Genomic DNA, 72,089 nt, shown 5'->3' on the forward strand with positions numbered 1-72,089 from the left:
CAGCATCACATCCTGCTCCGATCTCCATGGATCTACACCTCAAACACCACCTCATCCACCAGGAAGAAGAAGGTGGAGTTGAAGTAGAGCACAGAAGCTTCCATGAGCTACACCTTGACATGAGCTGAGCCGCCATGTTTGTCTTTGTGTGCTGTGTTTCCCAACGGATCAGACGCCGGCGTTGGGCTTTTCATCTGCATCTCCTTCCTGCAGCTCAGCTTCTGACAGGACACTCGCTGCATTTCAATCAACGGCCGCAGACCAGCGCCAAGCGTGATGCACTTCCAGCTGCGTCAACGCTGGATGTGACGGGCGGGGCCGCAGCCAGCAACTAATCCTAAGTGGGGGTGGGTCAGAATGATCAAATTTGACCATCCGTTCACATGATGTTAATATCCAGGTAGACATCTGTCTGTCTGCTCACATTCACACATATTGGAAACATCTCTTGTCTATTCACGTACACACACACACAATGCCAAATGTCTCCATCCTTTCATCTACACACACCATTGTCTGTCCATTCACATACCCACATCATGCAAACAGTGCATCCATTCACATGCACACAAATGTAAACATGTCAGTCCATTCACATACACACAAAATGTAAACATGTCAGTCCATTCACATACACACAAAATGTAAACATGTCAGTCCATAAACATAAACACATAATGTAAAAATGTCAGTCCATACACATACACACAAAATGTAAACATGTCAGTCCATTCATATACAAACATTATGTAAACATGTCAGTCCATTCATATACACACATAATGTAAACATGTCAGTCCATTCACATACACACAAAATGTAAACATGTCAGTCCATACACATAAACACATAATGTAAACATGTCAGTCCATTCACATAAACAGATAATGTAAAAATGTTAGTCCATTCACATACAAACATAATGTAAAAATGTAAGTCCATTCACATACACAAAATTTAAACATGTCAGTCCATTCACATAAACACATAATGTAAACATGTCAGTCCATTCATATACACACATAATGTAAACATGTCAGTCCATTCACATACACACAAAATGTAAACATGTCAGTCCATAAACATAAACACATAATGTAAAAATGTCAGTCCATACACATACACACAAAATGTAAACATGTCAGTCCATTCATATACAAACATTATGTAAACATGTCAGTCCATTCATATACACACATAATGTAAACATGTCAGTCCATTCACATACACACAAAATGTAAACATGTCAGTCCATACACATAAACACATAATGTAAACATGTCAGTCCATTCACATACACACAAAATGTAAACATGTCAGTCCATACACATAAACACATAATGTAAACATGTCAGTCCATTCACATACACACAAAATGTAAACATGTCAGTCCATAAACATAAACACATAATGTAAACATGTCAGTCCATTCACATAAACAGATAATGTAAAAATGTTAGTCCATTCACATACAAACATAATGTAAAAATGTAAGTCCATTCACATACACAAAATTTAAACATGTCAGTCCATTCACATAAACACATCATGTAAAAATGTTAGTCCATTCACATAAACACATAATGTAAAAATGTTAGTCCATTCACATATTTGAAGATGGGTGTGAGAAGGGAAAAGAAGGCGTTGCAGACTTGTGAGAGCTGAAAGTGGAGTGCAGTGGTGATGCTCGTGGTCTGGAAGCTGAGGCTCCTGCTGTTTTCCGGAACGTTCCAAGGCGTGGAGAAGGTTTCTTCCGGGTCCAGTGCACCCTGACGAGTGTCTGCAAGGACTCTGAGGTTGAACCCTTCAGCAGCGTTGGCGTGCTCCGTAAGTGTAAGCTCGTTCAAGGGAGCGTGAAGAAGGACGTAGGTCGTGCATGCGGTCCGTGGGGAAAGCTCTGTGTTTGTCGTTTAGCGCCTACGTCAGTGCCAGGCTTGCATGCTTGATGCTCAACCTCAAATGAAGGCCTTGCAGGGCTAAAAAAAGAGCAGCGATGATGTCTTATGCAAGAAGCAGCGTCCATGGGAGCAGGAGCACGCTAGAGAGGAAGGCCAGGAGACACTATTTCTTCTTCTTGCTGTAAAAATATCTGCTGACCGTCTTTGGAAGACTGTGGCTTCAGTGTGGGGGGTGGGGTGTCGGGGGTTGGAGGTTCTGTTCTGGGTGTGTTTTATTTTTAAAGCTGGAAGATTATTATTATTAACTCAAGCAAGTAAGCCAACAATGAGTGTTTTTTAGAAAAAATACACGATTGTTCCAATCCAACTTCACTTATAAAGCACCTTTAAACAACCACAGAGGACCAAAGTGCATACGAAACAGCTGTAAAATATATCAAATCCTCCTCTGACAAAGGCCGCTCATCTCGTCCGATGACTTCAATTATTTTCCGTGTTATTCTGACTGTCACGCACATACGAGTGAGTGCTGTCCAGTGTTTTGTTTTGGCATGCCTGTGCAGTGTGAAGGAAAGTGGTAGGAGGACGCTACCTACACATTTACCCGAATACGCTTTTTCTCCAAAATCAGCCGATACTGATCGGTGGCCGATCGATTGGAGCATCCCTAATTATCGCCACCACCTCCAGCCTCCGTGAAGCAGAAAGGTAAGTCCATATTTTCCGGCAGCTGCGGGTAAAGAATGTGCAAAGAGTAGGAGGGAGGCAATAAACTAGAAAAAAGAGGCACAGACAGTGTGGGACAAGAAGACATGGATTGGGCATTAGGACTACACTGCAGGTCAATTGAATTAGATGTCAGTGTGACCAGCACAATTCAGATTTTTCCAACTCCAGCCTCATTTGTATGTGGATATAAATCCGATCTGCAAGCAATGCTACTGCAGTGTGAACGGTCAGGTGGCATATATCCGACCTACACGCCATGGAAAGGCGTGTAACGCCGTGCTTACCGAGCTACTCCGAGCTACTCACGGATGTGGGCAGTCATGGAAAGGCGTGGTTTATCCTGCAAAACTTGGATGAAGATACACACCGATGTGAGCAAAAGAGCTTCTTCTCATTGAAAAATTTGCCAAAATTTTTGCCCCCTGCCTTCTTAATGTGCTGTGTGGATCACTCGTCAAGAAACAAAATCCTTGAAATTGTCACAAACGCGGCGAGGAGCGCACACACTGCCGTTTACACACGGAAATGCGAGTGGTGTCGCGCTTTTGCGCATGCACGCTGCTTCCCGGACGCTTTGCGTTCACATTGACAAGTCAAAGCGGCCAAATGTCTTTGGTAATGTCAACGAGCGCATAAAAAAATCGGGGAAAACCTGCAGCGTGAACGTAGTCCTAGTAACAGAAAATCACAAGGAAGATGCAAGATGGTACAGAAATGACTTGAGAATTCCCTCCGACTTGCTCCAAAATGTGGTGGAAAAAGGAAGCCATTTATGTGAACGAGACACGCTTTGACATGCACCGCCCACATTGTCTGCACATGCGTCGCGTTTGCGCTGCGTTCACGACTAGTTCATGGAACTTACGCGTGTCACAAACTTTGAAAATTTCAACATTTCCTTTGCCCCACCGCACGCAGCCCCGCACAGTTTGGTCAAAAAATGCCGATAATATCAATTATCAACCAGTAAACTTTGTTATGTGTCAGGCCTAGCAGACACACAAAGTAGTGGAAGTAGTTTAGCCTGTCACATACGTACGTACGTCCTGTGAACATCTGTCTGTCCATTCACACACGCAAGTTAATGATGTCTGAATGTACTTTGATGTTGCAGCCAGGCCGTTTTTGTTCTTGAGATCAAATGAATAACAGATTTTGGAAATAATTACAACTTTCATTCATGTGTTAAAAAAAAAAACGTTGGGCATGAATACATATTTTAGTGAACACATCTGAGCTGAATTCAAGCTTTCGCTGCAACAGTCATACGCACACACTGGCGCACGCGCGCACACACATTTCCTGCCCTCAGAGCCCAAGGCTGCTCATTTTTCAACAAGCGACACGTTGCTGCTTGTGTGCTTTAACAATCTCGCGCTCGCTCTCGCACACGCACGCACGCAGAATATGCTGCAAGAGTTGAAAATGGATCATGTCGGGGACTAGTGATGAAAAAAGACGAATGTGTGATAAAAATGACCAAACCGAACAATGATCAAAAGATGAGTCTAGTTAGCTCGCTCGTTACACTTTTAACACGAGCCGCTTTTGTGAATTTTTGATGAATAGTGCGACCAGTCCAGGGTGTACACCGGTCAGCTGGGATAGGCTCCAGCATAGCCCCGCCCCCTAATGAGGATAAGCGGCATAGAAGAAGAATGGATGGATGGTTCATAGTGACGCTCCACTCTGCTCCAGAATGCAATGGGGATGCGTCGCGCACATGCACACGCGCAGAGCAAAAATCGCACGCTTTGATTGCTTAGCATGAAATTGCGCTTAGTGCGGCTTGACATGAAGTTGCATTGCCTCCTTTTTGATGATGTGCTTCTGAGGATGAAGAAGATGTTCGTGGGCGGCGTCTCTCCGACATGACACTTCACGTGCTCGTGACACCAAAATAAGAGTTGCTAAAACACCTTTGTCGTACTGCTGCCATAGATAAATACACATAAATATGACAGCAGTGAGAGGAAGTGGTGATTTTGACACGCAACCAGCCAGTTTCTGAACCGACGCCGGCTTGGCTGTGACGTCACAGGTGCTGAGTTTGGAGGTTTGGAGCTGAGTCTCATAAAAATGAACAGACCTTCCACGGCGACAGCAGAGGTCCAAAGCTGGACGACTACGAGGAGAAGTCCTTGCTTGACGGAATCCCGGCACGGACGGCCGCCCATTCACCGAGCAAGGAACTGAAAAAAGCCTGAGCGAGTAAAACGAACAATGACTTTGAAAAAACAAAAAAGAAAAAGGCCATGGATTCCATTTAAAGGCCTGAGGAGGCTTCTCATAGCAAACCTCATTTCCTCTTTCTGGAAATGTTTCCTACCCTTCCAATGCAGGGGCTAGCATTAGCATCAGCCACAGCTAATGTTAACGTTTGTCATTTCTAGCCAGGCCATAGAATACCGTAATGCATCCAAGAGGAGACTGGGGGCCGTGAGAAAAGGGAGACTGCAGTACATCATCATCTACATGTTTTCCGTTCTTATCAGTATACAGTATAGATTTGATATAGTCGATATTTTAGCGTTAAAATTGGCACCTTTTAGTTGAGTCAGATGAAAATGTCGTGATGTACTGCAGGGGTGTGTACCGGGGCCACTTCTGTTCTCACTGGACACGTCGGAATATCGACTTCCATTCTTATGCACGACATAGCCAGTTATCAGCTACAGTATACTGTATCGTATACAGTATACTGTATCGTATGCAGTATACTGTATCGTATGCAGTATACTGTATTGTATGCAGTATACTGTATCGTATGCAGTATACTGTATCGTATGCAGTATACTGTATTGTATGCAGTATACTGTATCGTATGCAGTATACTGTATCGTATGCAGTATACTGTATTGTATGCAGTATACTGTATCGTATGCAGTATATGCTCCTTCAAGCCTGATAGTGTACGCCAGGTCAGCGAGTCCCTGACTTGCTTCAATGATAGTAAATGTCGTGCAGTTAAACATGAAAAAGGCAGAGGTCATCATTGGCCCGAACACAACATGTGATCCCGAGTATCTCGCACAAATGTAAGATCTTGGAGTACTTTTCAAAGCGTAATCTTGATGTGCATGATAGCAGGTGTTCTTACAGGAAGCTGTTTTCTTCATCTCATGCAACTCACCAAGATTAGAAGCAAGTCCAGAAGACATTTAGAGATTGTCAAAAACGCTTTTATATTCCGCATACCTGCCTAGTGTATATACCGTACAGTATATATACTTGTATGATATGTAACGGCATACTTGCCTATATACAGTACATATGATATACAGGTACTACTAAGAAAATTAGAATATCCTGAAAAGGTTGTTATATTTCTGCAGTTCAACTTAAAAGGTGAATTTGACATATTATATAAAGAAATAATATGCAAATCAATATATTTCAAGTTTTTATTTCTATGGATTTTGCTGATCAGGTCTTGCAGCTTAAAAAAACTCAAATTCAAAAACTCACAAAATTAGAATATTACATAAAGTCAATGTAAAAAAGGGTTTTAAATACAAAAATGTGAGGCCTCCAAAGCTAAACTCTTGCACCTGTATTTAGTACTTGGTTGAGGCCCCTTTTGCCCGAATAACTGCCTTCATCCGGCGTGGCATGGATGCTATCAGTTTGTGGCATATTTTAGGGATTATGGAAGACCAGCATGCTTCAATTGTGGCTTTAGCTGTTCTTTATTGTTTGGTCTCTTCCCGTACAGTTTTCTCTTGACAATGACCCACAGATTTTCTATGGGGTTCAAGTCAGGTGAGTTTGCAGGCCAATCAAACATGTTGATCCATGGTCGTGGAACCAGGACTTTGTACTTTTACCACTGTGAGCAGGTGCCAAGTCCTGCTGGAAGATGAAGTCTGCATCTCCATAAAGCTGTTCTACTGAAGCAAGCATGAAGTGCTCTAAAATGTCCTGGTAGACGGCTGCGGTTATGTTTGACTTCATGAAGCACAGAGTACCAACACCAGCAGCTGACATGGATGCCCAAGTCATCACAGACTGGGGAAACCTAACACTGGACTTCATGCATCTTCTATCGTGCTCTTCTCCAGTCTTCCTCCAGACTCTGGGACCTTTGTTGCCAAATGAGGTGCACAACTTGCTCTAATCAGAAAAGAGGACTTTTACCCACTGGGCAACAGACCAGTCCTTCTTTTCTCTTGCCCACAGAAGGTGCCTCTGGCGCTGATTACTATTGAGGAGAGGTTAGACAACAGGAATTCGACATTTGAAGCCCATGTCCAGCATCCGCCTGCGTGTTGTTTCTCTTTAAGCAACAACTCCAGCATCGGTTCACTCCTTATGAAGTTCCCCCACTTTTGAATGGCCCTTTCCTGACCACCCTCTCCAGCCTGCGGTCATCTCTCCTGCTTGTACACCGTTTTCTACCACACTTCTTCCTTCCACTTGACTGTCCACTTTCAATTTTCATTGACTTTCAAGTCAATGAGAGTTTTCTGCACAACTGTCAGATCAGCAGTCTTCCCCATGTCTGAACTCTTCGGAGCCAACCTAAGACAGACTTTTGAAAGGCTCAAGACCCTTTTGCAGGTGTTTTGGATTACTTGCCTGATTAGAATTTGACTCTTTGAACCTACAAAACTGAAGCTTTTCACAGTATTCTAATTTTCTGAGTTTGTGGTTTTAATAAGCTGAAAATCTTAATCAGCAAATTTACAAGGAACTGCTTGAGATGTCAATTTGCATGTAACGGCTCAATAAAATTAGTTGGTTTCATCTTTTATGTTAAATTGCCAAAATTAAACAACTTTTACTTGATATTCTAATTTTTGGGGTAGTACCTGTATACTGTACTTGTCTTAGCCACAACTTCCTACCTTCTCAGCCTGAGTTCCTCAGCCGAGGCTTTGCTAGTATTATACACATACTTGACAAATATTTCATATTAGCATTCAATAAATCCATCCATCTTCTATGCCACTTGTCCTCACCAGGGTCACGGGTTATCCAAGAAATATATATTACAAATATTTAATAACATTGATAAATTCTATTTGAGAAATGTGTGTATTCAAACATTTTCTGGCTGTAAAGTTCATAAAATAAGAGAATAGAATACGTTCTAAAGAGGAGTTTAAATGCATCACAAACACTTCATTTATTTAAAGTATATTCTTTTAAAGTTCATGGAGTATTGTACAGAATATTCAAAAAATATAATTTAGCAAGAAATCTACAAAAACTAATGAAAAACTAACTAATGAAAAAAATCGGTAGTGATTTTACAAAAATAAAGTCAAAATATTAAAAGGAAAAAAGTCACGTTCTAATGACAAAAAAGAAGCAATTTTACAAGCATACAGTCGTGATATTATGGGAATAAAGTCATATTAGGTAAAAAATACTTGGAACTGTTTTGTCATTTCAATGCTCTTGTTGTTTGTAACCTTGCTTTTTGTCCCATAAAGCACTTTGGAACTTTGTTTCGATAAGTGCTACATAAATAAAGTTGTACTATTATTCCGCAGCCGTGCCGCACAAGACAAACTTGATCCGAGTGGAGACTGAGGGCGGAGGGAAAACGGAGCACTGCCACAAAGCGGAGACTGCGGAGTACAATGAACAAAACCGGCCAGTCCGGCCAGTGAGGAGCTGTCGCTAGGCAGAGTGCGGGAGGAGCCCGATGGGAACACGTGACGTCTTTTTGTCCAATCATGAAAAGGCCATTACCCAAATAATTTGCTTTATTCGACATAGAAGATTCCTTCACATGTAACAAAACAGACAACACATGTGCTTGAAATGAAAAAAAAAACAACAAAAAAAAAACAAAACCCCACATTTTTATTGCACTTTAAGTTATAAGAAAATAAAATTCTAAGTAAAAGAAACAAATACACAATAATCCCTTTAAGGTTTTTTCTGGTCTAGTCCTCTTTTTTTCTTTACATGAACAAAGAAAACCAAAAAAAAAAACCAAGCTCCAAATCCAAAACAAACACCTGCAATAAATCTGATTTGTCAAACCAGATGATAAATTAAAGAGCGGGAGAAGAGGAGGAGAAAGAGCCAAGTTGTGTTTTTGTACTATACAGTGTTAAACCTCTTCACAGTTCTGCTTGGGACTTTTGGAGAGTTTGGCTACAATGTTGGGGTTTTTCCTCTCTTTTCAATCTCTCTTCTCCAGCGACTCAAACACGGCGTCCATCAGTAGAAGCGTGTGATGGGACATCTTTCAACGGGACACACGCACACACACACACACACACACGCACGCACACACACCAGGACTGCTTGTTCACTGTCGTGTGTCCCAAGGAATGTGTCCTTTCGCACTCATGCACGCCACCAAGCGTCCGCCCCCTCCCTCCCGTCTTCTGTCCTCTCTCCGCCTCGTTGAGGCACGTTTGGCTCAAGTTTCAGTGGCAAAAAAGCAAAAAGAAAAAAAAACTTTTTTTTTTTTTTTTGGAATTTGGCCTGGGACTAAAACGTCACAGCAAGTCTTTTCGTCTAGCAGCATTGGTACAGTTTGGCCGTGGGTGGGTGGGTGGAGCCTCTTGGGCCTGCCAGCGAGTGTGGGAGTCGGCAGGCTGAACTGAAAGCAAAGACCGGACTGACTGACCGCTTGGAGAGATGGAATTCCCAACCACAGAGGAACAGGAGGAACCTCTTGGTGTGTCAAGGAGCAGAACGGGAACAAGAATGGGAGCGTTTCCTTCTTCCTGGCTGAAATTCCTCTCCAGGCCTTCCTGTATGCTTCCTTTTAGCAGGCGGGGGGGAAGGCGGGGCTTAAGCTTTTTAAATTTTTTTTTTCCAAAAATAATCTCTCTGTACATCGGACGTGCTCGCGTGGCAACAAGCTCCTCCCACGTGGGCTGGTAAGCCCCGCCCAGCAGCTTATCTCGCACGGCTTCTCCCGAGCCCCGCCTCCGAAGCAGCAGGTCCTCCTCTCACTTCATGTCCACGTCAAAGTCCAGCACCAGCAGCTTGGTCTCCTCGGTGCCGTTGCGGCTTCCCACGGCGCACACCAGCTTGGTGTTGGAGGCGCGGATGCGCCACACCACGCCACCGCTGCCGCCGCTCTCCAGCGTCACCAGGTTGCGGATGAACTCGCCCGTCTTCAGGTCCCACAGTTTGACCGTGCCGTCGTCCGAGCTGGTGATGACAAAGTTCTTGTTGAACTGCAGGCACGTCACGGCGCTCTGGTGCTTGTGGGGACCTGACGTACACGCACACACACACACACACACACACACACACACACACACGCACAGACAGACACACACACACACAGACACGCACCAAGAAAACACGTTTTCATCATTTCATAACAATCATCATCATCATCATCATCATGGCCAACAGTAGGGGGGGGCAAAAGTGGAATATGAATAAAGCTTGCATAAAGTGTGTGTGTGGGTGTTTACGTGAAAGGTGCCATTGTCCAATCACCTCGTCATACAACCTACAAAGGCCCCCCATCATTATTTATGTATCATTTAGGTATCAATTAGTTATCATTTACGTATAAGTTAGATATCAGTTAATATTTACTTAACATTTAGATATCATTTAGGTATACTCTAGATATCATAAGTATCACTTGGGTATTATTTAGTTATCATTTAGATATCATTTAGGTATACTCTAGCTATCATAAGTATCACTTGGGTATTATTTAGTTATCATTTAGATATAATCTAGATATCATAAGTATCACTTGGGTATTATTTAGTTATCATTTAGATATAATCTAGATATCATAAGTATCACTTGGGTATTAATTAGTTATCATTTAGATATCATTTAATTATCATTTAGATATCATTGAGGTATTATTTGGTATCATGTAGGTATGATTAAGGAATCATTTAGGTATCATTGAGGTATCATTTAGATATCACTTAGGTATTATTTAGGCATCATGTAGGTATGATGAAGGAATCATTTAGGTATTATTTAGGTATCATTTTGATATCATTGAGGTATCATTTAGATACAGTACCATTGAGGTATTATTTAGGTATCATGTACTTGTAGGTATGATGAAGGAATCATTTAGGTATCATTTGGATATCATTGAGGTATTATTTAGGTATCATTTAGGTATTATGTAGGTATGATGAAGGAATCATTTAGGTATTATTTAGGTATCATTTAGATATCATTGAGGTATTATTTAGGTATCATTTACGTATCATGTAGGTATGATGAAGGAATCATTTAGGCGTTATTTACGTATCATTTAGGTATCATTTAGATATCATTGAGGTATCGTTTAAGTATCATGTACGTATGATGAAGGAATCATTTAGGTATCATTTAGATATCATTGAGGTATCATTTAGGTATCATGTACGTATGATGAAGGAATCATTTAGGTATCATTTAGGTATCATCCATCCATCCATCCATCTATCCATCCATCCAGCCATCTTCTTCCGCTTATCTGAGGTCAGGTCGCAGGGGCAGCAGACCAAGCAGGGAGGCCCAGACTTCCCTTTCCCCGCCCACTTAGTCCAGCTCGTCCCAGCGGATCCTGAGGCGTTCCCAGGCCAGATGGGAGACATAGCTTGCCAACATGTCCTGGGTCTTCCCAGAAGCCTTCTACCTGTCGGACTTGCCCTGAACACCTCCCCAGGGAGGCGTCTGGGAGGCATCCTGACCAGATGCCCGACCCACCTCATCTGGCTCCTCTCAATGCGGAGGAGCAGCGGTTCTACTCTGAGTTTCTCCCAGATGACAGTGCTTCTCACCTTATCTCTCTCGGAGAGCCCAGCCACCCTATGGAGAAAACTCATTTGGGCCGCTTGTACCCGCCATCTTGTCCTTTTTTCACTACCCAAAGCTCATGACCACAGGTGAGGGTAGGAACGTAGATGGACCTGTAAATTGAGAGCTTTGCCTTTGGGCTCACCACAATGGACCGATGCAGAGTCCGCATCACTGCAGACGCCGCACCAATTCGCTTGTCAATCTCGCGTTCCATCCTTCCCTCACTCGTGAACAAGACCCTGAGGTACCTAAACTCCTCCACTTGGGGCAGGATCTTATCCCCGACCCGGAGATGGCAATCCACCCTTTTCCGGGCCAGAACCATCGACTCGAACTTGGAGGTGCTGATTCTCATCCCACCGCTTCACACCTGGCTGCGAACCGATGCAGTGAAAGTTGAAGTTCACGGCTCGACGAAGCCAGCAGAACCACATCATCTGCAAAAAGCAGAGACCCAATCCTGCAGACACCAAACCGGAACCCCTCAACGCCCTGGCTGGGCCTAGAAATTCTGTCCATAAAAATAATGAACAGAATCAGTGACAAAGGGCAGCCCAGTCCAACCCTCACTGGAAATGGGTCCGAATTATTGCCGGCAATGCGAACCAAACTCTGACATCTGTTATACAGGGAACAAACCGCCTGAATTAGCTGGTCGGATACTCCCGGAGTACTTCCCACAGAATTCCTCGAGGAACACGGTCCAATGCCTTCTCCAAGTCCACAAAACACATGTAGACTGGTTGAGATTCAACTATCGTGGATCCTCCTCTCCAGAAACCCTGAATAGTCCTTACCAGAGAGGCTGAGGAGTGTGATTCCACAATAGTTGGAACACACCACCCCGGTCTGCCAATCCAGAGGTACTGCACCCGATATCCACGCGATGCTGCAGAGTTGTGTCAACCAAGACACGCCTACAGCATCATGGCCTTAAGGAACTCCGGGCGGATCTTGTCCACCCCCGGGTCCCTGCCACCGAGGAGCATTTTGACAGCCTCAGAGATAGGAGAGATAGGTGGAGTCCACAGGCTCTACTTCCTCATAGGAAGACGTGTCGGTGGGATTGACGAGGTCTTCAAAGTACTCTTTCCACCGATCCACAACATCCCGAGTCGAGGTCAGCAGCACACCATCCTCACCATACACGGTGTTGACTGTGCACTGGTTCCCCCTCCTGAAACGCCGAATGGTGGTCCAGAATCTCTTCGAAGCCGTCCGGAAGTCGTTCTCCATGGCTTCTCCAAACTCCTCCTATGTCCGAGTTTTTGCCTCAGCGACTGCCAGAGCCGCAGACCACTTGGCCTGCCGATACCTGTCAGCTGCTTCTGGAGTCCCATGAGCCAAAAAGGCCCGATAGGACTCCTTCTTCATCTTGACGGCATCCCTCACCACTGGTGTCCACCAACGGGTTCTGGGATTACCGCCACGACAGGCAGCAACCACCTTACGGCCACAGCTCCGATCAGCTGCCTCCACAATGGAGGCACGGAAAATGGCCCATTCAGACTCAATGTCCGCCACCTCCCTCGGAACATGGTCGAAGCTCTCCCGGACGTGGGAGCTGAAACTCTGCCAGACGTTCCCAGCAGACCCTCACAATACGTTTGGGCCTGCCGGCATCCTCCCCCACCATCAGAGCCAACTTACCACCAGGTGCTGATCGGTTGACATCTGCGCCCCTATCTTCACCCGAGTGTCCAAAACACATGGCTGCAAGTCCAATGATGTGACCACAAAGTCAATCATGAAAGTGCGGCCTACGGTGTCCTGATGCTAAGTGCACATGGACACCCTTATGCTTGAACCTAGTGTTTGTTATGGGACAATCTGTGGCGAGCACAGAAGTCCAATAACAAAGCACCGTTCGGGTTCAGATCAGGGGGTCCGTTCCTCCCAATCACGCCTCTCCAAGTCTCACCATCACTGCCAACATGAGCGCTGAAGTCCCCCAGCAGAACAAGGGAATCCCCTGAGGGAGCACTCTACAGTACTTCCTCAAGAGACTCCAAAAACGGTGGGTATTCTGAACTGCTGTTTGGCGCATAAACACAAAACAACAGTCAGGACCCGTTCCCCCCACTCGAAGGCGGAGTATTTAGGTATCATATTATCTACAGTGGTATGAAAAAGTATTTGAACATTTTGGAATTTCTCACATTTGTGCATAAAATCACCATCAAATGTGATCTGATCTTTGTCAAAATCACACAGATGAAAAAACAGTGTCTGCTTTAACTAAAACCACCCAAACATTTATAGGTTTTCATATTTTAATGAGGATAGCATGCAAACAATGACAGAAGGGGGAGGAATAAGTAACTGAACCATCACATTTAATATTTTGTGGCCCCCCCTTTGGCAGCAATAACTTCAACCAGACACTTCCTGTAGCTGCAGATCAGTCTGGCACATCGATCAGGACTAATCTTGGCCCATTCTTCTCTACAAAACTGCTGTAGTTCAGTCAGATTCCTGGGATGTCTGGCATGAATCGCTGTCTTGAGGTCATGCCACAGCATCTCAATGGGGTTCATGTCTGGACTTTGACTTGGCCACTCCAGAACGTGTATTTTGTTCTTCTGAAACCATTCTGAAGTTGATTTACTTCTGTGTTTTGGATCATTGTCTTGTTGCAGCATCCATCCTGTTTTTAGCTTCAACTGTCTGACAGACGGCCTCAGGTTTTCCTGCAAAACATCCTGATAAACTTTTGAATTCATTTTTCCATTAATGATTGCAAGTTGTCCAGGCCTTGAGGCAGCAAATCAGCCCCAAACCATGATGCAACCCTCCACCATGCTTCACGGTGGGGGTGAGGTGTTGATGTTGGTGAGCTGTTCCATTTTTCCTCCACACATGACGTTGTGTGTTCCTCCCAAACAATTCAACTTTGGTTTCATCAGTCCACAAAATATTTTGCCAAAACTTCTGTGGAGTGTCCAAGTGCCTTTTTGCGAACATTAAACGAGCAACAATGTTTTTTTTTTTTAGACAGCAGTGGCTTCATCCGTGGAGTCCTACCATGAACACCATTCTAGGCGATTGTTTTACATATAGTTGATGTGTGCACAGAGATATTGGACTGTGCCAGTGACTTCTCTAAGTCTTTAGCAGACACTCTACGGTTTTTTACCTTTCTGAGTGTTCTGCGCTGAACTCTTGGCGTCATCTTTGGTGGACGGCCACTCCTTGGGAGAGAAGCAACAGTGCCAAAATCTCTCCATTTGTAAACAACTTCTCTGACTGTCGGTTGATGAACATCCAGACTTTTAGGTAAGGCGGTAAGGACACTTTCTATAGTGCACCTACAGAAGCAACTCAGGATTTTAGTGGACATGCCAAATTTCCTCAGTCTTAAGTACAGTAGTAGGAAGTACAGTCTTCTTTGGGACTTCTTCATAATTTGTTGGGTGTTGTGAGACCAGGTGAGCTCCTCGCTGATGTGTGTGCCAAAGAACTTGAAGGTTTTCACCCTCTCCACCTCAGTCTCATCAATAAACAGGGGTCTATGCGGCTCCTTTTCCCGTGTTCTTGGGTCAATGATCATCTCTTTAGTCTTATCTGTATTGAGAAGGAGATTGTTATCACGACACCAAGCTATGAGGTCCGCCACCTCTCTTCTGTATGACGTTTCAACACCACCAGTGATCAGTCCGATGACTGTAGTGTCATCCGCAAATTTAATGATGCTGGTGTTGTTCTGGGAGTTGAAGAGCATGTAGAGAAGCGGACTCAGCACACACCCCTGTGGGGTCCCAGTGCTCACAATTCTTGAGCTGGATGTGCGATTGTGGACTCTGACTGACTGGGGCCAGCCAGTTACAAAGTTAAATACCCAGTTACAGAGGGAGGGTGACAGGCCAAGTGTGAGGAGCTTATCTGTGAGTTTGTGGGGGCTGACTGTATTAAAAGCAGAGCTATAGTCTATAAATAGCATTCTGACATATGTGTCCTGGCCCTGTAGGTGAGAAAGGGCTGTGTGGATGGCAGTGTTGACTGCATCATCCGTGGACCGGTTCTGGCGGTATGCAAACTGTAGAGGGTCCACAGTGGCCGGGATGCTCTTTTTGATGTGGGTCATGACTATCCTTTCAAAGCACTTCATAAAAATAGGAGTGAGTGCTATAGGGCGATAGTCATTTAAGCAGGTCATGTTGCTCTGCTTGGGTACGGGCACTATGGTGGTGGACTTAAAGCAGGTCGGTACAAATGCTTGTGCAAGCGACAGGTTAAATATGTCAGCAAGCACATCAGCTAGCTCTGATGAGCAAACCCAAAGTGCACGTCCTGAGATGTTGTCTGGGCCTGCTGCTTTTCGTGGGTTTGTTTTGTTCAGAACCCTGCGCACATCAGCTGATGTCACCATGAGAGGTGAGTCTTGTGTGCTCCTCAAGCCCAGCCACCCTCTCTGCTCATCAGGAGTTTGGGTTTCAAAGCGGGCGTAGAACTCATTCAGCTCATCTGGAAGTGTGGTTTGGCTGAATGTGGCTACGCTACTCCGCTGTCGATACTCCGTGATGTGCTGAAGCCCCACCCACATGCGCCGAGGGTCTGAGGTGGAATAGTAGCCCTCCAGCTTCTGTCTGTACTGTCTTTTGGCCTCTCGTATGGATCTCCTCAGGTCATATCTGGCCTTTTTGTAGTCCTCAACAGTGCCCATGACAAATGCAGTAGAACGAGCACGTAGCTTAGCCCTTACATCACAGTTCATCCACTGTTTTTGGTTAGGGTATTTTCTGTAATACTTGGTGGTGGTAACAGTCTCTATACATGTGCTAATGTAGCCAGTAACAGCAGACGCGTATCATTGAGGTATGACTGAGGTATTATTTAGTTGAGGTATCATTGAGGTATGATTGAGGTATTTAATTATCACTGTGGTATTATTTAGTTATTGAGGTATCATTGAGGTATGATTGAGGTATGATTTAGTTGTCCTTGAGGTATGATTGAGGCATCGGAATAGCGAGCAAAAGGAATGATGTTTGCATTGAAGGGCGGTAGTGCAACATGTTAATATAAATGATTTCTATTTCCAGTGCCTGCATGTAAGTGTTGTGTTATGACTTATTCTGCATTTTTGCTGTTATTTTCTTTTGTACTAACATTTTTAGAATCTGCCGTGGGGCCGCTGAAAACTTATTAACTACAACTTCAACTTATTTTCACACCTGTGTGACAATTAGGAACGTTTCAAGAGTGAGTCCTCCACAAAAGAATACTGATTTTAAACCCAGTTACAATCCGCAAGGCATGCTGGGAAGTTACCCAGCATGTCTTGTGGGTTCCAAATGTGTGTATATATGCGTGTGTAATAGCCGTAAAGCCATTTTCGTTTCTCCTAACCTGCCAAGTACAAGCAGAAGGTAAACGTTGGTGTTTTTATATAATTGGCTGTGGACTAGCATCCTGGAAAGGACTGTGTTTAGGACGCTGCAATGTATGCTAGCTTTCCAAAGACACAAAGGAGGTTCCAGCATGAATCACAGGAGTGACCCAGCCAACCAGCGACTGACCTTGCAGTGTCTGCAGACACTGTCCCGTCTTGATGTCCCATATTTTGACTGTGGAGTCCGCGTTGCCCGAGACCAGGATGTTGTCTTTGAGCTCCATGCCGCTGGTGAGTGACTGGTGTCCCGTTAGCGTGTGGATGCAGTTGCCCGTCTCCACGTCCCACACCCTTATGGACGTGTCCAGCGAGCCGCTCACCACGTGGATCCCATCAAACTAACAAAGAAAAGATGTCAGCGTGCGTGCGTTTGTCTTCCTGTTGCTTGTGACGGAGGCGGCCCACCTGTAGCGAGTACACCCTGTTGGTGTGGCCCTGCAGCGTGTGGAGGCACGTCTCCGTCTCGGGGTCCCACACCTTCACCATGAAGTCGTACGCGCCGCTGACCACCCGCCGGCCGTCGTACTGGACGCAGCGCACCGCCGCCACGTGGCCCATGAGGACGTGCAAACACTGGCCTGTCTCGATGTCCCACACACGCAAGGTGGCGTCCCGGGAGCCGCTCACCACCCTGATGACACAGACAGGTTACATGTCTTTTTTATTGCAAATGTTCATCAAAATGGGAGGAGAAGATGTTTGTGAGATGACCTGTGCGCCCTCTCAAATGTCACACAGGAACTAAAAAATTTTTTATTTTTTTTTTTAGTAAGTTTACATTTTGTAGGAGGTGCACGTCACGCAAAGCAGGAAGCTTTGGAGGGGGAGGAGCCAGCCGCTGTAGCACACACTGGTCCCTTCACACACTTTAACTAGCGCACCTTAACTACACTGTACCTGAACACAGCAGTTTAACTACACCGCACTTTAACTACACCACACTTTAACTACATCACACTTTAAGTACACTGAACATGAGCAACACTGCACTTGAACTACACCGTACTTGAACAACACTGCACTTTAACTACACCGTACTTTACCTGCACTTTAAACTACAATGCACTTTAACCACATTGCAATTGAACTACAAGCACTTTAACTTGAAGCGCACCGAGGCAGCAGCATGCAGTATCTTCCTTTTGCGGCTTTAACAAGCTGAAAGCTCCTGGCTAGTCAGGCCTGTACTTGAATGTAGAAAAAAAGAAAGCTCTTAAGCTCCACCTGAGGCCCTGGAGCTGTGTCGGCTCCCAGAAAGGAGACCTTCCACACCTGAGGAGTGACTGGCAAGTTCAGATGAATCCATTAGGAGGTGATGTGAGGATAAAAGTGACCTTTTAGTCGCACGGGCAGAGCAGGAAAAAACAGGAAGATGAACAAAAAGGTCCTGACGGTGGCTGTATTGCCAGAAATGTTGTTCTTCATTGTCTGCTTCTGGCAGCCATCCCACCCGTTGAATAATCAAATGCTACACAAAACCCGCTTGGGCCCTTGGGCGGGAAGAGCACTTTAGAGCTCCCAGAGTGGGATCATGGATGAGCGAGTGAGCACAGGTTCTGTTTCATCACCCAGGATGCTCCTTTTTCCCCAAACAAAACAACATGAACGGAATTACCTCCTCCAAGGAAGTTTTGCTCCTATCACCGTTTAATTACTCCAAAACTACTTGAGCCAAAGTTAGAAGGAAACGTCCATGCATCATCAGACAAACACTTTTGGCACTGCAAAAATGGTCCAGGTGGAATTACGGACATATTCCACTATGATGTGAGCTATACTACTTCAGAATACTTCATTATACTGCAGCTGGGGAGTTTGTTTACCTCATCCACAAAGACAAATCAGCCTTTATTGGAAGCAGGACATCATTTTGAAAGGTGCCTATTACTCCTTCTAAACAACAACAAGTCCATGCATCCGCTTCAGTCATCATTTGGGGTGCTTGAGACAGCGGAAAGGGAAAAAACAGCTGAGTCAACATTAATGGGAGCTCAGTAGCCGTTCCAAAATGTTCAAGCGCATGCAGACGTAGCTAACGCTGGTGGATGCTGACCACACCTGACACTTCCTTTATTTATTTATGTTATTGTTATTTTTAATCACTATCACTAATGATACTTCCTTTATTTATTTATTTTATTATTATTATTTTTAATAACTATCATTCATGATACTTCAGCTTGTAAAAATGCATTTTATTTAATTAATCACTATCATTCTTACTTCATTTGCTTTTACTTATTTTTATATATATATATATATATATATATATATATATATTTTATTTCTACTGTTTTTATCCCTATCACTCATGATTCTTCATTTTATTTACATTAATGTATTTATTTTATTATTTTGAATCCCTATCACTCATGATTCTTCATTTTGTAAAATGTATTTAGTTTATTTAATTAATCACCATCAGTCATACTTGATTTTCTTTTACTTATTTTAATCATATTTAATTTTTTAAATTGTTATTGCTTGTATCTCTATCACTCATGACACTTCATTTTTTAAAATGCATTTATTTTATTATTATTTTTAATCCCTATCACTCATGACACTTCATTTTGTAAAATGCATTAATTTTATTTTTAATCCCTATCACTCATGATTCTTCTTCTTCTTCTTTTTTTTTTTTTACATTTATTTATTTATTTTATTATTTGAAATCCCTATCACTCACGATACTTCATTTTGTAAAATGTATTCAATTTATTATTATTTTTAATCCCCATCACTCAGGATACTTCATTTTGTACATATATTTAAATTTTATTTGATTAATCACTATCACTCATGCTTCATTTGCTTTTTAATTTTATTTAAATCATACATTTAATTTGTTTACATTTTTATTGCTTTTATCACTATCACTCATGTCTGTATTTATGTAATGTATAAAATGTATTTATTTTATTTTCTAAATCCCTATCACTCATACTTCATTTTGTAAAAATGGATTTATTTCATTTAATTAATCACTATCATTCATACTTGGCTTTTATTTTATTTTATTTTTTAAAATCATATTTATTTGTTTACGTGTATTGCTTCTATCCCTCACTCATCACACTTCATTTTGTGAAAATGTATTTATTTATTTAATTTTTTAAAATCTCTATCACTCAAGATACTTCATTCTTCAAAATTAGAAAATGCATTTTTTTTTTTTTTTAAGTGGCACCAAAATTCCTTCGCCTTATTGCCATACTTGTGGACATATGCAAGAGAGTGTTGAGCCTTGGTGGAGGTAAAGCAGTAAAGCAACATGCTGGAAATATGTGCTGTGGCTTTCCTACCGTTTCTCGTGTAGGTGCATGCAGCGCACGGTTGAGGTATGCCCGTAGAGGGTGTGGATACATTCTCCTGTCTCTGCATTCCAGACCTTCAGCGTGCGATCCGTGGAGCCGCTGATGATGATGTTGTCACGCATCTGGGATGACCACACGCCGCCTGTGTGACCCACCAACGTCCGCAGACACTGCACACGAGGAGGGGGGACAAGTCAGCATCTTAGAAGGAAAGACGTGAGTCTAGACGTAATTCTTTAGTTGATGCTGATGCTTTCACTCATCATCGCTAGAAATACGTCCAGTAGAGACGCTCTCATTCATCCTCATTTGCGATGCCAGATTCGCAACTGATTACTTCTGGAAATCTTTCTGATCAATTGGATTTCCCGCAGTTTGTCTTCATTGTGCGTGGATGAAATGTACTGAATGAAAGAGTGTGGGCAGATGATGCTGTGATGATGAGGAGCTCAGAGTGCTGCTACAACACCACAGTGAAGCAGATCAGTCAGCCGGTGAGGGAAGAGGATTTAGGGAGATGACACAGCAACCTTGTCCTGTCATCAAAGAAACACACAACCAACATGGCCTGCCTGTACTACTCTACTCACCACACTGACATGGCTGTACATTAGCAAGAGACATCTTTAAACATCACCTACTCGGCAAAAGTCACTTTTTTCAACATCTTCTAACACGGGGGTGTCATCAGACATGCACCAGACAAGGCGATATCAGGACAAACTTTGATTTTAACATGACTTTTCAGAAAAGTACAATGAAAAAATATCTGCTCATTTCATTTCTACTACAAGGCTACGCTCTGTGTGGATGCTAGCGGCCCCGCCTCCACCCGCCCAGACTATATGATGGACAAAAGGGCTCACTGCGCTCGTGCCATTGTTCTATGGAACATATTGCACGTGCCAATGTGCTGAAGGCAATGCCTGTTTGGAGGAAAACAGACACGCATGCACATGGCAATATACTGATGATACACTTCATTTTCATTTGTTGTGTGATTCCTTCATTTATAATAACCCCTCGTTTATCACTGTTAATTGGTTCCAGACTCCACTGTGGTAAGTGATGGCATACAAAACCTGTTTACCATCTTCTGAGTATGCTTTGTCTTTTACATTATTAGAGCCCTCTAGACATGAAATAACACCCCTATAGTCACCTTTACACTCCTATTACCCAATATAATAGACATTAGGGAAAATAAGACATGAGAGAAAACCTGTTTACAATCTTCTAAACACGATTAGAGCCCTCTAGACATCAAATAACACCCCTATAGTCACCTTTACATTCGTAAATAGTAGACATAATCAGAAAATAAGCCATTCGAGACAGTTTACCTTGTAAGGGAGCAGAATCGATGGCAGACAGGAACCTTGTGGGTTCAGAGTGGACTTTTAGCTAGTTGTGGGCTATAGCCGCAACAGCAACCCGTGTTATAATTATTGTTATTATTATTGTGCCTGTTGCGAGGTCATTTAAACCAGCAATAAAAGTCTGTTGTTCAAGTCTGGTGCTTCGGTGGTAGCCCGAACAATTACTGACACCTAGTGGGCCAAGTAGAATACTACATTCACAAGCTGGTGGCTTATACTGTATTTGTTGTTTAAGTGGGTGGATATGACGTATACGCCTGTGGTGCATCTGTGCATGAATAAAGACCATCTACATGCTGGCCAAGTCTTTCAATTAAGGACACATATTACGTATGCTTATTGACTATTCATCACCGGCACGTTACGTTGCAGAAGCTCTGTGGTCAAAAAAAATAAAAAAACAGCAACTTGGGGAGCGCCACAAATCTTAGGGCCAAGAAGTAGCACGTCCAGTTGTGAGCGAGGCTTAAGTGTTAACAAGTTTACCTTTGTCACTCGTTTCTTTCCAGGTTTACAGTTTTACACTTGTAATGATCCAATAAAAAAGTCAAGTTAAGAAAAGGTTTTATGAAGGCCAGGGTTGGATTATTTGTGCTGTGGGAAAGAGGTGGCTTGTGTTTGACGTTAAGAAGCGTGTTATTTCGAGAGCATGACGGTGGGGGTGCTTCATGACGGTCACGGGATGCGTGGCGCACAGGATGAAAGAAGTGCAGCGTGATGACAGCGTGGGAAGACAGGATGGCAAACAAAGAGCCTAGGTGTCTTCCTGCAGCAACACTAAATAAAATAAGATGAGAGTGCAGAGGGAGGGGGTGGAACCCCATCAGCAACCTTTAATGAATGCAGAAGGGCTTTTTTTCCCCATTTTGAATAAAATGCTTATAATTTGAAAGCTTCTTACTTAGACGCTGCACTTCAGCAGTGTAATAAAACAAGCAATAAGAGTAAAATGGATGACTAGAATATCCTGGAACAAGGATGCAGCGTTCTGCTTAACATCTCTTTCTTCTTCTTGGATTGACTTTATTGGACACAGCAAAAGGACACTCGTCCATTTTCATCTTTGCCATTCTCTGCTCAGTGTCCAAGCCACTCAAATATTCACTTTCCTTTTTATTTTTGGACATTTAAGGCAGCATTCAGGCGCCATGAAGCAGATATGAAAGCACCTCTTCTTGGCGTGAGCCACACTTGCATCCATTCCCAAGCTGGAATGAAAAGCACAGCGTGTTTTCAAGGGAGAAGACACCTTCTTCTTCTGACGCTTTCGTTTCACCACAAAGCAACCTTTCCTGCTTTTCTAATTCACTTATTTATATTTAGACATGCACATTCTTATGACGCCATATCTTCTCATGGGACAATGCCACACCTAGTCAACGTGGATGTACTTTACAGAACACGGAGGAGTACAGCAGGGATGGGAAACGCCATTCCTTTTACTGACTCCACTTCTCCTTCAACTCAATCAGCAACTTACTCATCACAAAGCGCATGCGCACAAGCTCACATGTGCACAACCACAACACCTTCACCTGAGAGTTGGTGAAACTCCAGTCTTCATCAAGTCTTTGTGGCATACCCGTGAGTCAGTCAAACTCGAGTCTTCGTCGAGTATCTGTGAGTCGGTCAAACTCAAGTCTTCGTCGAGTATCCGTAAGTCGGTCAAACCCGAGTCTTCCTCGAGTACCTGTGAGTCGGTGAAACTCGAGACTTCGTCGAGTACCCGTGAGTTGCTGAAACACAAGTCTTTTTGGAGCACCCATGAATGAGAGAAACTCGAGTCTTCTTTGAGCACACAAGAGCTGAAACTCGAGTCTTCACAACGGTGAGTGAGTGAAACTCAAGTCTTTGGGCCCAAGTCAGTGACACCCAAGTCTTTGTCGAGTACCCATGAGTGGCTGAAACTTGAGTCTTCGAGTATTTGTTGAGCACTGGTGAGTCTTTCAAATTTCAGACTTTGGAAAGTTGAGTACCTGTGAGTGAGTGGAACCCAAGTCTTCACACCTGTGAGTGAATGAAATTCAAGTGTTTGTCGAGCACCGATGAGTGAAATTCCAGACTCTGGAGATTCTATACTGTGGTTCTCCTGATAGTAGTGATGTGGTAGTCATGTCATGGTATTTCATTAGGACAAATCAACTAATTTCTTCCGGTCCTCCTTACCTCCACATGTGCACAAACTACACTTACATCTAACTTAAAAAAAAAAAAAAAAAAGAGTAACCATTAGGAAGTTATTGGTTATCTTCGAGAAGCAGAAAGTTATTGTACTTAGTCCCAATTTGCTTTCATTTTCAGCTCCTGTATTAGTGATGGCCAGGCGTCCCAATACATGTGTTGATCCGACAGCCACTTTTGGCTGTGAAAGTGTGTAAAATAGTGCAAGCTCAGAGAACGCGTGTAAGGAATGCTGAGTTTGGAAGGCAGATGCTAGTAATGCTATGCTGTCTTTTATTGGCATGCAATTGTAGCTGCAACGCTTGACTGGCTTTCATTGGCCTTTCCGCCCCCCCTCGAGTGAGGCCAGCCTCTATCTCTTTCTCTCTCTCCTCTCCACTCCACAGACACAAACATGCACTTGTCTCCCCCTTTTTTTAGCAACAATAAACTTTACAGCAGAGGAGCTTTGCTGAAAACAAGACAAGCGGCGTGTGACGTCATGCTGGCCATAGCCTGCCGGCGAGGTGACTCATCACCGAGACGGCTGGGATTTCTGCCACCAGCGTAGACATGTCACCACATGCCACCCCCCGTCCCAAAAGAGTAGAGCCATTGGTGCTCAGGATGACCTTGGGAAAGTCCGATCACACTGCCTGATAGGTGTGCAAATTGCTCAGTTTATGCTCTCATTTGTTGAGTTTTTTTCAGTTCTTCAAAGAGTTTTAGTCTGGGAAATCAAAAAGATCGCAGCTATTCAGCGGCTCCGGGTCCAACGTGTGTGCTGAGTAAACGTGCAAGATATAAAAAAGGAAGAGAGGAAAGCTCCGCTGTGGCGGCGCAGGCATCGAACGACGACGACCAGCTTCCCTCAAACTCCACACCACAAGCACCACCTTGTCTTTATTCAACACTAACAAGCGTAGAATACTAACACTGCTCGTGGACGTGCTGGAGAACATGTCTGCAAAAATGCTCCAAAGTATTTCAATGTTTGCTTGGTTATAATATCAAGATAATTAAGTCCAACTATCACGACACTGAAGTCATCACATTACGAGAAAAAGCGTACAAAGAGAAAGTTGAAATAAAAATAGACTTGAAATAAAAAAAAAAAACAGCAAAAATATGTAAGGAGAAAAAGTTGATAAGAATAATACACTTTGTCATCTTCAACACAAGCTGACATGCAGGATGTTTTTTAAAACAAAAAAAAATGTTTCAGCATATCGACGTGGGTTGGTTTAAAAAAAATATAAAAGTCCTTTCATTTTTCACAACACTCCTGCCCTTGGTCGACTGAGATAGGCTCCAGCCATCACAGGACGACTGCTACCGGAAATGTGTGGAAGCGTTGGGGCACAACGCCGTGGGATGGATAGTGGGTGTAGTCAGCTGGGGTAGGCTCCAACCTTTTGCCCTTGCACTGTTTATTTAGCTTGAAAAAGCAAGACTTGACCTTACCTTTCCTGTGATGGCAGACCACACTTTGAGCGTGTTGTCATCCGATCCGCTGACGATGCGGTTGCCACAAAATTGGAGGCAGGTGATCACATGGTCGTCGTGACCTTTCAGCACCTGGTAGGGAGGTTGGGCGGATGGTGAGAACGATGTTTAAGATGAAAAGTCTCTCGTGCTTTCCAGCATCAAAGTAAAAAATAAATAAAGTGGAAAATGTCAGTAAGTGCTGCAGGTGAATCCAGGTCCTTTTTTTAGGAGCTGCAGTTTGTGTGTGTGTGTGTGTGTGTGTGTGTGTGTGCGTGCGTGCGTGCGTGCGTGCGTGATCTTTCTGCTGGCTCAGCAGACAAGAAAGCACAAGCAGATGCAAAAGGACAGTAACCTCATTTCCATGTGTGGCCTGCAGCCATCTTCAACATGGCCCATTAAGGATAAGCTTTTACTGCCACACAAACAACAAACACAGTGGTACCTTGGTTAACATCCGTTTTTTGCTCAAATTTTGCCTTGGCTTGCATTGGCCCGCTTGTTTAGCGTCCAAAATACAATCTGGTTTGTTTACGCTGCCATTTTGGATCACCAATAATGTGTTTGTCTTATTTTGTTCATTGATGGTTTGGGGTTTTTAGGCAGTTGTCCATTTATTTGGCATTATTTTCCATCATTTTTTGCATGTAAAACTATAATTATTGTCTATAAATGTGTTTTGTTTTACCATTTTTGGGTGTCTGTAACAGGTTAATTGGATTTACATTGTTTTCTATGGGACCATTTGCTGTGGTTGGAGTCCATTTTGGTTTGAGTCAGACCTTCTGGAAGGGATTCATGATGTTGACCAAGGCGCCACTGTACATGTTGTTTGTAATTGGGTTCTACATGGTTCGATTTTTGAGAGTGAATGGTAAATTTGCAAAAGTGAAATCGATAGTTCATGGCGCCACCCTTGACCAACTAGCTCTTGCAGCTCAGCCTCATTTCCGGAGGTGATGTAATGAGGGTACTATCGCTCAGCTAAAGCAGAGTAAATAAATGCTTCTCGGAGGCTGATGGTCGACTTGGTCCAGTAGATTTTTCATCAAAATAGCAGCGATGACAAAACATTGTGTTGCTGCTGGATGTTCACAGTATGAGTGAGATTGTAGATTTTTCTTTTCCAAAAGACAAAGGTTTAAGACAATGGACAATGCAAGTACACAGAATGCGAGAAATGTTTCTGCTTCCAACAACAAAACATAAGAATTCAAACTTACTGTAGCATGTTCAAACATAGCACACATCACCACGCACCTTAAAAGGCATCCTCGCCAGCAAATGCTGTTTTTTTTCTTCATTTTCTAGTTTGATAGATTTTTTTTTTACCTTTATGTATAATTGTGGTTGCTGCATCATAACATATTTATTTTGTCTTTTTTTGTTCATTGATGGTTTTGTGGGGGGTTTTTTGCATGTAAAACTACATTATTGTCTATAAAATGTGATTTGTGTTACCATTTTTGGGTGTCTGGAACGGATGAATTGGATTTCCATTATTTTCTGTGGGAACATTTGGTTAGAGTCTGTTTTGGTTTGAGTGGGACCTTCTGGAAGGGATTCATGATGTTAACCAAGACACCAGTGTAAAACATTCAAGTACGCTGCAGCTCATTCTACAATTCTCATTCTATGCACACTTCTTATTATCAGCATCAACTCCACACTTGTGTGCTCCTTTCTTTCTCCCAGCCAAGAAGCCATTTCATGGCGTATCTGCAAGATTAGCTGGGGGGTTGAATTGGAGGGAAGAGTCTACCTTGGGTGATTTGAGGTCTCCTCTGCGCCAGTTAGTGTCTATCCTGTGCTGCCTGATGTAGGCACTCTTCCAGGGGCTGTGAGTGAAGCCAGGCTTGACCATTTTCCTCTTCTTGAGGGGCAGAGGCTCATCGATGCCTGTTTGGGGGGAGGGGGTGTGGGGTGGGGTGGAGGAATGAGCACACTGAGTTGGTCATCAAGGTCATTCCAAAAACACACACACACACAAAAAAACCCACCTTCTTCCCTGCATTTTTCCCTCCACAACAGGTTGTCTTCTGCAAGGATGCGCCAATAGCGACACGTCTGGGCTGCTTGGAGGAGGTCCTTGGGCTCCAGGAAGGACAGGACGTACAAAGCCAGCTGTTGGAATTACACAAGGATTCCTATGCTTTCAAACTTGTCCCTCAAAAATGACTCCCATCTATCAAAAAACAGCAAAGACATTCACTACATGCTAAACACCGTGCACAGTACGACCGATCATCCACAATCCTTATGTGAGACATGAACACGTCTTTTTTTCTGAGCCTTCTAAAGATATAAAAACAGAAAAAAAGGAGCAGCTAATTAATGCATGTAGTAGGACACACCTATTCCGCCTATAAAGCCTTCTGAAAAAAACATTTCCAATATGTGCTGCATATGAACCACATTGTTATTATTGTTATGAACATTGTTATGCCCAAGAACTACTTGACTGCCATAGTGCCACCTCGCCACACCACACCGGCTAGCTTCACCACACACTCGCTCACGATGCCTCAGGCCGCTGGCCTAAGGTAACGCAACGTATTGGAGCTGCTGTTTTTGTTTTTGATGCCAGGTGTAGCGTTCCTTTCTGTGTTGCTATGTGGAATCAATGCACCCAGGAAGGAAGTTATCATGATTGTACCTGTTACTACATGCTCACAGTATGGATAAAAAACCTGGTTGGAGCTTTTTGGAGGACTTTTAGGCAAAATAGGCCTCTTTTTACCTGTCTTTATATCTTTAGAACGCACAGAAAAGAGAAAGACGTGTGTTCATGTCTCACATAAGGATTGTGGATGATGGACAACATTCCAAAAACAGTGCACTTTTCCTTTAAGACACTTTATTTGGTAGTAAAAAGTTATTTGGTGTTTTATTGGGATGCCAGCATAAGAAGCCAAGATGAATGTGAAAGTATGCGACTAGGCTTGTTTGTGCAACCTTATTTAGGGCAGCATGTCTGTCTGTGCCTGCATGATCAGTCAGGGAGGGGGCATTATGGCGTCATTGGAGGCAATGATGTGTGTTGCTGGGAAATATTGTCCTTTCATTACACTAACAACAATCTGAGCCCACAAACACACACTGCCACATGCTGCGTTTTTTTTTTTGCATGACAAATTCAACAATGTGCTCTCATGAGGGTCAATGGATCACAATGCTAATATGCTAGGGCTAGATCCACTTTCAACTAGAACTTAAGAGCACCTGAAAGGAGTACACACTGCTGTGTAAACAACAACATCCTGCCTGGACCAGGTGTTTGGAACCCTCCTGTTGGGCTACTTTTCTCAAAAGCACTAATTACGTATGTCCACAAGTCTGCAAGTTTGACGTAGGAAAGAAAATTGACATTTTGGCCAAACCTGACATCAGCGAAATGTAGGAAAGACAGACGCTGGCCGTACGGACGAAGTGTGTAAGTTTGCCTTGCAACCTGAAAAAAAACGTAAGTGACCGTAGAGGTTGCTGCTTCAGAAGCAGTACAGATGCAAACAGGGCTGCAGCGTGCCTATCATGTACAATGGAGTCAGCTGCTTAACAAGCATCTCTCCTCTCCTCAGCGCTGTGAATGACGTGCGGGAGGGCTGCGGCCGGATTAGACGTGTCAGGTTTTTTCCATTCAGGAGCTGCACGTCTCGCTTAAAAGACGAGGGGGAAGAACCATGCGCCTCTACGTAGGACGGCGAGAGAAAAAGTCTTGAATGGAAGCGGCCTCCTCACCTCTTTGGGCAGCAGGGAGATGAAGTCTCGCTGGAACTGCGGCTCAATGACCTGCATCATATGCTTGACCTGCGTGGGCTCGCAGCTGTCAATCAGCTCGTCCAGCGCCAGTAACTTCTCGGGCCCTGTCCAGCTCTGCAACAAACACAGCACAGATATCAGATCCATACCTAAGATCGTTTTCACACCCTTCTGCATTCAAAGTTTGTTCCATGACAGGCTGCCATGGAAACAGCTTTTAAGCAATCATACTGGAGGATTCTCCTTTGAACAACAACAACAAAAAAAAAGCACTGAAGAAAATTGGAATCATAACCCACATTTGGACTTTGGAACTTGCTGGCTTGAATCTATGCAGCCAATGTAACGCAACACTTCTGTTTTTGCTACCATTTTTTATGAGATGAACTCAAAGATGTCAAACTTTTTCCACATCCACAATATCAGCATTTCTCTCAAATATTGTTGCCAAATCTGTCTAAATGTGTGATAGCGAGCACTTCTCCTTTGCTGAGATCATCCATCCCACCTCACAGGTGTACCATACCAAGATGCTGATTAGACACCATGATTAGTGCACAGGTGTGCCTTAGACTGCCCACAATAAAAGGCCACTCTGAAATGTGCAGCACCTGTACAGCACAATGCCACAGATGTGGCAAGTTTTAAGGTGGAAAAAAAAGATGTTTTCATGCTCTGAATACGAAGTACCTCCAACTTACTGAGCTACAACAGAGTGTTAGGGCCACATTCTGACTAATTCTTCCACCGCAGCCGGGCTTCTGCTCCACCCCTCCTCTTGCATGCACGGAGGGGGGCGGGTCAGGAGTTCAAACACACTGCAGAGATGAGGGAGATACAGCGCAAATCCAGTCTATATCGATATGAATGATATGGTTGTTTTTTGATATCGTACTTAAAAATAAATATCTACGTAATAAAAATAGATGTATCGCCCAGCCCTAGTTCCATCCCTCCAGTATAAAGGACGTATTCTCATATTGCAATAAGAAGTCATTCAAAGAGCTTTATTTTTTACGCAGTGCTGCAGATGCTCCTACAGCAACATTAGTTGGAATTGTTTACTTTTTGTATACTGAGCCCCTCAACAAGTGCTCACACTTAAGACGGGGAGGGGGCAACAGGTGGCATATTATCAGCCACCAGGAGTCCTCTGGGTGCTTATGTAAGCTTGTTTTTTTATTTAACAACATGCTGCCTTCTTGTGCTAAGCCCAAACTGCTCCAGACGTGCCCTCTGAAGCGGCAGCGGCCGGGAGTGGATGGCTGGGGGCACCAGCTGGTTTCTAGCAACAAGCACGCAAAGCAGAAGTGTGGCAAACTTGATGACAGTGCAGCACAATTAGAACTTTGGGAGCCTGTTCCTCCCTGACTTGAACGCATGCTTGGCTGTCTACGGCCCATGGCGTGTTTTCCCTCTGCAAAGCACAGAAAACTAACAAGGATTACAGACAGCGCGCCGGGGCGGAACATCTGGCTCATGCCGGCAACCTGCACGTTGGTGGCCAATGGCTTGAGGGAGAGATGCTGGTGCTGGAGCCACTCATGTCTTACATGACTTTGCTGCATCCCACATCACTTGGACCTCTTGCAGCCTTGCTCTTCTTATCATGGACGTGTAAGGCTCTGCCACATCCTAACAGGTTTACCAAACACTTCACATTGTCAGACATAAATCCTACACAAAGGTATGCATTCCAACATAAACACTAACAGAAGGACTACGGTAAAGAGATTGTCTAGACCATTGCAACGTTCCCTCTAAACTGCGCATGTGCACAATCATGCCCTCATCTTGTGTTCCCACTGCAACAAAATATAGCTCTGGGACATACAAACGCAGCATCATCTCCTGACGCAAGAGCAGTCTGAGTGGCAGATTACTATCACTGCCCTGCTCCGCTGAAAGACTGAGCAGATCATTCCTCCCCAAACCCATGCGGCTTTTCAACACAACAGCGGGGGAGCGATCAATCTAAAAATGTGGAGAAGTACAAATATCATGTGACCTAATAAGCCACTCCCACAGCGTGGTGCAGAAGAAGCGGCGGGTTTGATCTGCTAATGGCTGCAACGGGGAGGCTGATGAAACGCTTGAGACATCAGAAGGGAAACACCAAGCGAGCCGTCTCCATTTCATACTTCTGGGATGGAATTCTTACATCACAACATCAAAAACAACTTCAGCACTGATTCTTCTTCTGAGGAACAAAGATGCTAAACGGACGATTAGTTCATATCGAAAGCTTGGGAAAATATTTTTGATGAGGTGTTCCCAGTCCAAACATGAGACTGAAACACACGGAAGCCAACTAGGCCTGTCACAATAACTCATTTTGCTGGACGATAACTGTCCTACTAATTATTGCCGATTAACAACATTATTGTCAACATTTTCAGACCATGAATGTAATAATAATGTATGTAATGACAATAATGCCAGTACACCGATTACGATGTACTGATTATGGTGACAAACAACAAAAGTGAGTCCCGACGGAAGTTGGATCAATAAGCGGTAGGGTCCAGTCAACCTTACAACATCCTTTGTGTATTTAGAAGGTAAACAGGTTTTCTGTGTCTCATTTGTCTTATTTTCTCTTATTATGTCTACTATATTGGGTAATAGGAGTGTACAGACGACTATAGGCTTGTTATTTCATGTCTAGAGGGCTCTAATCATGTTAAAAGCCGTATTTAGAAGGTCAAACAGGTTTTCCGTGTCTTATTTGTCTCATTTTCACTAATGTCTACTACATTGGGTAATAACTATAGGCGTGTTATTTCATGTCTAGAGGGTTCTAATCATGTTAAAACCCATATTTAGAAGGTCAGGTTTTCTGTGTCTTACTTTCTCTTATGTCTACTATATTGGGTAATAGGAGTGTAAAGGTGACTATGGGGTGTTATTTCATGTCTAGGGGACTCTAATAATGGTAAAAAAGTGTCGGGTCTGGAGCCAATTAATGTCCATAAACGATGGATAATTACTGTATATTAAAATAGTAATAATATGATGAAAATAAAATCCATCCCTATGATGGTTGTTTGTCCTTCTGCTTCCTGACAGTACAGTGAATCTCGCATATTCACCAGGCAGCATCCACATCCACGCGAATTTGCTGATTTTTTGCCAAACAATGAATGTTTCTATCATCTGTTTTTCAGTGGAAAACATTGGTCATATCCCAATTGCTGAGAACATAACCGCCATGAATAGAAGTGTAAAGTGGATGTTTTCAAGTGTCAATAGAGTTGTGATGTCGGCCATCTTGAAGGAAGCAAGATGAGCAGCGTCTTGGTATTAATAACGCCTCACATCAGATAGCATCTGTTCCACCTTTTAATACCACCAACATGCTTGTATCCCCCACCAGGTTGGGCGAATTCCAATTCCACGCTACAGTGCCCACCGTGATGCGCTGGGCAACAACGAAAAACAACAATTATCTGGCACACCAAGGTGGCACACCAAGGAAACATTGATTAGGGACAACATCTGCTCCCACCCCCCTTCTCTTTTCTGGAATAAAAGTCCTAACGTGCTGACCTGAAATGTTCGGAGCCATTCCTGGAGCCCCGTGGGCGGCTGGATGGAGGTGATCCGCCGCCTCTGCTGGCCCTGACCGTTGGCGGTCCTAATGTGGCCGAAGGTGGTGGGCGTGGCAGGGCAAGGGACCAGTCCTGTAGGGCTGCGGGGGGGAAACATTCAGTTAGGTCCATAAATATTTGGAAAGAGACAAAGTTTTTCTCATTTCACATGAATCCATTCAGCTTTAATTCAGTGGGTTGAACATGAAAATGTGAGGAACACAACCCCTTCATTAACAAAAGTAACAAACAAATAAACTGAAAGTAACATTTCTAATACTTTGCTGGCAATGACCGCCTGAAGTCTTCAACTCATGGACACCTCCAGACGCAGTTTCCTCCTCTTTCATGCTCTGCCAGGCCTGCTGAGCAGTGGTTTGCACTGTTTGCTGTTTGGTCGTGGGCCTTTGTTTCTGAACTTTAGTCTTTAAGAGGTGAAATGTATGCTCAATATCCCTCCTCATTGTTTTAATAAAGTCCTGGTCTGCTTCACTGGCAGGATGTTTGGGTCATTGTCCGTCGGCAGTACAACACGCCGCCCTTCAGTCTGTCTGGATTTGAGACACTTCAAAATTCATCCGCCTGGTTGTGTCCCGTGTCACATCGCCAATAAACACCAGTGACCCAGTGCCGCTGGCAGTGCGTGCCACTGCCCAAGCATCACACTGCCTCCGCCATGTTTTACCCCAGACATGGTATGCTTTGGCTCATCAGCTGGATTACGCTTTAATCATACTTTTTTTTTTTTGCCATCATCCCGGTAGAGGTTGATCTTGGTTTCATCTGTCCAAAGAATGTTCATCCACAACTGTGCTGGCGTTTTTCTGTCTTTTGTGGGGGGCTTTATAGCAAGGTTCAATGTGGCTTGTATCACACTGCCTCTGCCATGTTTTACCCAAGACATGGCATGCTCTGGATCATGAGCTGTATCACTTTTTTCTTGCCATCATTCCAGTAGAGGTAGATCTTGGTTTTACGAATGTTCATTCACAACTGTGCTGGTGTTTTTTTACAAGGTTCAATGTGGCCTTTCTATTCTTGAGGCTTATGAGCTTGTAGCCTGCAGTGAACCCAAGACATGATTCACTGAGGATTGAGCAAGGAACTCAAACAATGTACAGAGATGAGTAAATTCAAAAACAATACAAGCAGTTGATGTTTGCTAAATACAAGGCAGAAGAGTCTTGATCATCACAATGATTGTTCTGTCAAGCTTGTTTTTGTTTTTTTTACTGTTAATTACAGTCAAACTTGTCTATAGCGGCCACTAGAGGGATTCTGTAAAAGTGGCCGCTATAGACAGGTGGCCTCTATAGACAGGTTGGCGTCCAGTTTGAATGTTGACCAGTAGAGGAAAAAAAGAAAGAAAAAAAAAGGGGGGGGGAAGAATAATAATAATAATGTTGACCAGTAGAGGGCACTGCGGACTGCGGATAAAAGTTGTACAGCACTACTAGGCTTGTTATTATCATGGTTCATGGTTTTAAACCTGAACATGCATGAGTTTTTTGCAATTTTTGCAATTTTGCATGTCCAAAAAGGAGTAGGAAGAAGCAAAGCTTATTTAATCCTACCCCTCATCAGTTTCACATCAGTTGCAATACATTTATTCACCTCTTGTTCTTCCAAGTGTACTTTGTAGGTCTACATGGCAATGTAGTGCAATCATAGCCAAGGTTTTTACTTACTAAAAGGAAGCTAGAGGCTTAATAATAACTGATAGAATATATCCACCACCCACAGAACAAAGCTGTGCTAGTAATGTCTTACGCTTGTTTTTAATATTTTACTTTTTATACGGCAGAGTTGTCATTACAGCTTTAGTTCATCAGGAAGTGAGGGCAAGTGACGGTGGGCGTCCCGAGCAGGAGAGCTAGGCTCAGTGCTAGCTGTGAGTTTGGAGAGAGTTGGGAAGTGTGTTTATGTTTGGCGTGGATGTAAAGTCCTGCAGTGTTCTCCGCTGTTAATAAAGCCATTAAAGTGCATCGGCGACGTGAGTCTCTCCTTCCCCACAACAAGCGGCATTACAGTATTGAAACACATTGTGCACATTGTCTCACACCAGGAAATAAACGGTGTCACTTGTTACAGGCATTGGCTGGACAGCTATGTAGTGGGGCTTGTTTAACCTTTGCCTTGTGGGCAAGCAGGAAGGAGAGACGATGCTGAGAGATGTGTGTGTGTTCTGAGCTGCTGTCTGGTGGCCGCGTTCAATAAATAAAGTTGGCAGAAGCAACAGGAGAAGTTTCCTTCTTTGCTTCGGAGCTGAATAACACTGACAAGTTAACAGACTAGTAGCGAACGGAAAAGAAGACGGCTTTGTTTGTGTCGAATACAGAAGATGAGGACTTTGATGGATTTGTGGATGAGGATTGATGAAAAATAACGTGGGTACATTCTAAAATACTTCAATTAAGTACAACCGAACTCAGTTTTGCTCCCGCTGCCGCATGCATGCTAGCACATGTTTTTTTTTTTTTTATTGTAGCGTCGCTGGGAGCACGTCCTGTTCCCAGCCTAATTTGCGGTAATGTTTTGGTGCAAATGCTCTTAAAGTTACATGTTTGACCAGGAAATAGCAAGCTCAAAAGAAGACGGCTTTTTTATGTGGAACAACTGACAGTTTGTGTGGATCTTGTGAATGATTGTGACTGAGCTAGGACTCACTAATTAAAGTCTACACACGACGGCTTCATTGATTGAAAAACGAAACTTTTTCGTGCATGAAGCTTCTACTTGAGTTGGTAATTTGGCCGCTATATGCAGGCAGATATTGACCAAGGGAGACAAAATGGGTGGCCGCTGGCCGCGTTGGACAGGTGACTGCTATACACAGGGTCTATAACATGTACATTTGCTGGGGGGGATTTTTCAGTGGCTGCTATAGGGAGGTGGCTGTTCTATAAAGGTGGCCGCTAAGACAGGTTTGACTGTATTATTATAATGATTGTCATATAAAATATGAGATGGAATGCAGGAAGTGAATAATATGTACTGTACTAGATGTGGAATAGATGGGGGGTAGGATTAAATAAGCTTTGCTTCTTCCTACTCCTTTTGGACATGTGGAACTGTGAAAGGATGATTCATGAGATGTATTCCATTGGAACCTTCATGTTCAAATAAACTAAACCAAACCCTCTGTATTTCTCTTTACGGTAGACTTGGACAATGACACACCTACTTTCTTTAGGGTTTCTAACTTGGTTGGCTGTTGTGAAGAGGTTTCTCTTCCCCATGAATCATCCACCACTGTTGTCTTCCCTGGACTTCCGAGTCGTTTTGCGCTGCCGAGTTCACGGGTGCTTGCTTTCTTTCTCAGGATTTACCAAACTGTACATTTTGCCACTCCTACTGTTGTAGCAATTTTGAAGATGTGTTTTTTTCTGTTATTGCAGCTTAAGGCTGGCTTGTTTCACCTGCGTGGCAAGCTGCATGTTGTCTTCACAGGAAAAATCTACCAAATGCAAGCACCACGCCTCAAGTCAACTCCAGCCCTTTTATACGTTTAATTAGGAACTGCCCCCAAATGGCCTGTGAGTCAATTGTCCAATTACTTTTGGACCCTTTTAAAATGGGATGGCACATGTTAAGTAGCTGAAACCCCAAAACTCTTGAATTTGAATGTGGATACCCTCAAATGAAAGCTGAAAGTCTGCACTTTATGTGCACGTCTGTTATATAACTATAATTGAAAGTATATTGAAAGTAATAGGTTTCATTGGACTGGTAAAAAACAAAACCTTTGTCAGTGTCCAAATATGTATGGACCTAACTGTAAGAGCATGAAGATAGCAAACAAGACAGAAGGTGGCTGGGAGGACATATATAACGATCACAGGCGCATTCGATTTGCAGCCAGTGTAAAAAAACAACACAAATATGTTCCTGCATTATTATTTGCAAGACGCCGATCCATCGGCCACCGGTTAGTATCAGTCGATTTCCGTTAAAAAAAACATGTGACAGACATAGGCCGATAAATGCCTTTCAAAGCCGATGTCAGTAACCGATGTGGCAAACCCTACGTGCTGTGTCAAGTAGCGTTGCCAAAACCCATATTGTGCCCACTTTGTCCCGTACTGCCGCGAGAATCAACACTAGTCTGTAAAACCTCAATGGCTAACTCTAGCTAGCTCACTGTTTAGCTCCTTTTTGTCCCACGGGGAAGTGGATATCACGTTCATGAGGTACGTACCGACTTTCATTAAACTATTTGTTTTGTGAACATAAAGCCTTATGATGGTCTGTCAGCTCGCCAGATGATTTTGAGTAGCTCACCAAAGGCTCAAAGAATACTTGCTTCAACTCTTGGTAGCTTTTATTACAAGTGTTGAATTCAGACTTGATGCCTTATGTAATGAATGACAAATGAGCACCAAATAGCATAAAGAGTGTTTTTGGTAGAGATGCGCTTGGTAAATAAAGTCGTGTACAACTGAAATGTTGCCAGTCATAAATAAAAGACAAATAAAGCACACCACAGGATATATCCTCCTTATTTCTTTGGATGCACAGCAGAGCCTGCGTATGGGCCAGCATAATGATCCATGCTTACACTTAAGTGGCCGTGTTGAGAGTGAATTTTAATGTGGCAACATGTGCATTAAGTATGCATGGGGTGGAATGGGATGGGGGGGCTGGAATGTGTCGGGAAGCATGATTCCGTTTGAAGTCACCCAAGATTGCATCTTTGATTTATTTTTACTTTTTACTTTTTCATACGTGTGTTGTTCCATTTTTAATTCTGTGGCTTTTGATGCATAGCAACGTGCGGTCTAAGGTGACATGCGGCGTGGAGGAGCTCACCTTGGATACTCGGGACCTTTACAGGGCTTCTTTCCTGAAGGGAAAGATCGGACCTCGGGGCCATGGTCCAACTTTCTCTTCATCTGAGGAAAGACAGGAAATAAAAGATGCTGTTAACAAGACGAGCTTTTGGAGAACAAGATAGAAATGAAAGCAAGTGCGTATCATGCTAACCAAAAAAAACACAGAATCTTCCTTCCATTTTCTTTCTTTACAGCACTTTTGCTTCCAACTCCAACAAAACTTAAATTACAGACAGGAAGCAGGTCACAGCTGGGGTTTTTTTTTTCAGTAAATTGCCTCGGTGTTGTTAGCATTGAGTCTGCAATGCAGCATATTAAAAGTGCAGGCGTCGCATTGATGCATGGGGACTCCACGGATATAAAGAATAGACGCCACTGTATACTGTACACTCCGAGCAAATAAAAAGACACCTTCACAATCTAATCACATCCCACACCTAAAACTGCTCACAACACACAAAAACTGCTGGAATGAGTGCACAGCAATCACTCGTCACTCGTGCCACCTTTTCCTCTCTCTGCAAACAATAAGGAGCTCGTGCAAAAGTCTGAAATTGATGCCTTTGCTTCCTACCACCTTCTCTCATCAAGCACGTGCAAGAAAACGCCCGCCTCATCACCTCGACATCCCCTGTGATTTAACAAGCTTACCCAATGGACAGTTCAAGGAAAAGTGCATGCTTTTGGCGGGGATTTTGCATTCTGAAGATATAAAAACAGGTAAAAAGAGGCAGGTAATGAATGCACATAATGGGACACACCTATTAAAACACCTTCAAAAAGCTCCAACAAGGTTTTATGGTTTTCTATTATTACAAGTCATACTTGTAGTATTTTGTGAACTTCCTTCCTGGGTGCATTGATTTCACATAGCAACATAGAAAGGAACGCTACACCTAGCCTCAAAAACAAAAACACAGGAGCAGCAGAGGCAGCTCCAATATGTAGCTTTGGCTAGCGACTTGAGGCATTGTGAGCGAGCGTGTGGTGAAGCTAGTCGCTAGCCGGCTAGTAGCTAGCTGCTGTAGTGTGGGGAGGTGTCACTACGCCAGTAAGGTAGTTCTTGGGTGTAACAATGTTCATAACAACAATAATACAACAATGTGGTTCATATGGAAATGGAGCCTTGCTGGAGGTTTTCTCAGGAGGCTTTATAGGTGGAATAGCTGTGTCCCATTACGTGCATTACGTACCTGCCTCTTTTTATCTGTTTTTGTATCTTTAGAAGGCACAGAAAAGGGAAAGATATGTGTTCATGTCTCACATAAGGCTTGTGGCTGATGAGCAACATAAAGTGCACTTTTCCAAAATGATGGATACATTGTACATGCATGCCCTTGTTCCTCAATTCTTTGTGTGTGTGTGTGTGGTCCTCCAAGTTGGCAAAAAAACACACTGCTAAAAACATCAGAGGTGTCCCAAGTGCGGCCCAAGGGCCACTTGTAGCCCACAGCTATGTTGTTCACGGCATCTGGCATATAGTAAACGTACAAAGCGCATGAGGCAACCAGATTAGAGGCACACTGGGAAGAAAAGGTGTGGTTAGAAGACAAATATAAAGGAAAGGTTTCCCCTTCCATACACAGCAGCTAACTGCTTTGCATTTCTTCACCTACATTGGGTTTGGTTTCAGCACGTTCAGTGAATAAAAAGGTGGAGAATATCAAAGTGGTCTGTTGCTTCGGTATGCAGCCCCCATTGGTCGGGCATGAATAAATGTCAGCAGGGTTGTCAAGTGCTATTTTCGCAACCAACACCCTGAAAAATGCCACAATCCTCGTGGTCGCACGTTTTCTCGCCTCTCTTGTTGAACACAGTGCAAAATCAGGAGTTTATAAATACAAAAATATGCTAAACCAGCTTTAAAATCAACACAAACAATGCATTGCTTCTGAAAGTGACATGACAATTGTGACTCCAATTGTGACAACATGCCTTTGAATATTGTCATTCATCCACGTCATTGGTGGGACACACACACCCCTCAGACTTGATAGGACAGCGCTAGTCTGAGATCCAATCTATTTATCCTGTAAAGGAGGAGGCAGGTCCAGACCGGGGTGGTTGGCTCTTTAGTGGTGTCAAATGACGATGGTGAGGGTACAATGGAGTGGGGCCTCTGCTTGCCAACGATGGTGGTCTGGGTGGTATCACCTTCGTTGGCATTCAGATGTAATTCAGATGCAATGATGGTCATGGACCCATCTGAAAGGTGGCTGTGCCTTGTTTATTTCTTAGGGGGAAGGGGTGACAGGACAGCAGTGTATGTGGGAGAAAGGTGGTGTGGGAGATGACTTCTCAACCTTAACGTAGATGCCTTCCCTTGCTACTCTTTCAAACCATCCATCTTCGAGCACGAACTGATGAAGCCTGCTCGGATGTCTTCTAACACAAGCTGAACAGTCCAGCTGCCATCCATTCAATGTCCTACGAATTGTGACAGCATTTAAACCAACTAGCCGACAAGCTACGTTTTCTAAAGTTTGGTCTCCAACCTGACCCACGGCAACGTAGTATCTGCAAGTATTCACATGTGGATAAAAAGCTAAAGGCAACATTGTTATTTAGATCTTGGCAGCCTGAAATTCACTCAACTACAGGGAGAACAGGTCAGAACCTCATCCAAACTGGAGACACGCCGTAGGGATCAGCAAAGAGGAAATGGAAGAGGAGTGAGCTGCGTATGAATCAAAGATGATACAAATACCGTCAATGTATGTGCATGTTGTAGCATAGCATGTTGTAGCATGCTTTGCCACAATTAGGACGACCACCCCAAATTTGTCCTTGACCAAACATCACTTGTTCTCTGGTATTACCATACCTAACTTATTGTGTGGAGATACGGGGAAATAAATACAAAAGTACAGTTCACTTGCTGAATGTACTGCAAAACAGATGATCTAGTGCATTTTCAAACAACTAAAATGATGCATAAAGCAACAAAATAACCTGCTACCCAAACATGTCTTCTCAACAAGAGGAGAAATATGACCTTAGCGAACAATGAAACTCCAAGCACTTATAAAACCCTCAGCATTTCAGTATGCGGAATCAAATGATGGAACGGATTGGGCGAGGAACTCAAACAATGCACTAAGATGAGCGATTTCAAGAAACAATACAAGCAGTTGTTTGCAAAATACAAGGAATAAGAGTCCTGAACCACTGCGTACGTACAATGCTACTGTATGTCTAATCACTACAACACTCACTACTAACTCTTCATTCTTGGGAGCTCATAGTCCGTGCTCACCCACTATGTTCTGTTCTGTCTGTTTTATACTTACTATTATTTATTATGACTTTTATATGAATCATTTACGCCGACAAGAACTATTTTACCACATTGTTACAGTACATTACCTTATCATTTTCCTGTGTATTTTAAATTGGCAAACACTATGTTTGGAATACAGGAAGTGAACAAATGTATTGCAATTGATTTGAAACGGATTTGGGGGTGGGGGGGTGGTTGGATTCACTAAGTTTGGCTTAGGTCGGAAGGGGGTACGCCACTGTAAAGTTTGCCTAGCCTTACAAAAGCAGGCTAACATGTTTTTACATTCTAATTTCAGCAGTTTCAGTAACGTCTCACAACTGGGGGGGGGGGGTCCATTTGAGGTTTTAATTAGCGCACCCCCCGTGTAGAATCAGTAGTGACGGCAGCCCATTCTTTTGTGTGTCAAAAAGAGGCTGGCCAACTCAAGACTATACAATCAATGCACCACAGCGACTGACAGAAGAAGAAGCACGTGTACATGACCAGCACGCTAATGCGCCCCGTTGACAGCCCACCCCCAAAGGACATTAAGCCTGTGATCTACTGCACAATTGGTGATTTTCTCCTGTTTGTACGTGAAAGTACACTCTGAGAGACGCTTTCACACCGCATGACTTACTCAAAGGAATGGAAGGGTGGGTTACTACTGTATATCCTGGCCCAACTAAACAACTACCGCTTCAGAACACCTGGGCTTGACACCATCTTGGTACCATCTGGAACTAACTGGATTCTGCCATTCACATTCATTGAGAACACTCGTTACTAGGGGTGACACAACACCTCTCATTCTCTCACATGGCCAACAACCAGGCCTGCAATGATCATGGATAAATGAATCAAACACACCATAATGAAAATGAACCGGATCATTTTGCCTGTCTCAATATATTTCCATGTGCATGTTTCCCTCATCCCTCGCCTCCAAACACTGGCGACTGAAATGTAGCATCAATGTTTACCAAAGACGGGAAGGTACGGAGGGAGATGTGTTTAACCAGTCTCCATCACTCCAGTGTGTGTGTGTGTGTGTAGGGGTTAGAGAGTATTTATGTTTGTGGTGAAGATCAGGCTCCACAAACTGAGCGTCTTGTTCTTCAAGTGGTGATCTCACAGCAATGGCAGTTCCAAGGAGAGCTTGGGTGGGTGTGTGTTTTCTATTTAAGCGTCACAGGGAAAAGAGGACTGTTTGGGTGAGAAGAGTGTGCGTGCATGTGTGTGTGTGTGCGTGCGTGCGTAAGGGAACATCAAACAAAATAAAAGGCGTAGAGAAGAAATATCTAACAAGCCTCTTCTTGTGTGCGTGTGCAGCCTGGGAAAGAGGACGGGGAGTGGAATGTTTGTAAATGGACCGAGCGCTTCCGCCGCAGCCTTCTTTTCATTGCCTATCTGGCGGCCCCAATGCATGACAGATGGACGGATGGATGCGGGCGGAAAAAAAAGAAAAGAAAAAAGTTGACGATATTTTTAAAGACAGCCGTCACTCACGTGTGATTGGTCTCGACAGACAGCAGCAACATCCTTCAGCAACGCACTTTTGAAACCATCTTGCCTTGCACACATACCACTAATTATTTATGTACACATATTTATAAATATATCTATATATTATGACAAAAAAGCCAGTGAGGCACCCTGCAGGGCTGACTTAGCCTTGTGTATGTATTACACGCTCTGTACGCTCGCCTTCATATTCATTTATCATGGCTGCCACAGCAGATATCCTGAAGGATATGCTACCTCACACGGGCTGACACAGTGACCCATTATCTGCGGTCCGAGCCCGGGGCCAATGCAAAATGTCACGGGGGTGGGGGTTTAGTGGCGGTGGAGGCAGTGAAGACAGTGGGTGACTCCAACAGGCAACTGGTCAGGCGCAAAAGGAGAAATGCTGCATAACAAGCAAAGCTGAAAACTGGCCAGGAATGCAGCCCAATTGAACTCAGGCTGGAGTACTGGAGTACTACTGCATGGGTACATTAGTACTACATCATCTCCATGCTTGGAGTGACAGGACCGGAGTACATGTGGAGGTGACGATGCACCATAAATCAGGACGCCAGATGAGGTTGTCAGGTAAATGACTAAAGAGAGACTAAATGTGCTGGGGGAAAATATATATATATATATATACACACATACATATATATACACACACACACACACACAAACACATACACAAAATATGCTAAGGGCCAGGCTGTCCCTGGAGGTCTGCAGCACGCTGCTACGTCCTCCTCCGCAGTGACAGAACAACCTGCCCCGCGTTAAATACTCCTAATCATAAAGAGCGAAAAAGGAGGGGGGCGGCACACAATGCGGCAGGATGGCTTTTTTTGTACTCACTTTGTAGAAAATCATCTTCAAAGTGCCGTAGAACCCCATCGTGGTGGGAAAAGGCGTCCGGTGCTGCTCCTCAGTGACGCGGGGTGAAATGTGGCTTAGCGGGCGGTGCTGGTGCTCGTGCTCGTCTCTGGTGTGAACATGCTCGGGGGAAGGGGAGGGGGGCACGTCACCGGGCTGGCGGGCGTTCGGTACGATCCCCAAGCGACGGCATGTAAAGGCGAAACCGGAGAAAACAAAACAAAAGCTCCGCCGACTCTCAAGCGGAAGTTGGTGTGTGCGTGTCAACGACGCGATGCGGCGGTCAACGCGGAGGCTGGAGCACCGCGGAGCAGCCTCGCCGAGCAGGCAGTGATGAGATGCGGGGAGGAGCAGCAAGAGCTCCTCTTCCTCTGCACACGCTGCAAACACCACTCCTCCCAAAGCACCGGATTACAGCACCCCCCAGTGGAGAGGATTGGTACAACAGGGCTGCTCACACTTTTTCAGCCTGCGAGCTACTTTTAAAAGCTCCCAAACATCTACCTCCTACTACAAATATATATATTTACAAACATGAGTATGTATGCATGTTGTACATCTATCAGGGGTGGGAGCTTCATGTCAGCTGAGTGGTGTCACATGACATCTACAAAGTGACGTTTACGCCATCGACCCACACTACTCGTGATCAACCAGTAGCTCATGATGGGTGTAATGGGCACCCTGATCTAAAAGCTTCCTCCTCCTCCTCCTCCTTATCATCACCACCACCACTCGCACTTGTTGAACTGCACAAACTCCCAAGTCATGCACTACGCCCAACAGTGGGTGCCATACAAACATCCATAACAAAAAACACAGCATTGTAATGCCAGCAAAAGTACTTTGGTTTGAGGGAATAGTGGTATTATTTTGTTGATATTATCCCTAATTGTATATTTTATTACAAGCGCCCCGATGTGCCACCCCGGAGGTCGGTAGAATCAGGATATAGAGCGGGTGGCCCAGAAAGGCGCACTGTGGTCGGACACACTCTCTGAGCGCCCCGATGTGCCGCCCTGGAGATCGGTAGGATCAGGATATACCTGTAGAGCGGGTGGAGCCACCTGGTGTGGCTCAGCAAGGTGCACTGTGGTCGGACACGCTGTAAGAACTCCCCGCCGTGCCGCCATGTTCTCATGCCAGAATACTGGAAGCATGTATCTCTTCTTCGGACATTTGCTCAGCATTACTGAGGATATAAGTAGTTCTGCTGCTCACATTTGGTATTACAGTTTACTGCATGGACGTCCCGACACCTCTCCACGCATTCCCCATGATGAGGCCGCAAGATTTCAAAACAAGTGCACTTTTCATTTAAAGTACAAGTTACTGAATGATTTGCATGTTACATAAAAAACTGGACACGTGTTGCTTTTGTTCCCTTAAGCATGCAACAACCAGTGGCGCTGCTTCTGCTGCTAATTAGATCTGAGCCCAGCTCCTCTGTTCAGGCTAACAATGTTGCGGTACCTCCCAGCCTGTGCCGCGCTCGAGCCGTCTTCAGGTGGAAGGGGAGTAATGTCATCCACTGACTGAGCCTTAAAGAAGCATCTCCACACATATAGGGTTCTTCTACACCTATTTCACCACCCTAAAGTGTGTGCTTTTTGTGTCAGTGAATAACAGAGACAGACAGAAACAGAAACGGATGCAGCTCGTCTAATGGGCAGTCATTCTCTGCACACAATGCTGTAAAATCCCATGCTTGTGGTTAAGGAAGGCGTAGTCGTGATGCAATTCCAGTGGCTTTATTACCAAGCAGCAAACACACACACACACATACACACAAACATACACACACACACACACACACACACACACACACACACACACACACACACTCATAGAGCCTGAATGGAACTAGCATGCTCTGTTGAAATTACTTGGATTGCTTGTACTTCAATTATTGCTTTAAATCAGCTTCTTAATGAGCGCAAAGGGCTGTTTTAATGTACATGTGGCCTCATGTGGACGATGAATGATCACCATGGCCCCCCCAGTAAACATATGGCTGTGAAAAGATGTTCCTATAAGATGTACTGTATAATGCTTTGGAGCCTTGTCGCTATCATGGAATACTCATGGGATATATGATGGCTCAACAAACACACAGCTAAGTCTGTCCTGATTGAGTCTGGTCCTCCTCATTTCAACTTTGTTTCTGAAACGTGACCAAACCAGAGGGGTGGGTGCGTTTATTCATTATATCTGGCGATTTCAACCACTGTAACCTCAGGACTGTCCTCCCCAAATATTACCAGCATGTGAGCTTTCCCACAAGGGAAAATAACATCCTGGACCAAGTCTACAGCAACATGAAAGGTGCTTTGAAGGCTGTTCCAAGACCCCACTTTGGTAAGGCTGACCACATCTCTATATTCCTTTATCCAACATACAGACAACTTCTTAAAAAAGCTCCCCCTGTACGTACAGCAGTTAAAGTGTGGAATGAAGAAACTGATCAAGTACTTCAGGACTGCTTTGGCTGCACAAACTGGGATGTGTTTAAAACTGCAGCGGGGAGGGAAGATTGTACTGTTGATTTGGATGAATATGCTTCTGCTGTTACTGGCTACATTAGCACATGCATAGAGACTGTTACCACCACCAAGTATTACAGAAAATACCCTAACCAAAAACAGTGGATGAACTGTGATGTAAGGGCTAAGCTACGTGCTCGTTCGACTGCATTTGTCATGGGCACCGCTGATGACTACAAAAAGGCCAGATATGAGCTGAGGAGGTCCATACGAGAGGCCAAAAGACAGTACAGACAGAAGCTGGAGGGCTACTATTCCACCTCAGACCCTCGGCGCATGTGGGCGGGGCTCCAGCACATCACAGACTATCGACAGCAGAGTAGCGTAGCCACGTCCAGCCAAACCACACTTCCAGATGAGCTGAACGAGTTCTATGCCCGCTTTGACACCCAAACTCCTGATGAGCAGAGAGGGTGGCTGAACCTGGGGAGCACACAGGACTCACCTCTCATGGTGACATCAGCTGATGTGCGCAGGGTTCTAAACAAAACAAACCCACGAAAAGCAGCAGGGCCAGACAACATCTCAGGACGTGCACTTCGGGTTTGCTCATCAGAGCTAGCTGATGTGCTTGCTGACATATTTAACCTGTCGCTTGCACAAGCATCTGTACCGACCTGCTTTAAGTCCACCACCATAGTGCCCGTACCCAAGAAGAGCAACGTGACCTGCTTGAATGACTATCGCCCTATAGCACTCACTCCTATTGTTATGAAGTGCTTTGAAAGAATAGTCATGACCCACATCAAAAAGAGCATCCTGGCGGCAACTGTGGACCCTCTACAGTTTGCATATCGCCAGAACCGGTCCACGGATGATGCAGTCAACACTGCCATCCACACAGCCCTTTCTCACCTACAGGGCCAGGACACATACGTCAGAATGCTATTTATAGACTATAGCTCTGCTTTTAATACAGTCTGCCCCCACAAACTCACAAATAAGCTCCTCACACTTGGCCTGTCTCCCTCCCTCTGTAACTGGGTGTTTAACTTTCTCACAGGCAGGCCCCAGTCAGTCAGAGTCCACAACCGCACATCCAGCTCAAGAATTGTGAGCACTGGGACCCCACAGGGGTGTGTGCTGAGTCCACTCCTCTACACGCTCTTCACCTACGATTGCGTGGGCTCCCAGAACAACACCAGCATCATTAAATTTGCAGATGACACTACAGTCATCGGACTGATCACTGGTGGTGTTGAAACATCATACAGAAGAGAGGTGGCGGACCTCATAGCTTGGTGTCGTGATAACAATCTCCTTCTCAATACAGATAAGACTAAAGAGATGATCATTGACCCAAGAACAAGGGAAAAGGAGCCGCATAGACCCCTGTTTATTGATGAGACTGAGGTGGAGAGGGTGAAAACCTTCAAGTTCCTTGGCACACACATCAGCGAGGACCTCACCTGGTCTCACAACACCCAACAAATTATGAAGAAGTCCCAAAGGAGACTGTACTTCCTGAGAAGACTGAGGAAATTTGGCATGTCCACCACAATCCTGAGTTGCTTCTACAGATGCACTATCGAAAGTGTCCTTACCGCCTCCATCACTGTTTGGTACGGTAACTGTACAACACGTGATAGGAAGGCACTCCAGCGGGTGATCAAGACCTCACAGAACATTGTTGGGGCAGCCCTCCCCTCACTGCAAGACATTTATAAATCTAGAGTCCTACGAAGAACACACAACCTCATCAAGGACAGCACACATCCACAACACTCATTATTCACACTCCTACCGTCAGGCAGACGCTACAGGAGTTTGAAGTCCAGGACCACAAGGCTGGCAAACAGCTTTTACCCACAGGCCATCAGGCTTCTCAACGAAGCACTCGCACACGCCGCACGCAACACACGCACACACTCATAGCACTTTATTTATTTATTTATTTATTTATTTATTTATTTGTATTATTTACTTGTATTAATGTCTCTTCTGTTGTTGTTGCTTAATTTATTGGTATATATGTTTATGTGTTTATGTTTCTTATGTTCTTATTCTTTCTTGTGTTTCCTTTCTTTTCTTGGGAGAATGAACAGAATAAGATTTTCATTGCATGGTATAACTGCTGTTTTACCATGCACATGACAATAAAACTCTTGAATCTTGAATCTTGAATCTTTGTGCCATATTCAGGGACAATATACTCACCCAAAAATTGTCATTTGGGCTTTTTTCGTCTTTTGAGTATGTGTCATTCAAAATGGTGTTAAAACAGACTTCCATGCTTGATATTAGCATTTAAACAGATTTGTTTTATTGATGATTTTACTGAATGACTTTCAGTTGTGTGCACTGATTTGGACTGTCTGGTCATTACAGGGGACTTGAACGTCCATGTCCATGTAGCTAATGAACTCACTGCTGTCCTTGAAATGTTTGGTCTAACTCAGCATGTGACGGAACCCCCCCACAGCAGAGGGCACACTCTTGATTTGATCGTTACTAAGGGTGCTGCTATTTCAAATGTGAATGTTGTGGATGTTGCTTTGTCTCATCATGTTTGTGTTTTCAACCAAACCTTGCGTAGAACAAGGAACAGTTATTTTCCTGAAACAAAACAGTCGAAGAGATCAACTGCAGTCTGAGTCCATCAACGTGCTGCCTTGATGAGTGAGCCCTATTGTTCAATCTGTACATGCTTCTTCTAGCAGCGTGTCCTACCTCAACTATGGAGACCACACTCAGATCTACGTGTCACTGATGGCCGTTGAACGTGGTCCTGCTGATTTACTTTGTCACTGCATCAAACACATCAGTGTGTGGATGCAAAACAACTTTCTCCAGCTGAACTCAGACAAAACTGAAATCATAGTCTTTGGCCCACAGAAACAAAGAGAAAGTGTTATTAGCCACCTTGAGACTCTTTCCCAAAATCTAATCATCAGGTTAGAAATCTAGGGGACTCAGATCAGCCACTTTAATTTAATAGCATCATCAGCTTTTTTCCACCTAAAAAGATTGCCAAAATCAAGGGAATAGTGTCTAAGGCAGATTTAGAGGGACTAATCCATGCCTTTGTCTCCAGCAGGCTAGACCACTCTAACGGCCTTTTCACCGGGTGTAAAACAGCTGCAGTACATCCACAATGCTGCTGCTCGAGTCCTGACTAGAACCAGGAAATATGAGCATAACAGTCCAGTACTCAGGTCTCTGCACTGGCTTCCTGTCGCTCAGAGAATAGACTTTAAAACAGCTCTGCTTGTGTACAAGTCTTTTCATGGTCTTGATGGCCAAAGTACATCTCTGACATGTTAGAACCACACAAACCATCTCCGGCTCTGGGAAGCTCAGGGAGGGGTCGAAACACGCTGAGGCTGCGTTTCAGTTGTACGCTGCCAAAATCTGGAACAATCTTCCAGACGATGTGCGACAATCCTCAACTTTGGCAACATTCAAATCCAGACTGAAAACACTTCTATTCAAATTTATCTCCACTTTTTTTTGTTTTATGCAATTTTATGTCATGATTTTATGAAGTGATTTTACCGTTCCTTTCTGTGAAGCACTTTGAATGACCTTGTGTATGAATTGTGCTCTAGAGATAAACTTGCCTTGCCCATGGAATAGTGCTTAGAAGACATTATGTAAACAAGACACAACTTACTCTGTTCTGTGGCAACTTTGACATGTGGTTGTTCTCATCTTGTTTTTTTTTACCTGGGTACTGGCGGAATAGCATCCCGTTCCAAAATGCGTTTATAGCGTACTTTCAAGCTACATGCTTCTTGTAAAGGTGTTCCTTCATAGCCGTCTTCCATGAAATGATCGCTGCAAAGAACAGAACTCGAGGTGGGCGACCATCTGTCTCTCGTTCTCTGCTTCGTCCATTGTTGTCTTAAAACTTCCTCTTTTGGAAAACAAAAAACAAACTTACAGCATCACTGGGATAATATGAACATCCAGCAGCAACACGACGTTTTGGCCTGACTACTATTTGGATGAAATATATACTGAACAAAGTCCACCATCTACCTGGAGAAGGGTTTGTTTACTCTGCTTTAGCTGAGAGGTGTCACCCCGATGACGTCACTTCCGGAAATGAGACTGAACTGTGAGAGGTAGCTCGTCATGGCTGGCGCCATCAACTATAAATGTAATTTTTGCCAATTTACCATTTGCTTTCAACAAATGGAACAATGTAGAACATAACTACAAATAATATATAACATATTTAAGCAAAGTTGATGAATTATGTCAGGGACCTTTAAGTGCATGTTATATGCGGGCCCTAGAGTCCATTATATTTGTACACTTTAATACAGGCCGGTTACAAAATGGATGGCGGGCCACATTTGGCCCACAGGCGGTAGTTCGGACACCCCTGTTACACTATATATCCCATACAGCTATAGATCATAGCGTACGTGTGTACTTCAGTGCATTGCATGACGAGTGAACAGTGCATAGCATAACAAATTGATGAGCCCATTAAACACCAAAGCCAATCAGCAGCACATTAATCAACTATAATAACCTCTCAGATGATTATGATGAGTGTTAGTGTTTGTGGTGCACCTGCATGCTAAAAGAGCCAGTATTAGCCTTTCTGCGTGGCAACGGATTGATGCTGACCACTTAGCACGGCAGATGGCTTCAGCTCTTATTACCCCTCAAATATCACTTGTTAACACATTTTCCTACATTGTCATTCACACAGGTGTGCAAAAATACAGGTGTCACAAAGTGTGATTGCAGCGCACACAGAGAGTCTTTGAGAGCAGCCTTCGACGTGTGTGTGTGTGTGTGTGTGTGTGTGTGTAAGGTGGCCCTTGGTGTGAAAAGGCCACCTCGTTGCTCTCTGCTGGCCCAACCTTTACATAGCACATTGGAATGCCTGGAATGCGGAGGGGGGGGCTTGGCCTTTCCATAGGCCAGCATTTCTTTTGTCGCTCTCCTTCTGTCAACTTTGTAAAGCACAGACCATTAACACCTCCCCTACTGACCTCATGCCAATCACATCCCAAAACCCCACACTGGTGACGCCCACTTTGTTCCATCCAATGCACAGCATCTATGGATCGCTACAGGGAAATCACAAATGCTAACATTTGAGTTTGAACACATCGTCCCAAAAGCACAGCATTAGCACTTGCTTTAACATCCACTCGTACTGTACATACTAGGCATCTTTACCACACTATACCTTTCCAAGGGACAACACTACAGACGACAGACCAGTGATTCTCAACTGGTATCACCCCTCAATGATGAGTGCTGACCCAAAGTGCAGCAATATGTCAACTCAAACGTCTCATATATGGTATATTTGAAGGGAATGTTCCTGACACAGCGTGAGCTGCAGCGCTGAGATGCTGTCTCTTCATGGCACGCTCTTCTCCAGCAGATATCTGCAGCCGTGTGGTGGAACATTAAGGGGCAATCCACACGGAAACATTTCCAGGTCAAAAGGGCAAAGTATTTGATGTCTTCAGCCTCTCATCCATACAGAAACGACATTATGGGTGCCCCGAAACGGTATTTTTGGAAAAATCTGAAAAAGCAGACAATGGAAAGATGTAACATGGAGAAGCTGTTTTCCAGCATGATGAGGACTGCAAACACACCTCCAAGATGACAAGTGCTTTGCTGAGAAAGGTGAAGGTGAAGGTGATGAAGTGGACAGGTATGACCTCCACACCTGAAACCAAGTGAGCACCTGTGGGGCATTCAGGCGGAAGGAAGGAGGAGTAGACGAGGATTCCAGTCAGAACGAGTGCACATTAAGGCAGTGCTAGAAAACAACGCTGCTCACACTAAATATTCACACACGTGCTGCCAGCTATGGAATTCTTGTTACCCCCAAAGAAAGACAGCTACACAGTGCAGTTTCTAAACTGCTGTACAAGCTGTACACAGACTACTCTAGAGTTTGAGAAAATCAAATCAAATGCGATGGGTGAGCTATGGTACATCAGCAAACAACGATGCCAATGCTTCCAAAGAAAACCTGCCATGATATCAAGCAGCAGTTAATATCGCTCATCATGAGCACGGCACGGAGAACAGCTGCCGAGCGAGACCGGAGGATGTGGCAGCAGGTCCAAGCATCCCAAATGCGTGCCTGGTGGTGGGAATTCCAAGTGGTGGAAGAATGGGCCTTTCTTCAGCAAATGTTTCATGTGAGGTGCTGAACTTGAAGGCTGCAAATACTTGTTGGGCAGCGATGCATCACTAAAAGGGACGTGTCATTGTGTGAGCCCTAAGGGGGTCCCCTTCCCTTTTCCAACCCCTTAGAAAACAAAGTGATGCCCCCATTCCAGACAGATGCAACGCGTGAGGACGGGGGTGGGTTGATGAATAAGGAAATGATGAATCACAGCATTGGGTCATGGATAATGCGAGCATCATCTTCATGGAGGTGTATTAACATATCCTGAAGCCACCCACGCGACTGCAACTTTGGAGCTTGAAGGGGTCGCGTCAGCAAGAGAGCCAGCGCTGCGGCCCGAGTCACTTCAAGAAAAGACTTGGACTGACAATGGTCAGCATTTGCAGTTACTGGCATCATTTAGAACATGCTAGTTTTGAGCACTTGCAGACATTACACGTGGAGACAAGAATTCCACAAAGGTCTCACACAATATCCCACGGAAAAAACTAAACGCTCTTATTACAAGAAAAAGTGCACTTTTTTTTGCACTTTTGCCCACCATCCACAATCCTTGAGACATGAACACACGTTTTTCTGTGCGAAAAGAGGCAGCTAACTAATGCACGGAATGGGACACGCCTATTCCACCTACACAGCAGCAGTGGCGGCAGCTCCAATATGTATGTAGCATTACCTTTCGCTGGCGGCCTGAGGCATTGTGAGCGAGCGTGTGGTGTGGCGAGGTGTCACTACGCCTGTAACGTAGTCCTTGGGCATAAGAGTGTTCATACCAATAATAGTAACAACAACGTGGTTCACATGCAGCTGACATTATGGAAATGGGGCCTTTCTTGAGACTTGCAAAACACTTGACTTGCTCCCAGCTCTGGTGCTTGCAGATCCGTAGCGAGTACTTTAGGAAGAGAAAATTGTCTCCTGCCGGGAGAGTCTGACGCGGCGTTTCCTATCAGTTGCGCCACTTTAAACACATGATCTTCAATTACTGAGGCAAAAATGTCATCAGATTCCCCCGTGGACCGTGATGAAGACTCTCCGATTGACCTGTACCATACTTGGATGGTTAGTTGGGGGTGTTCTATTTTCATTGACAGGCCAGCAGAACATGGATTGGGCCATCGTGAATCCATGAAATGCTTGCAATTTTGTGGAAACGTCAAGATTATCTGCAGGTAAGCGTGACAAACTCAATACATTCTTTTGTTTTCCAAGCAATGTTCAACATGTAACAGCATGACAATGCACAATGCACAATGAAGAAGAAAAAAACATATATAAGTCACACTGGAATATAAGTCGCATTTTTGGGAGGAAATTTATTTGATAAAATCAGAGACTTGTTTCGTAGTACATGAGCAATAGGCGTAGCAGATGCTGGCACACGCCCTCTCGTGGCTGTCAGTGTAGAAAAAAAAACAAACATTCAAGTCACTCCGAAGTAGAAGTCGCAGGACCAGCCAAACCATGAAAAAAAGTGAGACTTACGGTACAAAAAATACATTATTTTAAAATGTATTTATGTGAGAGCCATATAATATTTTTAACACTTAATCCAAATAATGCGGGGGGGAATGCGGGCAGACGCACCAGGTGAATATTGGCTCAGGCTGGCAATCAATATTGACACAGACATGCATAAACCCTCTGTAATCATCCCAAATCACCACGCCGCATCAACGGGAGCATCCGGGGCCCACGCTGCGCCTGCCTGCCGGGTGTTGACTCTCGCAGGAAGATCCCCCAAAATACGCCGGAGGGGCTGCGGAAAGCCGTTTAAGTGACTTTCTACACGCTCCTGGCTCGCGCTGCTTTGACCGTATAACTCTGAAGATTTGGACACCAAATGTAACCCTGACTTTATCTGTTCAGACGCTACCCTTTCTGCCCTTTTCTAAAGAAAAATGACCAGCACCCTCTGAGCTGAGACCATACCTCGTCTGAGATAAGAAAATACAAAGCGTGACTTTCATGGGAAACACTAAGCAGTCCACGCAGAAACAGGTGGCTAGGCCCGTCACCATAACACATTGTGCTGGATGATAATTGCCCTACAAATTACTGCTGATAAACTGTATTATTAGTTTCAGACCATTTTTCGTGAATGCACTGATAATATATGGCATAATAATGCCAGGACACCGTATCACAAGCAAAAAACTTTCAGTTCTCAAGAGTATTTAACAATGGATTTGTAACGTCAAGAGCTTTTAAATTAAATGAATTCAACAAGCAACGTAATAAAATAAATAAACTTCAATAAAAATCTAAATCAATCACAATATTTCTGATTTTGCATCGGTGTCACTTTCGTTATTGTCTGAATATTGACAAAAAAAATTGGAAAAATAATCCAGAAATACTGTGAAGTTGACATTGTGTGTCAACGCAGACGGCAGCCTTGATTGCCTTTCAGCAACATTGTGTGTGGAACACATGTGCATTGTTTATCTTTAATGAGGTGGAATGTTTTGGTCAAAGTGCATGTTTGGATGCAGCAAAATGCTTTTGGTGTACAACGAGGTGCTGTACTTTGGGAATCACGACAGCTGAAAGGTAAGTTCCAGCGGTTTGTGTTATTTATTTCATCTCGGTCACAAACTTTTTAGTGTCATAAAATGACGATGCGCAAACGGGCTGAAATTGACATCAGATGGTGTTTCATACACAACAGGCACCAAGAAAGTATTCCACACAGTTTATTCAATATTTTTGCAGGACATTTGGCTTCAAGTCACTGTAGTTTGTGTGTGGCGACCCTGGAAAGTCACTGCACCGTGGCTAGTACGCCTGTGAATACTCTCATTGGCTGCTAGCCCTTTCATTTGCGCTTGCTTGCTTGTTACTCCTCACCACACTCACTTGCAGCACGAGCGCGCAACAAACACTGGGACTATGGTGACAGGCCTAGAATAATGTCCATCAAGTACAGCAGTGATTTCCAACCAGGGCTACGCCAACTTAAATTGCATGGAGGAAGCAGGTGGAAACATTTCATTTCCAAGATGATAAGTAGCTGTAATGGGTGACGTCGCCTCTCGTCCATTTGCTTTCAATGGAACCTGCGCGATAGGGCATTATCACAAGTCGCCGTCCAGCCAAGCGACAAGCCAAATTTGTGAGTGTTAAATTTTGCTCGTGCATGTCACACGTGATCTCCGTGCCACAGAACTTTAGAGAGCTGGGTTCATACACTTTATTCAAAAAATACCTAAAAAAAAAAAAAAAAAAAAATCCATAACAAACCATACATGTATCGTTTTTTTCATGGTTAGGTTGGTCCTGCGACTTATACTCCAGAGCGACTGTTACTAACATTAATAGTAGCGTGTACATTTATTCATCTTATTCCAACTGTGTGTCTCTGTTGGCTTCATTTTTGTATTTTGAGTGTTTTAAGTGTTTCGAAAACGTGTTATTTTTATCCAATGGGGTCAATTTTGTATGTACACTGTATCTTTTAACAGGGTTTGCATAGTTGCTTCTATTTTCTTTTTTTACTAATCTTTTATACACAACAAAAATATAAACACAACGCTTCTGTTTTTGCTCCCATTTTTTATGAGATGAACCCAAAGATGTCAAATGTTTTCCACATCCACAATATCAGCATTTCTCTCAAATATTGTTGCCAAATGTGTCTAAATGTGTGATAGTGAGCACTTCTCCTTTGCTGAGATCATCCATCCCACCCCACAGGTGTGCCATATCAACATGCTGATTAGACACCATGATTAGTGCACAGGTGTGCCTTAGACTGCCCACAATAAAAGGCCACTCTGAAATGTGCAGTTTTATCACACAGCACAATGCCACAGATGTGGCAAGATTTGAGGGAGCGTGCAATTGGCATGCTGACAGCAAGAATGTCAACCAGAGCTGTTGCTCGTGTATTGAATGTTCATTTCTCTACCATAAGCGTCTCCAAAGGCGTTTCAGAGAATTTGGCAGTACATCCAACACCTCATGTTGCAGCACGGCCCCATGTTGCAAGGATCTGTACACAATTCTTGGAAGCCGAAAACGTCCCAGTTCTTGCATGGCCAACATACTCACGGATCATGTCACCCATTGAGCATGTGTGGGATGCTCTGGATGGGCGTAGACGACAGCGTGTACCAGTTCCCGCCAATATCCAGCAACTTGGCACAGCCATTGAAGAGGAGTGGACCAACATTCCACAGACCACAATCCCGAACCTGATCAACTCTATGCCAAGGAGATGTGTTGCACTGCATGAGGCAAATGGTGGTCACAGCAGATACCGACTGCTTTTCTGAGTCCCCAGACCCCCCCCCCCCCAAAAACAAAACTGCACATTTCAGAGTGGCCTTTTATTGTGGGCAGTCGAGGGCCTACCTGTGCACTAATCATGGTGTCTAATCAGCATCTTGGTATGGCACACCTGTGAGGTGGGATGGATGATCTCAGCAAAGGAGAAGTGCTCGCTATCACACATTTAGACACATTTGTGAATTTGCAGCAATGCTAACTGATGTACGCCGTCCCTGCCAAATAAACCAATAAATAAATACATCTCAGAAAGTTGGAAAATGCTCAACTTTGGCTGTCGCCCAGATGAGGACCAATCAGCAGGAGTTTCATTGACGGACCAATGAGCGGACAGGAGTAAACATATGAGGTGATTTACATTCGTTTATCTTCAATAGTAGCAGGAGTACACCATCCACACTGGCCGCTTTCCTCCTTTGAACTACATTAATACCCCTCCACATCATTACGTGCATTAGCTGCCTCTTTCTGTTTTTACATCCTTAGAACGCACAGAAAGACGTGTGTTCATGTCTCACATAAGGATTGTGGATGATGGGCAACATTCCCCCCAAAAAAGTGCACTTTTCTTTTAAACGGGGGTCAGTTTTTGAGTCAGCAGGTTGGGAGAATGTGTCAAGCAGGTGTTCTGGCATCCCTTCATTCATCATTGATGTTTTTACTCATCTGTATATTCTTTGTTTGACGTTGACAGTTCAATGAACTTCCTTCAAAGTATTTGCAGCCACGTTTAAGAGTGTGCTGCACAAACGGATGAAAGAGAGTGAAATGAGTGACAATCCAATTCCAGGGCTGTGAGGGGTGCGTTTGATGTGGTTTAGATGTGCCCGCTGGCCGGGCTGTGAGAGCAAAGGTTCTTGTCTAAAGTGTGTGTTATCTGTGATGGGCCACCAGCAGAGCGGCTGATAGCGACCTGCCTGACTTGACTGGAAATTGCACAATTTTGCCTTTGGGGCAGCGAAGCTGAATGCACAGTCAAGACAGATTCAAAGCAAGATGGAAACTTTGGCAAATGGGAATATCTTTGTCAAAGACTTATGGCGAAGGTGAATGATGTAACTTGATTGCAACCTGCAAGGATCACGAAGAGCGACTGAATGACGCAAGACCGACACGTTTTACACAACATATTCAAATCTTCATGGTATTGTGTTGGTTGATTGTATAGTGCAAGTATATTGTTTAACTAGAAATTCCCCTGCATGTACCGTTTAAAAACAAAACAAAACTAACATGCATGGGATGTGATAAATCAACCCTTAAAGGAAAAGTGCACATTTTCTTTTGGGATTTTGCCCATCATCCACAATCCTTATGTGAAAGATGACCGCATGTCTTTCCCTTTTCTGTGTCTTCTAAAGAGAAGAAAAACAGCTAGCAGGAGGGAGCTAACAATGCACGTAATGGGACACACCTATTTGGACTATACAGCCCTCTAAAAAAAGCCTCCAACAAGGTTCAATGGTTTTCTATCCATGCTGTGATCATGCAGTACCAGGTACATTCATGATGACATGTAATACTTGCAGTATTTTCATCATTTTGTTTCCTGGGTGCATTGATTTGACAGAGCCCATAGATAGGAACTAACGCTACTTCCATCAGCAGCAGCAGCATAGAAAGCACGTGTCTGTTTGCTACTACTAATCATGGCAGACTTCCTGACCACTACTTTTGGACAAACGAGGATCCTGAACCTTATCTTCTTGAGCCTGAATGAGCTACAGCTTTTAGAGGCTGAGCGGGCAAGAAGAGAGAGTGAAGCGTGGGAGCAGACGGGGGGGCCCAGAGAGTCAGGGCCGGCACGCCTTGGTGGTGTAAATGTGGAGAATTGGAGTGTTTGTGCTGCACTGAGTGGCGTACAGTGTCACCATGGATGGAAAGGCTTGGTGTGTATGGCGAGGAGGACACTGCTCCAAGAGACTGCATCCCAACCAAGGAAGAGTTGTTAGCGCTAACAAACCCCGTAACAAACCCACGTTTATGTCTGTGGCGCATCCGCGCATGTGCTACGTGCATTGCGTAAGCTCTTACGTTGCTCAGTCTCAGTGAATAAAGACCATAGAAACATCCGCATGCTAGCCAAGAAACTAACCCCCAATATATTACATATACAAAGTATGGTTGTTGACAAGTGTGTTCATACATTTATAATAGCTACACAGCACGTGACGTCACAGAAGCACTTTTGTAAAAATTTGTGAAAGGGGGAAGTGACGTAACTGACTATGTTTCTGGTACTCGTCGTGTCGTGACAGGCTGGCCGATTGGCGCTGATTTCCTTCATTTTAATATAATCAGATTTTTTAAAATGTATTTTTGCTGACATTGGACAGATATCCAATATCAATATTGGATCAGGACACCCCTAATTTCTACATGAGATGCTGACATTTCTTCTTTTCAGTGTATTTATTTGCATGTGGTGAGCAGGGTAGGCAGTAGACATATATATACGTAGACGCCGCATCGGGCACTGAGTCGTAAGTCAACGTCAGAGTGGAGAAGATGCCTCATTCATGTGCTGCACACCAAATCCCAGGGAATAACATTTCATAGGTAAGACTTAACCTTTACTTTTGATAGTATTTGGCCCATAGACTGCATGATTTCAAGTTAAGATGGCGCCGGTGTGTCTGGCTCGCCGCTTCCCTCAGCTTACTGTGATCAGTTTTATTGTTATTTTTTCATTTGTTATGAGGACCATCGACTCTCTGCTGGTGTATAACCGTCAGGAACTACTTGAAATAAAGGACATTGTCGCCGCTTGTGCAAAACAAGAGCAATGGGGGCCAAATAAACTGCGTCCATTGTACCTGTCGGACATACCTGAGTTTCTTTTTATTTACACTTACATTTACATTCCCTTATTTACTTATTATTTGTGGTTTGCTAGTCTGTGCAGCACTTCGGAAACTGTTTATAAATGTGCTATATAAATAAAGTGGATTGGATTGGATTGGATGATTTGGCCATTAGAACATCGTTTTGCCCACATTGTGGAAAATACTGTATTCCCGTGCACAATTCATTCAATCATATGTCTATGGTGCGGTAGTTTGCTCACGCGAGATGTTGTTTACAGCCACGCTGAGAAGCTAATTGCTGATGCTGCATCTAATAGTTTCACAATAGATACGGTGGTGTGAAAAAGTCTTTCCCCCTTGCTGATTTCTTTGTCACACTTGTTTGTCACAATTGAATATTTCAGATGATCAAACAAATGTAAACATTAGTCAATGGCAACACAATTGAACATTTTTTGCACTTTTTAAATGAAACTTTTTATTATTAAGGGAGTGTGGAAAAAATCCAAAGCTACAAGGCCGTTTGTGATAACTTGCAATGAGTCTCTTCCAGCGCTGGGGAGGAATTTTGCACAACTGTTGTCATTCAGCCACATTGGAGGCTTTTCCTTTTGAAGGTCATGCCACAGCATCTCAATAGGATTCAGGTCAGGACTTGGACTAGGCCGCTCCAAAGTCTTCAGCCATTCAGAGGTGGACTTGCTGGTGTGTTTTGGATCATTGTCCTGCTGCAGAACCCAAGTTGCTTTCAGCTTGAGGTCACCAACATTCTCCTTCAGCAGAATTCATGCTTCCATTTATCACAGCAAGTCTTCCAGGTCCTGAAGACCATCACACTACCACCACTGTAGTTTACTGTTGCTATCAGGTTCTTTTTCTGAAATGCCAGATGTAATGGGACACACCTTCCAGAACGTTCAACTTTTGAGTATTTTCCCAAAGGTCTTGGGGATCATCAGGATGTTTTCTGGCCTTAATGTTGTTTTTGTTCAGCAGTGGTTTTGGTCTTGGAACCGTTTTTGCCCAGTGTCTTTCTTATGGTGGAGTCATGAACACTGACCTTAACTGAGGCAAATGAGACCTGCACTTGTTTGGATGTTGTTGTGGGGTCTTTTGTGACCTCTTGGGGTCATTTTGGTTGGCCGGCCACTCCTGGGAAGGTTCACCACTGTTCCATGTTTTGGCCATTTGTGGATAATGGCTCTCACTGTGGTTGGCTGGAGTCCCAAAGCTTTAGAAATGGCTTTATAACCTTTTCCACACTATTAGATCTCAATTCATCTCACTTAAGTTATGTTTTAACAGGGGGGGGGGGGGGGGGGGGGGGGGGGGGGGGGGGGGGCATCCAAAGCTACATGGCCCCGAGTGAAAAACACAGTACCATGTAGCTTTGGATGTTTTTTCTCCCTTAATAATAAAAAGTTTCATTTAAAAAGTGCATCAAGTGTTGAGTTGTGTTGTCATTGACTAATAATTACATTTGTTTGATGAGCTGAAACATTTAAGTGTGACAAACATGCAAAAAAAAAAAAAAGAACTCAGGAAGGGACGGGGATGAAGCACTTTTTCACACCACTGTATGGGTTAATTCCACAACAGGAGATATGTGATTGGAAATTGAGAGTTGGACAATATCGGCATATCGGCAAAAAAGCTAGAATTGGTCATCCCTAAGATTTTTTAGAAGAAAAAAATCTGATTGGGATTCTAGATTTTGGGGTGATTTAAGGGCCGATGTGTTCACATACTAAAGCCAAATGAAAAATAATAACAGTACAGTTACACACGTTTGGGCTGTTTTGAAAAAAACAAAAATTTGCATTTTAAATGAAGAAATATCCACAATCTGTTTACTGTCCACCGCCACAAAATGCAAATCACTGACTTTCATTTTCCAGCAATCTTCAGATGTCGTTCATGAGTGTATATTGTGAGCAAGCGCAGCACTGAGGCAGCAGATGGCGGGGTTTTTTGGGGGTGTGGGTGCTTGGGCTGGGGCTGGGGGAGACAAGCCTCCCTATTTGAATACAGTACACAACACAAAGGCACTCAACTTGATGCATGCTGCTCTGTCCACTCCCACACCAAGTATGTTTACTAGTACAGTACACGTACCACAATGACCCATCAAGCACAACCAGGTGAGACATGAACACACACCTCTCTCTTTTATGTTTTATATATTAACAGAGGCAGCTAAGAATGCATGTAAGGGGTCGCACCTATTCCGCCTCTAAAGCCTTCTGAAATAAACTCCAAAAAGCACCAACAAGGCTCCATTTCCATAATGTGAGCTGCATATGAACCACATTGCTATTATTATTGTTATTAAGATTGTTATGAACATTGTTACGCCCAAAAACTACCTTATTGGTGTAGTCACACCTTGCCCCACCACACCAGCTAGCTACTAGCCGGCTAGCAACTAGCTTCACCACACACTCACTCACAATGCCTCAGGCCACTAGCCAAAGGTAACGCTACATATTGGAGCAGCCGCCACTGCTGCTGTGTTTCTGTTTTTGAGGCTAGGCGTAGTGTTCCTTTCTATGTTGCTGTGTGAAATCAATGCACACAGGAAGGAAGTTCCCAAAAGTATGACATGTTATCATGAATGTACCTGTTAGCATGGATAGAAAACCATAAAACCTTGTTGGAGCTTTTTGGAGGTGTTTTCATAGACGGAATAGGCGTGTCCCATTACGTGCATTCATTGCCTGCCTCTTTTTTTAAATCTGTTTTTATATCTTTAGAATGCACAGAAAAGAGAAAGACGTGTGTTCATGTCTTACATGGGCAAAAAAGTGCACTTTTCCTTAAAAACTACAAAATACTTCACCAAAAATGGTTAGTTAAAAAACAACAACTTCTCCACAAAAAAATGTTAGACAAATTTTCATAGCTACAGTATGCAAAAACTAAAAACTGAACAGTTAAAAAAAATGTAACTATTACTCCTTCAAAGCTATGCAAAGTACAATGCAGAAACTAATTGCAAAACTATGTAAAATACTCCAAAAAACTATGCAAGTACCACACAAAAACAACTGGCAATAATTTCAAAACGGAAGGAAAGAAGCAAGCAAGTTCCGCTAATGCTTCCAATGATGAAAATACTGTAAGTATTCCATGTTATCATGAATGTACCTGTTAGTACAGTACACGCTCACAGCATGGATAGAAAACCACTAAACCTTGTTGGAGCTTTTTGGAGGTCTTGTAATAGGCAGAATAGGTGTGTCCCATTACGTGCATTTTTACCTGCCTCCTTTTAGCTGTTTTCATATCTTTACAAGGCACAGAAAAGAGAAAGACATCACATAAAGGATTCCAATCAAAGTGCACTTTTCCTTTAAGACAGCATCTGTTCAAGCCAACCCAACAAGCTATCATTAGCCAAAGCTGCACCCGTTCCATTCACGCAACAGGAGGTGGGCCACGTAACACCAATCCAGCCGTGACCTATAAATGACCTTGCAATGTGACAAAAGGCGTCCCATAAAAGGAGGCATGCGTCTGGTGGTTTGAAATCTCTACAGCCATCTGCTGGGGCTGCAGCCTTCGAGCTGAATGGAGAGGTGGCAGAGAGAGAGACAGAGCGCCCAGACCCCCCCGCCCTCGGCTCAGGGGCGTCTATCTTGCCACATCCGGTAGGACAGCTGTATGTTAATGTGCACAAGAGGACCGGGGAGGGCGGCCGTCAGCGGGACTGGCCAGGCAGACGACACGAACAAGGACCCCCTTCACGCTGTGGGCGGGCTAAAGGCAGCCGCGACTTGGCAGATTACACATTCAGGAAACAAATAAAAGGACGCCCAAATCCACTGAAATAAATGGGGGGAACACAATCCGCCTGCGGAGTCGCCGCAGAAAGACAACAAGTGTTTACAGAGGATCCCCGCATAGTCATGACTCGGCATTCGCGACCCCGCAAATTTGCAGATTTTTTTTATTTTTTAACAAAAGCCATCTGATTTGCCCCAAACTATCATCATTTCTGCATAAGTGTGCAAATGTTTTTATTGCAGTCAATCAGCCTGACATTTACACCCTCACTCACAACACAAATGGGGTGGGGTTCACTCTGTGCATTGGTTCAGCACCTAGACGCTTCACAGAACCAGGGCGAACCGAGTAAGACCTCGTCAGTCATACGGTGGCTTTGTCTCTGTGGCGGACGCGCTAGCACACACACAGCAAAAGTGTGGAGCCTCGTGAGGAGCAATGCAAGGTAACGTAGACATCCATCCATCCATTTTCTATGCCGCTTCTCCTCATTAGGGTCGCGGGGGTATGCTGGAGCCTATCCCAGCTGACTTCCGGCGACAGGTGGGGCACACCCTGGACTGGTGTCCAGCCAATGGCAGGGCACATATAGACAAACACTCACATTCATACCTATGGACAATTTAGAATCTCCAATGAAGCTAACATGCATGTTTTTGGAATGTGGGAGGAAACCGGAGTACCCGGAGAAAACCCCCACACACACGGGGAGAACATGCAAACTCCACACAGAGATGGCCAAGGGAGAATCGAACCCCATCTCCAGACTGTGGCCAACATGCTAACCACTAGACCACTGTGCGGCCCGGTAACGTAGACATCAGGAGGGAAAAAGATGCTTGCAAAGCCAGATGCCACAGCCCCCGTGTGAGAACATTAGTGAGCAAGGTGAGCCCATCACCAGCGAGCCAGTATGACCAATTTATTCCAAAGTGGTAGCAACATAAAAGGTAGCAAAACGGCCAAGTCCACCTCAAACGTACCCACCCGACGACACACAGACATGCAGGGCCTTTGTCCCGCCAACACTCACTGAGACGTTTGGTCGGCAACGTAAATACAAACGGAACGGCGCAAAATGGTGTGCGTTCACAGAAAGTTATGGCAAAAGAAAGCCAGCTTTTCAAGAAAGGCTCCAAACGTTTGACAGACAGTATGACTTGCCTGTGACAAAACGCTAAAACTTTACAGAGTGAAAGATGACATACTGTACTGCATTATTATGATGTGTTATTATGATTAGTTATGATCAGAACTGGTTTAATTGGTCTCATTTAACGTCAATTTGTGGGACGATAAACATTTCAAAAGGCACCTGTATTGTTTTGGGCCACGGTTAAATAAAAAAAAGTCATTTTTTTCCATTGTACTTTTCTTAAAATTATTGTGAAAATCTTGGTTTGTCCCGTTCTTGCGAAGTCAATCTCATGCATCGCCTCGTCTGGTGAGTTAGGTGAAAGTTGCTTTCTTGGTGACAGTTTGACCCGGGAACAGACTACTTCCATTAATTCCTATGGGTAAAAAAAATGTAATTACATTTTTAAATTAGAGGCGTCCCAGTGTCCCAGAACAGACTGGGGGGCGTGGCCAGCAGCGGAGGACCCCGCGACTCGCCCAACCCGCTCCTTCATCACTAAACTGTTGCCTGGCAACAAAATTCTCGGCCTCTTTCTCTGCTGCCGGCGCCAGCGGCCTCGTCCGGGGATAAAGCTTTCACTCGCTGGTGTGGCAACGCCCGCACGGCTGCCACTTAGAGAGATGTTTGCCACATATTGTTGATTAAGGCTTCAATTTCATGGGGATGCGGCCACTTTTTCTCCTCCCCGCAAAGGACAATATAAACACAAAAGATAGGATCTCACTCAGGAAAGTATCAGTAATTTCATGCCTCAGCAGACCAGAAACAATCTTTGAAACAAACAGCAAACGTGTCCATAGAGTACCAACTGGGCCATTCATTGAAAAATAAGCAAAACCGACATTTTGAGCGTCGATTAGGCGCAGCACTGCCGTGTCGGTTACTCTGGTCCCACAGGGTGCTCAACTTTGTAAAAAAATTAGGTAATTTTGCCGTGTTCACATTTCAGTCGTCACATTTGGAAGACCAGAGTTAAATTCATGGCTTCATCTTTGGAGATTTGGCCAATGGCGGTGTACTCCAACTCTACTTACACTCACAACAATAAATCAAGTCAAGAAAAATGTGCATTTACTGAAAGTCATTCCCTTCTTGTTTACAAACATCGCGTTGGCCTGTCATGATAGCAAATGTTGCTGGATGATAACTGTCCTAATTATTGACGATAATTGATATTATTGACAACATTTTTTCGTTAATTATATGGCATAATGATGCGGGTACATCACATCAAAAGCAATAAACTTGAGTATTTAACATTGCAACTTAACTAAAATTGTAATAGCTTTATTAATGTAAGCTATTTTTTATGACACCCATATTTTATTACCACTATTAGACGGGCGTGCGCTGCTCTTATTTTGAAGGCTGGGGTGATGTGTGTTGAAAATGTGTTTTGACTATGGCTAAGTGATATAGCTATGGAGTGCCTCTTGAAGCCGTGGCTGTTGTCCCAATTTCACGCACAACTTGCACCAAGTCAGCAGCCAACCTAAAACGCTGGCTTACATTAACAAGCACTAAAGCACAACTCATACAGCCTGAGTGGCACGCACAGACACATTAGCATGCTCCGCTAAACCAAGCGAACCCAGCTAGCTTACTGTATAGTGGCTATTGCTGTACGTGAGCTCATTGTCACGTTCAGTGGCTAGTAAGACTATCAACGTTTTTTTCGCCGACTTTTTTTTTTTGCCGCCTCGACGTGTTTAGCTCAAGAGAGGGCTGGTTAGTGTTTGTGAGGACACGCCGCTGTGAATGAGGGGTCCGCTGGGGAAATATTTACACACACTCTTCCCGTGTGAGCTCCCCGCACCACGAGAGAGCCGTCCGGGCACAGTGAGGGGGAACTATCGCTGTTGCTACGGAGATGAATATCCGACTGCCAATGTGAAACTAACTTAATGTGCAGAGTGAACCCTCCTGTCAGAGAGAGAGGAAAACAAAGACGCATGCTCGTGTCAATTTGGCCAGCAAAATGACCGACTGCGTTTTTTTCCGATTTATCGATTATCGTGACAGGCCTAACCTCGCGAATTTGAGAATGCATGAAAAATGTACTCGCTTATGTTTTCATTCTCCACTGTTTAGTAAAACGTGCCTGTTTAATTTCATTGTTGGAATTATTAGACGAGATTCTGATCAATGTAGCCAAATAGTTGCCACACAACTATGGGACGTGCAAAATGTCCACACTTGAGGAAAAAACATTATGAGTGAAGCATAAGGACATAAACTGTGGCTTGTGCTACATGTACGCCTTGCATTTGACCCGAATGATCACATACAGTACGTATACATGACGATCCACTACGCATACACAGTACAGTCATGGAAACATTCTCAAACTTGATATTTTAAAAACAGAACCAACGGTTCGATACGATTCTATGCAATGTATGAACGATACAATTCCATCCGATCTGACTGAACGGTTATATTTGTAGATTTTACATTATAAAATAAAGAAGCCAATTGTATAAAAGTGGCATTCTTACATGATATTTCATGGAAAGGGATATCAATTTTGGAAATATGGGCCATTAATAATACACAGTAGAAATCTCACAGTTTTTGCATGTTTATGTCTATGTGGCGACTTGTCCCACTTGGTTGGATGGTCCTTGAACACATCATCTAACTTTGTCCCACGCTGCACAGATGGACTACTATACTGTATTTTCACCCTTTTTCTGTCACCTCATATTTGTTCCCAAGTGCTGCTACTATGTAGGAATACATCAAGGTAAGATGTGATGACCTTATTGAGTGCTCATGTGCATATTTGTTCTCTGAAAAACAAGTCCAGGCTGGTACTGGTGGATGGTGGCTCTGTATTCATTTCATGTGTACACTTCCACACTCCACAGCACAGGAAGTTATTGTTCAATATGCTTGGCACTGATTGGCTCAGCCTCACACACACACACACAATGAGATGTTCCTGTCTAAACTGTGTCAAGTCCAGAGTCAAAGACACGTTTGTCTGTATTTGGCTTCCAATGCACGCTGGCAGGACCTGTGCGATATCTTTAACATTGCTGGAAAAGGCTAGAATATGAGACTTGAAAGAGAAAAAGTGAGAGGAATAGCATGTCCTAATAGAGCAAGTATTCACCAAAGCTGTCTTATGGTTACTGAGCAGCAGCGGCGGCACAACCTCTAACAAGCGCTCCCCAGCGGGCCCCAGTGGGGTCGCAGTGGGGTCCCAGTCTCCCACGCTTGTCACAAATTAAAACGAAACAAAGGCCAGTTGGAGCAGATCAGCACTTTTTCTTTAGTCTGTAGCAGCCATGAGAAGGTGTGAAGGCGCAGGCCTGGAGAAGACGACCAAGAGAGCGGAGATGAACCGTGAAGCTCACATGTGGGTGTGCAAGGAGCTTCCAGCCATTCCAGCGCATGCAGCTACAAATTAAGCGATGGTGTTAAATCAAACATGGGGTCTTTGCATTACAACATGTCAGATTTCATGGTTTTCTGAAGCAGGGGAAAAAAACACAGACGGGGGTGCTCGGGCAGTGCAGCCTTCGCCCCGACAGTCGACGCTTACTGAAGCGATTGGTTGGCAAATATTTAAAAAACAGCACAAAATGGTGCGCGCCCATAGACAGTGTCGCTGGCTACATTTCAAAAACATACACACAGGCAACTTCCGTGTCAAGCTAACGCAGGGGTCACCAACGTGGTGCCCACGGGCACCAGGTAGCGCCCCACGACCACATGAGGTGCCCGCAAGCCTGCTTTTCATTCAGGTTTTCAGTTACTAATGAAAGAACACTAGAAAGAAATGCATTGTGAAATACAACATGTGAGTTGTGGACACCAGCATTTTGTTCATGTTCTGGTAAAACAAGCATATTTGCTTTGTTTGGGTTTAAAAAAAGCTCTGAAAAAAAAGGGTTACAAAAATGAGTAGCTCTTGGCCATTTTCATTTTGTAAACGTCACAAGGAAAAACGTTGGTGACCCCTGAGCTAACGTTTCACACAGGTACAGCGCACACTATACTCGAGTACCATCTAGTGGCTCAAATGGGAATTACACCTCTCATTGCAATGAAACAATGGTCTTAAAAATGTTGTCGTTAAAATCGATTATCGACAATAATTTGCAGCAGAATTATCGAGCAGCGACATTTGTTATGGTGACAGGCCTATGCATACACATTTACTCTGCGGCGGCGCATAGAGGTTTACGCGCTGTGTCTCATTTGACACCCATAACACTCATTTCTGCGTCCAACAACAAAATGTAAGCGTTGAAAGTTACTGCCGCACGTTCACACCGCCCACAGTCAACCCTAGCACATGTCTGCACACAACTTACGAGGCATCCATCACTGCCGCCAGCGCTTGTTGGTTTTGGCTCTGAAGCCTTCATCCTAACCTTTGCTAACGGTCTTTACTGTACTGCATGGCAGGTGACAGGTTTGGATGATGCACGGGCATGTCTGTAAGTGGCCAATCATTGATATTTCCATGTTCTTGCTGTTAATCAATCCAAACCATCCTTCCTTATTCTCAGCAGCAGCGGAGGATACCCATGATTGTTTTTGGTAGCACTGCCTTACGGTGGCCATTCATTGCTGATCACAAGCCCAACACTCTGCTGGGGTGGGGCTAAAAACTATCCAATTTCTGCTCATGTGGAATTTGAATGTCAAAGTGCAGGCGGAACGACCCGGATTGTGACCCGATATCATTTGTTTTCATTAATATTTCATGAAGGCCAGGTGTTATTTCTCAAGACATGAAATCAACTTTTGGGCGCGTGGTGCAAGGAGACATCCTGATTGGCAGATTGCAATAACCATCCTCGTGGCCGAGCACCAGGACACGGTGCTGAAAATGTTTCGTATTCTTCTTCTTCTCTGCATTTCTTGTCATGCAGCGCATCAGGATGTGTGGAAAACGTCCCCAAAACAAAACCCTAAAATCCAGCCAGTTGTGCCCCTCCACCTTGATAGCATGAAGAAAAGAACCCATGTGTCAAAACAAACAGGAAGTTGTCTGTTTCGGTTTGGACAGGCCATTTCTTTGCCCTTTGATGCAGCTCCTCCTGGGGACTTTGTCCAAATGAGCCCAAATGAGTATGACGCATACGAGGCAGACGGGTGGAGGATTTTAGCCTGTCCCACAAGATGGGGGAGGAGCCTTTGATGACTCGTTAACATGGGTCTCACAAGACCTCGCCGGATTAAAAAACGTGACAAGACGTCTTGTTCAGAACGTCTCGTAGGCACCAGGACTGGGACGATAAAAAAATAGAAAATTAAACAAGAAAGCTGGCGTCAGTATGTTGCCATGTGCATGCGTGTCTCTTCTTTCAGCACCTTGATCATGTGGTTGCTTTGTCTGGGTGGGTGGAGGCGGGGCTGCTAGCATACGCACAGAGTGCAGAAGAGTGTAACGTAGTAGAAATTATTATTAGTAGTAGATTGCAATACATTGCCATATTTGTCTTTGTACTTTTCTTGAAAGTTCCGTCCTGTCTCGTAGGTCCAACCTCCTGTCTCGTCTTGTGACAGCCCCACGTGCTAAGCAACAAACACGCCAAATAACGATGATGAAGATCCATGTTACAGCGCCACCTAATGGCCTAATGTCCCACACAGTCACCGGCTTGCGTGACGCTGTTAATTCAATGGGGATGTGCGGCCCCGTTGGACCGTCCTTGCAGCTTTACTCTTTTTGCTTTCTACTTCTTCTTATGAAATGTGACCAACGATATGTCTTTCCAAGCATGTTCCGCTCCATTCCCTCCACAGAGATAAGGCTTGTATATATTTGCACTCTCTGCAGAATAGGTGCTAGTCAACAGGAGGTGAAAGCAGTCATGCTATGAAACACAGAGATAAAGGAAGCGGGGGCTGCTACTGGAAGCTAATGTACGCTGGAGCGGGCACCAGGATGATCCTCTATGCTTCCTGAATGAAACTGATGCATTCAGGGACACAATGGGACCATTTTTATTGAGATTTCTCTGCTGCTGACTATCAATCCCCCCCTCAACAACGGCGTTTCTCTCTCTAAATAAACATGAGGGATAATGAGGCCTTGATGCCATCATAAAAGTTAGTCTGTTACGCTGTTGCAACCATAAACATTCATTTACAACCGTGGTAACGGGCTATATTTCTTATACGCGGACCAGAGGAAGTACAAGGACCAAATCTGGTCCATATGGAGGATCTTCCTGAGTGAGAAAGTGACAAAAGAAAGAATGGAGTTTGACTTCCTCCAGGCACCTGGTATGACGCCATTGCTGACATCATGTGGAGGCCACTTGCAGAGCCGAGGGAAAGTGGATGTGGGAGGACTGGAAGTGACAAATGGAGCGCACCTTTCCTTGTTCAACTTCAGTGCAAGCAATCGCCACTAGTTGGATGTGTAGCGCGATGCTGTTATTTTGTTATTTTTCTAGCATGGTAACTGTTAGCATGTTAGCTTTTTTCTTGCAAATGTATACATGGCATGATGAGATAGGGTCACTGTAGAACATGCTTGCTACTGAGGATGCTAACTGTTAGCATGATACAGTTGAAATATTTTACTCATGTCAAAAATGCTTCTGGTATGATGTACGAACAGTATAGAAAAGCCAAGAGAATGCTAGCTAACACCGGGCCAGGGGTTCACAACACAGGTCATGCCCATCAAAATTTTAGCGGGAATTTTCAAATTCTTATCAAACTCCACCTAAGGTGACTTGAAATTTCTCACACAACTCATTGTTGTCTCCAAAACAACCGCCTGGAACTTAACTAAATGGGTTACGTTTTTGTACCAACAGGCTTGCGTGCGTAACAATTTGGAGAAAGCAAAGCAAAGACAGACAACTTTCGATGAAGCAGAACCATCAGTGAACATTCCCATCTTATGGGCCTGAAGTTGCAATTTCCTAAACGGTAACTTCGAACGAAGTGCTCTCATTGATGGAGTCGCCCAAGAACGCCTGGCGCGTTAAGAGCTTCATTTTCAACGGGCAAGGACTCCTTGAGAGTCTCTTCATGTTGCCGCCACTACAGCGACTGCTGTGAGAGCACTCCACCTTGGTATGTAACGAGCCGGATATTTGTTGGTTGATTGATTTATCAGCGCTCTTAGCCAGGACCATCTGCACGCAGGGAAACAAATAAGACAGGTGGCGCTTGACAAACGCTGACATCTAATTGGCTGTATGTACATATACATTCTCATACATTCATGTGGGGGACCAGCGGAAAGGGGCAGCTGCTATGTGCGGCAAATTAGAAGACCTTGGAGTAGATCAGCGGCGGGCGCACTCGGAATCGTGAGTGTTAGGCGTTAGTTGTTATTCATTTCTGTTCACATGCCCCATTCGGTGTACCCCCACTTTGGGAACCTACGGTGACATCCAAGCAAAGCCTCTGAAACGCGTGTGCAGCAATGGACAAGTTAGCTACCACAACTACTTGTGAGGCGATGCTGCCCCCTGGAGACAACATTTACACCCCCGTGAAGCAGAACAGCAGTGGCATAGTGAGGGTGTGCATTGTTGGAATACATGAGCTTTTTCTTACCTGCGTTGATGTGGAGGAGTCACAACAAATGGAGGGGGGCAGCAGGACACCCAGGAGAAAAGAAAACACATTTTGGTTAGTGAGGGTCCTCGTTTGATAGCTTGACTCTTTCATGGCATCACGTGCACTGCAGCTTCAAAGGCGTGAAAGCTGCATGACTTTATCATTTAAAAAAAACAGCGCAGCCCCCCCTTGGGATGTGGGTGCTCCCTTTCCTCTGATGTGGGCTGGGATGCCTTCAAAGATGTTTGGAATCAAACAGACAGCAGAGTCCAAAATCCCTTCCTGTGGGAGCCCCATCATGAAAAATGATTTGGTTTTTTGGTGGTTTCGTTTTCAAAAACGGTGCATTTCTTACTTTTTTTTTTATAAAGGTGGAAATCGGACCTTATCAAGCCAGTGAAACAAATGTAAGCAAGCTATTGGATTGTTTACCCCACTGCTCTCAGTCACGTTGAAATGAATTGCTTGTTGTTGCAGCTCTGTCCAGTAGATGGCATTGTACTGTACAACACATGCACACGTGCACCGCAGGCGTACACGTCATTACAAATATGCATTGCAACAGGAATCAAATAGAAATTTATATTTACTAGGGCTGCCAAAGGTCAAGTTTCCTTTACCGACACTTTTTTTTTTTTTTTTTTAACGTGTGCACGTCCTGTTTGAGGACGCATCGGTCACCTTGGAGCCACGAGCGGAGCAGAAATGGAGAAAGAGAAGGCTATTTTGATTGGTAAGTTTAGCCTCAAAGCCCTGGCAGATGTCTCTCGCAACAAGACCAACGTTATTTGAGTCTACCGTCGCTGTGGTTGGGATTGTCACGGGCTACGTCATCGTCGACTTGCCAGAGAGAAGCGGGAAGGTACTGAAGCAATGCAGGCATAGCCGAGGACAGCTATGTCGGGGCTTCTGCTCATGCAAAGCTAGCA

General features: G+C 44.1%; 1 protein-coding gene across 1 annotated transcript; it reads right to left on the minus strand.

Annotated features, from left to right (window-relative positions):
- Positions 1 to 8,323: 8,323 nt before the first annotated feature.
- On the minus strand, positions 8,324 to 43,323 carry fbxw7 (F-box and WD repeat domain containing 7). The gene is made up of 11 exons (XM_054780301.1): positions 42,916 to 43,323; positions 37,264 to 37,346; positions 32,414 to 32,555; positions 28,844 to 28,978; positions 27,106 to 27,229; positions 26,868 to 27,004; positions 25,085 to 25,198; positions 20,070 to 20,251; positions 17,170 to 17,395; positions 16,892 to 17,102; positions 8,324 to 9,816 (listed from the first exon to the last, which is right to left on the minus strand). The coding sequence occupies exons 1-11, from the start codon at positions 42,952 to 42,954 to the stop codon at positions 9,548 to 9,550; spliced, it is 1,662 nt and encodes a 553-aa protein (XP_054636276.1). The 5' UTR covers positions 42,955 to 43,323; the 3' UTR covers positions 8,324 to 9,547.
- Between the last annotated feature and the right edge of the window lie 28,766 nt (positions 43,324 to 72,089).

The sequence above is a fragment of the Dunckerocampus dactyliophorus genome, chromosome 6 (genome assembly GCF_027744805.1).
Source record: "Dunckerocampus dactyliophorus isolate RoL2022-P2 chromosome 6, RoL_Ddac_1.1, whole genome shotgun sequence".
NCBI classification, from domain to species: Eukaryota; Metazoa; Chordata; class Actinopteri; order Syngnathiformes; family Syngnathidae; genus Dunckerocampus; species Dunckerocampus dactyliophorus.

Bases quoted from the DNA above. Each gene is read 5' to 3' on its own strand.
- fbxw7 (XM_054780301.1), bottom strand. From the start codon at position 42,954: ATGGGGTTCTACGGCACTTTGAAGATGATTTTCTACAAA. The intron at 25,199-26,867 runs GTAGACTCTTCC...CCTCCCTACCAG, and splicing joins GAGACCTCAAATCACCCAAG to GTGCTGAAAGGTCACGACGA. The intron at 17,103-17,169 runs GTGGGCCGCCTC...TTTCTTTGTTAG, and splicing joins ACAGGGTGTACTCGCTACAG to TTTGATGGGATCCACGTGGT.